Source organism: Macrotis lagotis, chromosome 2 (assembly GCF_037893015.1).
Source record: "Macrotis lagotis isolate mMagLag1 chromosome 2, bilby.v1.9.chrom.fasta, whole genome shotgun sequence".
NCBI lineage: Eukaryota > Metazoa > Chordata > Mammalia > Peramelemorphia > Peramelidae > Macrotis > Macrotis lagotis.
In genome coordinates this window covers 177461091-177533179 of record NC_133659.1, presented here as the reverse complement: position 1 = coordinate 177533179, position 72089 = coordinate 177461091, and the positions used below count along the sequence as shown (strand labels likewise).

General features: G+C 37.5%; 1 protein-coding gene across 2 annotated transcripts; it reads right to left on the bottom strand.

Moving 5' to 3' along the window:
* Positions 1–35199: 35199 nt before the first annotated feature.
* MMD (monocyte to macrophage differentiation associated) lies at positions 35200–63075 on the bottom strand. Of its 2 annotated transcripts, none has more exons than XM_074223676.1 (7): positions 62754–63075; positions 55335–55416; positions 47615–47775; positions 43614–43688; positions 42403–42504; positions 40488–40557; positions 35200–37128 (listed from the first exon to the last, which is right to left on the bottom strand). In XM_074223676.1, exons 1-7 carry the CDS (start codon positions 62777–62779, stop codon positions 36928–36930), a joined length of 717 nt encoding a protein of 238 aa, XP_074079777.1. In that variant the 5' UTR covers positions 62780–63075; the 3' UTR covers positions 35200–36927. The 2 variants fall into 2 exon arrangements, with proteins under 2 accessions (XP_074079777.1, XP_074079775.1); XM_074223674.1 differs by lacking the exon at positions 62754–63075 and adding an exon at positions 61989–62211.
* Positions 63076–72089: the final 9014 nt, after the last annotated feature.

Below are 72089 nucleotides of genomic sequence, written 5' to 3'. Positions count from 1 at the left end.
CAGAGAAATACATTGCTCAAAGTCAAACGTCTAGAAAGTGACTTTAACCCTCATTTCGATGCTTAATCTGAAAATCTGACCTCATAGCAACTTTTCTCATCAACTCCACTGCCCAAATCTTCATTTCTTATCAGTTATTCAGCAATCCTGCCACAACTTGGACTCTATTATCACTTGGCCCTTTACTTTGAAATCTCAAACTTGTTGCTTCCTGCATCTAAGTACAGGCAGCATAATCCTCTTCCTCTGGACCCCCAAACCTCTCTAACATCCAGAATTTTTGTCTTCAACCTTTTCACTTACATCCATATCTTCCAACCTCCAAACCAAGAAAAGTTAGTTACTTAGCATCCTTGTAGGTATAATCAACTCTTTTCTCTCTTTCTTCTCCTAGATCCCTATTGCTGTAGAATTTCTCGAAGTTACGTTTGTTTGCCTCTCTTCAAATGAATGTTTCTTAAAATCAACTGAGCCATTATTACTGTGAAGCAATCTTTTTTACTATCTTGGTCATTCCCTAGAACAATCCTCACCCCCATTCTCCTCAAGCTTCTGTTCCTTCTTCCATCCAAGTTCTTCTTAGAAGAGCTTACTTTATGCTTGATGACCGAGTCTCCTTAACTTTCTTTTCCCATACCTCAACTTACCCTTTGCACTTTTTCAGACTAATAGGTGACTTCTCTTTTCTAAGAGAGGCTTAGGTTCTTCATTACATCCCTTTATGCCCCCTGAACTAGAGTTCCATATCAGCTTTTACTTTTGCCATTCTATGGAAACCTCCCTCTTCAATGTCAACAATGATTTTTTATCCATCAATTTTTTTCTGTCTTCATTCACCTTTTTATCCCTGAAACATTAGACATGATAGATCCAGATTCAAACCTATGCTCAAGTCCTTCCTTGAAATTTCCTCTCTTAGATCTCTTTACCAATCAATTGACATTTAGATGGACAATTAGAAATATGTAATATGCCATACTCTGGATGTGCAAAGACTAAAGAAATTTCCTTCAAGGAACTTAAACTCTATCCGGGGAAATGATATGAAAGTACAATTAGTTCTGCTGTAATGATTGTTTTGAAAACAGAAATCAGTTCCAACACAATATGTTAGGAATAATTTGAACATAATATGAATTTTATATTTACTTATGCTCAGTTTTGTCCCTGAGAAATAGTGTGAGAACTCAGAAAATGATAACACTGTATAATAACTAACAAGCTACAACCCTTCCAATGACCATTTCCATCAGTAAACTTTAGGGTTTTTTTTAAAGTAAAGAATCATATTTATTGTGTATATTTTAGTGCAGTAGGAATATCTATGGTCTGTCCCCTTTCTCCCTATCCCCCTTTCACCATGAAGGAGTTTTGACTCACAAGACTGCCCTCTTGCCTTCAGCAACTCAACTTTGCCAACTCTGGGCAGATTTTTGGGCACTGCCACTATCTATTATAGTATTTGTGCATTTATTTATTTTTTTAGATTTTTTTTGCAAGGCAGCGGGGTTAAGTGGCTTAGCCAAGGCCACACAGCTAGGTAATTATTAAGTGTTTGAGGTCGGATTTGAACTCAGGTACTCCTGACTCCAGGGCTGGTGCTCTATCCACTGCACCAATTCGGCCCTGTGCATTTCTTAATCCTATCCCCTTTCCTACTAATTTTGCCATAAATGAAAGAATCATAGTATCATAGGTCTAGAGTTAAAAGGAATCTGAGAGGTAATCTAATCCAATCACTTCATTTTATGGATGAACTAACTGAGATTTAGGAAATTGTTAAAGTCATCAACTCAGGAGACACAGGAAGAGTAAGGAGAAGAAAGAAGAAATTTGAACCTAGGTACTGGGACTCCAGAACAAGTGCTCTTTCCATTATACCATGCTGCCTCCCTAGAATCTAGGATTTCATTTGTTTTTGGATCTGTTCAACATGAAGTAATTTTAGACTGATAGTTGGTGAATCAAAAAAACTTGACTTTGAACTTTCCATAGACATCTACTAGATGATTCTGGACAAATCATTTAAATTCTTTATGACTTTGTGCCTTCAACTCTAAAATGATGATTATAATACCCTTTACAGGGTTGTTGTGGGGACTGAGATTAATTATGTGATGAGCCTCAAGGCAAAATGGAAATACAATTTATTATGCAGATTACTCCAGTTCTCATCCTCAGTCCCAGCAATCTGATTATCTGGTTTTCTGATTCTGAATCCCTCATTTTTCACTTACACCATACTAATTCTTAGCAGATACTTGGTAAAAATTTAGTGAATGAATGTCTTCCTAATTATCTTTTGTTAAATTTTTTACTGAAACCTTCCATTTTCTATATCACTCTTATTTCCAGATATATCCTTTCCCCTTCTCCTCAGAGTATGATCTTATATAATTAAAATATTTTTAAAAATTTTTATTTTTTATTAAAGATATTATTTGAGTTTTACAATTTCCCCCCAAATCTTACTTCCCTCCCCCACCCCCCCACAGAAAGCAATCTGTCAGTCTTTACTTTGTTTCCATGTCGTACACTGATCCAAATTGAGTGCAATGAGAGAGAAATCATATCCTTAAGGAAGAGACAAGAAGTCTAAGAGGTAAGAAGATCAGACAATAAGATCTCTGTTTTTTTCCCCCTAAATTGAAGGGAATAGTCCTTGAACTTTGTTCAAACTCTACAGCTCTTTATCTGGATAAAGATGGCACTCTCCTTTGAAGACAGCCCAAAATTGTTCCTGATTGTTGCACTGAGCGATTCCTTCAAGGTTGAACATCATCCCCATGTTGTTTTTAGGGTGTACAGTGTTTTTCTGGTTCTGCTCATCTCACTCAGCATCAATTCATGCAAATCCCTCCAGGCTTCCCTGAAATCCCATCCCTCTTGGTTTCTAACAGAACAATAGTGTTCCATGACATACATATACCACAGTTTGCTAAGCCATTCCCCAATTGAAGGACATTTACTTGCTTTCCAATTCTTTGCCACCACAAACAGGGCTGCTATAAATATTTTTGTACAATTGATCCTTTTTCATCATCTCTTCAGGGTATAGGCCCAGTAGTGGTATTTCTGGGTCAAAGGGTATGCTCATTTTTGTTGCCCTTTGGGCATAGTTCCAAATTTCTCTCCAGAAAGGTTGGATGAGTTCACAGCTCCACCAACAGTGTAATAGTGTCCCAGATTTCCCACAACCCTTCCAACAATGATCATTATCCTTTCTGGTCATATTGACCAATCTGAGAGTTGTGATGTGGTACCTCAGAGAAGCTTTAATTTGCATTTCTCTAATAATTAATGATTTAGAGCAGTTTTTCATATGATTATGGATTGCTTTGATCTCCTCATCTGTAAATTGCCTTTGCATATCCTTTGACCATTTGTCAATGGGGAATGGCTTGTTGTATAACTATAAATTTTAAAATTTAAATTAAGAAAAGCAGAAAGAGGGAAAAATACAACAATACACCTACAAAAGCCCAGGAATGCTGAGAAGGCATTCTGAAGAAGGCATAAGGCATATATAAGAAGGCATGCTGAAGAAGGACTTGAGCATAGATTTGAATCTATAGGAATTGTGTAGGGATTTTCTTGACAAAAATACACTTACATTCTTCATCCCTACACAATAAGTATCCCTACGTAACTTCTTTTCCTATCAAGCTCTAATCAAATTGAACTAGTCTCTGCCCCCATAAATGGTCAAATGCTCTCATTTCTCCTCATCTTTGATTATAACATTTCTTCTACCTAGGTTGTTACTGGTGTTCAGTGTCACATCTAACTTCATGATTACATTTAGGGTTTTCTTGGCAAAGATAACTGGAGTGGTTTCTTATTTCCTTCTTTTCCTTCTTCTTTACAGGTGAAGAAATAGAGGCAAACAGGGTTAAGTGATTTGTCCAGAGCCACACAACTAGTAAATGTCTGAAGCTAGATTTGAACTCAGTTCCTCCTGACTCCAGATCCTATACTCTATTCATTGTGCCACCTTAACCTTGAATCTACCTAGATTGTCTTCCCTTATTTATTCATTAAATTCCCACTCAAATGGTATCACTTCAAGCATAGGCTTCTCCATACAGTCTTGGTCTGGTCTATCTGCTTTTCTCATCCTTATTTACTTTATTATCATTTTAATGTCTTTATGTATTCTATCAGGGTCATCACTGTAGAAAGTAACTATAGAAAATCTTGATAGATCTTTTTCACTTTTCATATGTTTGTTGTTCTTTCAATTTCATCCTTAAATATTCTGGAGATTATCTGATTCCATTGGCTCTCACATAAAGCTTTCTATAAATATATTTTTTGCTTCCTACTATCTCCTTTGCAAATCCATCAATGGAGAAATCCATCATGAATATAATTAAGTTATATCCTGTATAGTTCTTATATTTTGCTTTATCTAAACTTATCTTTCCATTAAACTGTAGATAACTTTATATTGAGGATTGTTTTTTCCACTTTTGTATCCTCTATAGCACTTAGTACAATGTTTGAGTGAATGTTTCATTTGTTTTTAAAGAGTTCTAATGATATCATGTAATGGATGATATCTTGACCTCTTCTTGAACTGGATTTAAGTAAGGCAGAATTGCACAAAGTCCAGTGGCAAGACAAAAGTCAAGACCACTGATGATGGCTGGGGGATCCAGTGGATGACCTTGGCATCTTTGCTGTCTGACCAGGCTCTAAGCACGCCACAGCATCTACTTCAGGTGCCTTCATGGCTGTTAGAACAAATTGTTCATATTTGTCCATTCTTCTAGGGGGAAGTTTTCATGTGCTTGGGTTGGACAACCTCCTAACTCACCAACTTTTTAGTTAGTAAGGAAAAAGTTTTGTTAAGGTTAAGTGATTTTCCCAAGGCTTATAAGTATCAGAGTCAAGACTCTGACCCAGGTTTTTTGAGTTCAAGTCCCTTGTTTTTCTCTTCATGCTAATTCTTAGCATGCTCTTAGTAAATATTTAGTGAATGAATAGGTGAATGTTTTCCTAATTACAATGAAAATCTTTGAGGGAAGTAGACCAAAATTTCAATTCTTTAGATTCCTCACATGTATTCAGTGCCATATATTTTGTAAATACTACTTGATTGACTAACTGCTTGCTACAGATAATCCACAGAATGGATAGCTTTATACCTTTCAGTCCAAAGTCACTATCTTCCATGTTGTTCCATGAACAAAACAATTCATCTCACAAATATTTTCCTTGACTGCTTTCACCCCCCACTTGCATTATGATCCTCCTCATCTCTACCTCCTGGTTTTCCTGGCTTCCTTCAAGTTCCATCTAAAATGCAACCTGATACAGGAAACCTGTCCCAATCCCCCTTAATTGTGTTATCCCTGTGTTGATTATTTCTAATTCATCTTGTTTGTTCACACATAGTTGTTTGCATGTTGTCTCTCCCATGAAATAAGAGTTCCTTGTGAGCCAGGACTTTCTTTTACATTTCTTTTTATCCCCAAAGCTTAGTATAGTGCTTCAAATATAGAAGGCATTTAATAAATGTCTATCGATTAGCTGTCATAGTAGACACCTGAAAAGATTCCAGTGATGCATTTATGGGCAGGGCGGAATAAAATTTCAGTTCAGACCCAAGTCAAATTAACCTTTGGAGTCAGTCCCTAGAGGACCTCAATTTCCTTGAGTTCTCTTCTAGTTCTAGATCTTTGAACCTATGATTCATAGAGAGGTTTTAGGTGTCACAGCACAGCTGTCTCAGATGTGGATTCTTCCTAAGACATCCAGAAGGGGTCACTAGGTCACTAAGTTTGAAACTTGCCCAGATGTCTGAAAAATCCTTATTAAGAAAAAAACAAGTGCTAACATATATGTGTATGTGTATACACACATATATATATACATATATGCACACATATATATTTCCCATTTATATATAAAATAATTTTCAACATCTATTTTTTTAAAATTTTCAATTCTAAATTTTCTCCCTCTCTCCCCTCCTCCTTTCTTGAAAAGACAAGCAATTTGATATTTTTTTTTAAAAAAAAAGCATATTCTGGAATTAAATAAAAGGTCTCATAAACTTTTTTTTTAGGTTTTTGCAAGGCAAATGGGGTTAAGTGGCTTGCCCAAGGCCACACAGCTAGGTAATTATTAAGTGTCTGAGACTGGATTTGAACCCAGGTACTCCTGACTCCAAGGCCGGTGCTTTATCCACCATGCCACCTAGCTGCCCCTCTCATAAACTTGTTAATCAATAATCATTTCAATGATTGCTACATTTTAGGCATAATTGTTAGGGATATAAAAACAATAGTGAAATAGTCCTTTCCCTCAAGGAATTTACATTCTGTTGGAGATAGACAAGAGGAGGAGTGTGTGTGTGTGTGTGTGTGTGTGTGTGTGTGTGTGTGTGTGTGTATACATAGAACAAATGTGAAATGAATATATGTTGGCATGGGAGAAAGGAGGACTGTGGGGTTTCAGGAAGGGTTACTGTAAAAGGTGGTATTTGAAATGCATATGGAGAAAGTTAAGGTATTCTCTGAGGCAGAGAAGAGAAGGGATTGCATTCTAGTTTTGGGGGACAACCAGTGAAAAGGCCCAGTGATGGGTGATGGATGATAATATTTATGGAACTGAGAGACTACTTTGACTGGGTCATAGATTGTAGAAAGGAAAATAATTTGTAATGTATAGTGAGGTTTGGGGTGGCATTAAGTTGGGAAGGACTTTAAAAGCCACACAGAGGATTTTATATTTTATCTTAAAGGAAACAGGATTCCAGTAGAGGTTATTGAGAAGCACAGATGCATGGCCAAATCTACACATAAGAAAAATCATTTTGGTTGCTGTGTGGAAGATTGAGAAATTTGAACTAAGACGACCAATTCAGACATTATTGCAATAATTCAGGAGGGAGAGAATGGGGGCTCAAGTAACTGTGTAGAGACAAGGGATCAGTTGTGAGAAATATTGTGGAGGTAGAAAAAAGCTTAGGCATCTGATTGAATAGATGGGGTGAGGGAGAATAAGGAGCAGAGGAAAATGCCTAGGTTACAAAGCTGAAAGATTGGAAGAATGTTACTGTTCTGAGCAGATACAGGGAAGTTGGGTAGGGGGTTGGGTTTAGGGGGAAAGATAATGAGTTCTATTTTGGACATACTAAGTTTGAATTGTCTTCTAGACATCCAGTTTGACAAATCCATTAGGCACTTAGTGATGAGGAACTGGAGCTCAGGGGAAAGACTCTTGGCTATTTATAGTCATATTTTCCAAGGAATAATCATTAGGTATTTCCTTTTATTTTTGTCTCAGAGAAGTCTCCCTCCCATTTTTTAAAATAAAAACTCCCATCCATTATTTTTTTCTGCACATGCATTTATGTCCACATTCTATTTTATAGTTTTGTATTGTTTTGGTATTTCCTCTGTCATAATTATCTTAGGATATAGGTAGGACAGGAATGATCACTCTTTTACAATTTCAGGTTAGAAACCCTTAGGCTAAATGAGCTCTAAGGTCCCTTCTAGCTCTTACTCATTTTCCAGAAGAGAAAAATAAGATCTAGGGAGGAGAAGGTTCTTGTCCAAGTTTCTACATGCAAATTAGGGGTGGATTTGGAACTAGAACTGCTACTCCTTGACCTCTAAACCAGTTCTATATGTTTAGGAAAAAATAAATCAATCATGAGCCTGACACAGATAAACCTGCAGCTTTGTACTCCCTGAGCTGTTAATCTAGTAACTCCCATATGTCCTGAAAATCTTAACAATGAGAAAGGTAAACAAACATGTGTCCCAGGTGAAGATGGGTTATTATTATGCTAATAGGTATTCCATGCATCAAGGAACACAGGGAAATGACCCCAAAGGAGAAAGAGATAGGGTGGGAAGGATTGTGGAATGAGGGAAAGAAGGAAGAAACAGACAAAAAAATGGTCTGGGAATCTTTGAAAGTTGTGAAGGTTGTTCTATTCTAAGGTTGGGAGAGAAATTAATGGGAAAGTATGAACTCGACTGTCCAATTGTTTTATCTTCTGAGTGGATGTTTCCATTACAAATGCCACATAGAAATAAATTCAGAGTTGGCACTAAAGTGCACTGGCCCACTTCAATCCCCTGAGACAGCTGGCAATTAAGCAGAGAGCTTACAACATTTACCCCTTTGGCCAAGACGCCAATATACTCATTCACAAAATTCCCACTATAGATTCCACACAAGAAAATCACAGCTCAAAAGCCAGAAGGGACCCCAGAGACCATTTGGTCCAACCCCTTTACTTTTTTAAGTATTTTATTTTTTTTTACCATTCATTTAAAAAAATGAGTTTCAAATTCTCTTCTCATCCTGATACAAGAAACAATTTTATATAGCTTATACAAGGTGCAATAATACAAAATATATTTCCATATTATACATGTTATAAAAGAAAACAGATAGTTTGCTTTTAGTAAGTATTCAGATTTCATTAGTTCTTTCTCTGAAGGTTTATAGCATTTTTATTATGTATCCTTTGAAATTGTCTTAGATCTTGAGAACAGTTAAATCAATATGTACAGTGTTATCTTGGTTCTGCTCATTTCATTTGCATCAATTTACTTAAATCTTTATGGGTTTTTCTGAAACATCCTCCTTGTCATCTCTTATAGCACAATATTACATTACAATAATGTCATAACTTGTTTAGTCATTCCCTAATTGATGGATAGTCTCTTGATTTTTAATTCTTAACCACTACTAAAAGAGGGGATATAAATATTTTTGTACAAATAAGAACTTTCCCTATATTTTTGATTTCTTTTAAATATAGGCCTGGGTACTGATGAGACTCAAATCTCTCTGCTCTGAGTCTCCTTGTTGAATCTGGAACTTTAATTGTGAAAAACATGTTTACAAGTTCTGCTTTTCCCGAGGAAAATATGTTTTTTTTCAAATACTGCCTGTTGCCCCCTTTGACATCCAAAGTCCAACCTTACCACCACACCTGCTAAGAACATTTTGTTTCCTTCACCTTATATATGGAGCCTGCCCCAACCTCTAGCACTAGTGCCCCTCCCAGCCTAACTTACTGTCCAATAAAGCCTACTTGCGGACTCTTCTGTGCCAAACCTCAACAATATTATTTGGTCAAAGGGAATACACAGTTTTATAGCCTTTTGGGTATAGTTTCAAATCACTCTCCAGAATCCACCCCCCCCCCATTTTGCAGATGAGGGACCTGAGGCAGAGGAAAACTAATCATCATTTCTTTATTTATATTAGAGGCTGGAAGGATTTGAACTCCAGTCCTCTCATTCTAGTGCCTATGTTCTGTTCATTGTTTCGCAATGTCACTGTAATGGGACTTCTACTACTACTACTACTACTACTACTTTTATACTACTTCTGCTATTACTACTACTACTACTACTACTACTACCACTACTACTAGTATCAACCAGTGATTGGAGACATGAGTTGTACAATTATGTTTATTATAGTGAGGGGCATGCTGTACAAAGTATCCTTCTCATTTGTCTTTACAAGAATCATTCTACCCCTTGGCCTGATTGATAGGAAACAGGACTATTGGTGATAGTCTGGCTACTGTGAGTGTCCCTTAACCCTAAATAGGTCTTGATTCCTCCCATATTTGTGAGACACCATGACAAGTTCAACCATAATTTATCTGGTGACAGAATTTGACTACGGAGTACATCTAGTCTGTCACTTGTTGGGTTAATCATCAGTTTGGTCTTTCCTCTCAAACTGTCCATCTTTGAACTGTGAGCTACTCATCAGTATGATACAACTGGCCATAGCTTTCATGTAGGGCAAACTGACTCACTAAAGCTTGATCTCATTGGACACTGCTGGAACCTTGACGTTTTCCAAGACTTGGGCCCCTCTCTCAGGGTGAACTCACTTTAGGGTGAACATGGATCAGTGGGTCCTGAGAATTAGCAGAGTACCATTTGGAAAGGTTGCCCTCAGCCAACTGAAAGGGCCCAGATCCCCAATCTGAAATGAAGATGGCACCTCATGGTGTCCAGAGCAGTAATAAACAGATCCTAGAAAAGTCCACCAGAGCCCTGGGGAGAGTTCTCTTTTCTTTTTAATGAGAATGTCTAGCCTGGAGAAGATTTCAGGAGAATATACTGTAATCAAGTATTTGAAGAGTCATTTCATGAAACATGATTTGGCCTTGCCCTTCCCATTTAGCCCAGGGTTTCAAGAGCAATGGGTAAATGTTGAAGAGGAAGGTATAGATTTCAACTTTTTAAAAATTAGGATTCAAAAATGATGTAAACTCCCCATCACTAAAGGGTATCCAATAGACATTGGATGCCAAGAATGTTGTAGAGAGGATTTTATAATTTAAAATAATAACAATAGCTTGAATTTCTATTGTACATTAAGGTTCACAAAAAGTTTTTAAAAATTTCTCACTTTATCCTCCCCATAACTCTGGGAGGTAGGTGATGTCATTATCACCCCCATTTTGCAGATGAGGAAACTGAGGCATAGAGATATTTTAAGTGACTTGCCCAGAATCACAGAGCATTTGAGGCTAAATTTAAACTTGGGTCTTCCTAACTGAAGGTACAGTGCTCTCTATTCACTGTGTCACCTAACTTCCCATAACTTTATGAGTTATCAACTCCATCAACTCCAAGGTCTCTTTGAAGCCTGTGGTTTTGGGATTCTACACTCATGTATCTGTCTGTGTTGGAGTCTACCTAAAAAATAGGTATTCAGAATAGGTAAATCATCCCTAAACTTTTCCTACTCCATGATAAGAAAAATCAGCAGCCAGACACTGAAAGTTTACTTCAAGAGTCATACAATCTCAGGGATCAGAATAACCTCAGAAGTCATCCAATTCAACTCATTCCTGAATAAGAATTCCATCCTTTCAACAGCCCTCAAAGATGGTCCTCCAATTTTCATTGGGATACCTCTAGTGATAGAAAGGAACTCATCACTTTTCAAAGTAACCATTTCACTTTTAGATAGCTCCAATTGTTAGCAAGTTTGTCTTTAGATTAAGACTTTAAAAGGCACTGAGAAGCTTCCATCAATGGATCCTAGTTATGCTCTCAGGGATAAAAGAAAAAAAAATAATCTAACACCTCTTCCAGGTGCTAAGTCTTCAAATATTTGAAGAAGGGGGTGTGCAGGTAAATGTTTAACAATCAGCTTGGCAGAGAAGGCAATATGGGGAGAGTATTCTTTGAAGTTTAACCAGTGTTATCAGCATTTTATCTATCACTTTTATTTTTAGGTTTTTGCAAGGCAAATGGAGTTAAGTGGCTTGCCCAAGGCCACACAGCTAGGTAATTATTAAGTGTCTGAGACTGGATTTGAACCCAGGTACTCCTGACTCCAAGGCCGGTGCTTTATCTACTATGCCACCTAGCGGCCCCTTATCTATCACTTTCTTAAGAGTTGATAATCAAAAAATAAAACATCAAACCTTTGGGGTTTCTGTGATGTAAAAACTCAAAGTGAAAATTTAACGATTGACCTCTCCCCTCCCTCCTCCCCCAAGGTAACAATCATGTATTTCGCAAGTCTTTTTTTTTTTTGCAAGGCAATGGGGCTAAGTGACTTGCCCCAATTCACATAGCCAAGTAATTATTAAGTGTCTGAGATTGGATTTGAACTCAGGTCCTCCTGAATTAGTCTTCTTTTTTCTAAGGGTAAATCATAGTTGTAGGATCATGATTGGAAGACAGGCATACTTTGAAAATGGTTAGAAAATTGGTAACATGTTGGTCAAAGTGTAGGGGATTGTACAGAAATTTGGACTAGGTCTCTAAAAATCTTTCTGATTTTATATTAAATACAGTTTGTTAAATAAGAGCAAAAATACTCTTCTCTCCCTTCCTCACCAATAACTGGCTGGTCACACAGATATTTATCCCCACCATCTATTGGTCACAAAGATATTTTCTCATCCTCTTTTCCCCATGCTCTGAAGGTCTAGCTCTATGGTCTCTAGTCGGCTTCAAGGGAGACCTAATATTTTAGGAAATAAATTTACTTAAGAGTGCACTGGATTTACACTTAACTGCCATTTAATTGCTGATGTGACTCTTGGCTAGTCACTTAGTTTCTCTAGGCATTCATTTACTCATCTGTAAAATGAGGGCTGTTAAATTCAGTAACAGCTAAAGTTGCTCCAACTTTTCAATAACAAGGCAGTTGTATGTAGAAGGATTCATCTATCTAAAACAAATGACACCAGAGGTTGTGTGTGTGTGTGTGTGTGTGTGTGTGTGTGTGTGTGTGTGTGTATGTATGTTTCTTACTATAATGGGAATTGCATATTCCATGCCAGAGCAATTTAAACTTCTCAATAATAAAAGATATGCAAAAAAAATAACTAGCAGATTCAAGACCATGATTGTTTCTTTGCCCTCCCATAATAATAATGAAACAAAGCTTTGTTTCAGAAGGCACAGCAGCTTCATGCTCTGTGGAAATTTCTGAATGAGGAATTTTAAGGATAGTGAGGATAATACTCTGATTCTTTTTCTTTTTCTTTTCTTTTCTTTCTATTTGTATTTATTTTATTTTTTGTACAAATGATATTTTTAATACATTATTAAAATATTTTTGTTTAAGAGTAAACATAATGCCCCCTCCACCAAAAATATAGACCCTCATGAATAATAAAGTAAAGGAAAGAGGAAAAAATTAAAATTAAATAATAATAATAATAATAATAATCATAGGGGCAGCTAAGTGGCACATTGGACAGAGCACTGGCCCCAGAGCCAGGAGCACCCAGGTCCAAATCCAACCTCAGACACCCAACAATCAGCCAACTGTGTGATCCCAGGCAAGACACCTAACCCCATCTGCCCTGCACCCCCCAAAATAACAATAATACTACTAATAAAAATGTGCTTCAGTCTGTGTTCCAACACCACCAGCTCTGTCGCGGGTGGATCACATTCTTTAGGATAAGTCCATCACAAAAGCTACTTCCATAATTTTCCACTGTTGCCATTGCTGATAGCAACTCCCTCCATTTGTATTTCCCCACTACCATGCACTATATTTTCTGTCTCACTCTGTTTCTCTTCTCAAATGTGCTATAGGGTAGCTGAGTGGCACAGCAGACTATAACCCCTAAGGTCCAGCAACCACCCAGTCCTGTGGTCCCAGACAGGCCATCCAATCCCAGTCCCTTGCACGAAGTAAAAAAAGAAAATGTGTTATACCTGACCACTCTCTCCACACAGTCCACCCTCTCCTCCATCACTCACATCCCCCTCATCCCCCTGTCCCTCTTCTCTCCTTCTTATTCTAGATGTCTATACCTCATTGAGTATATATGCTGTTTCCTCTCCTAGCCACCTCTGATGAGAGCAAAGGTTCCCTCCCTCATTCCCCCTCACCTTTCCCCCCTTCCATATCATTGCAATAATTCATTGTAATAAAAATTTATTATATGAAATATCTTAGCCTATTCCATCTCTTCTTTCTCTTACTCCCATTACATTTCCATTTTAGCCATTGACTCCATTTTTGCAATATATTATATCTTCAAACTCTGCTCTTTCTTGTGCCTCATCCATAAAAGCTCCTTCTACCTGCTCTATTAAATAAGAAGTTTCTTATGAGTATAAGCAGTATCATTTTTTCTATGCTGGAATACATGTAGCTCATCATCATTAAGTCCCTCATATTTTACCCTTCTCCTTTGCTCTCTATGCTTCACCTGAGATCTGTACCTGAAGATCAAACTTTCTGTTCAGCTCCGGCCATTCCAACAGGAACATTTGAAATTCCCCTGGTGAATTGAAAGTCCATCTTTTTCTTTGGAAGAGGATGTTCAGTTTTGCTGGGTAGTTGATTTTTGGTTGCATTCTGAGCTCTTTTGTCTTCCAGAATATTATATTCCAAGCCCTACGAGCCTTTATTGTAGTTGCTGTTAAGTCCTCTGTGAACCTGACTGCAGCTCCATGATATTTGAATTGTATCCTTCTGGATGCTTGTAATATTTTCTCTTTGATTTGGGAATTCTGGAACTTGGCTATAATATTCATGGGGGTTGTTTTTTTTTGGATCTCTTTCCAGGGGAGATCAGTGGATTCTCTCAATTTCTATTTTGCCCTCTGCTTCTAGGATATCTGGGCAATTTTCCTGTAGGAATTCTTTAAAAATGATATCAAGGATCTTTTCCTGATCATGACTTTCAGGTATCCCAATAATTTTAAAATTATCTTTCCTGAATCTGTTTTCCAGATCAGTTGTTTTTTCAATGAGATGTTTCATATTTTCTTCTAATTTTTCATTCTTTTGGTTTTGAAGTATTGTGTCCTGAGTTCTCATAAAATTAGTAGCTTCCTTCAGCTCCATTCTAGATCTGAAGAATTCATTTTCCTCAGAGAGCTTTCTTATCTCTTTTCCCATCTGGCCAGTTCTGCTTTTTAAAGCATTCTTCTCAATAACTTTTTGAACTGTTTTATCCATTTGGCCTAAGCTGGTTTTTAACATGGTATTTTCTTCAGCATTTTTTGGGGTATCCTTGACTAAGCTGCTGACCTCTTTTTCATGTTTTTCCTGCATCTCTCTCATTTCTTTTCCCAATTTTTCTTCTATCTCCCTCACTTGATTTTCAAAATCTTTTTTGAGCTCTGTCATAGCCTGAACCCAATTTCTGTTTTTCTTGGAGTCTTTAGATGCAGGAGCTTGTACTTCCTCATCTTCAGATTGAGTATTTTGAACTTTCTTGGGATCATAGACAAAGTATATCTGAATGGTGGTCCTCTTTTTTCTCTGTTTACTCATTTCCCCAGCATGTGCCTGGTTTTGGGGTGCTTCCTGAGCATTTGAGTATTATTGGGACCCCCCCCCCCATAAGGATCTTAGTGTGTGTGAAGCTCTGTCCTTCTGTCTGTGAATGACCACAAGTGCACCCCTCTGCCTTGGGGCTGAGGTGGGGGGCCTGCTGTTCTATGGGGGTCCTAGACTATGATCAGGATCTGAATGTGTTTAGAGCCCCAGAGTCCTGTTCCAGGTACAGAGGACAGACCTCAGAAGTCTCTCTCTATTTCCTGAACTAGGCTGAATACTCAAGGCTGAGTTGCCTGGGGGCTCTTGCTCACCAACTCCACCTGCTTCTGGTTCCTGGATCTGGGCTGCCAGCCTTGCTGCTGACTGAGTGCCCTGAAGGCTGGGCTTCATGGCTTGGCCTGGCAGAGGACCCCCCCCCCCCCCGCCAATCTTCCAAGTAGTGCTTGGTGTTCCCTGGGGTGTAGGTCAGGAAACTGCTCCTGCTGCCTTCAGCCACAGTTCCCAGCAACCTGGGGCTGCCTCTCGGAGGCTGAAGTTCGTTCCCTCTAGTGGCCACCTCTCCAACCCTGTGGAGTGGAGCTTTTCTGCTATTTTCCAGGTTACCTTGGGCTGGAGAACTGCCTCACTGGATCCCTCTGTGGGTTCTGTCTCTAGAAAATTTAGTTAGATTCCTTATTTTATGGGTTTTGAGAAAGAGTACCTAAGAGAAGCTCTTCTCCTGTTGCTATCTTAGCTCCACCACTCTGATTCTTTTTCTTAAAATATTTTTGATAGGGCCAAGATGGTGGAGAGAAGACAGGCACAGTTCTAAAGTCTCCTCATCTTTTCCCCATCTATCACACGAAAGAAATCTGACCCACAAAACCCAGAAAGAAAAGCCAGGAAAAAGAACATCTACCTCAGGATTTGTCTCCCACAGCAGCTTTGGCCGAATTCGGGTGGGTGAGTGTGGGCTCAGAGGGAGGATCAGCCCAGGATCAGCCAGATTAACAGCTGAATTGGAACCTGGAGTCTGAAGGTCCGAGAGCCGGACCTGCTGGATCAATGGTGGGGCTGGACGAAAGGGGCTTGGGTCCGCAGGGAAGCAGAGGTGCTGGTGTTGGTGCTGACCCCCTGGAGCTTGGGGACCAGGCTGGGGGGCGAGTTCTGGTGCAGGAGAGCTTAGGACACCATCCTTAGGCTCCTCTGGTCTGAGAAACTCTTGAGTCCACACCTGAATTGCACAGAGGCCTCTTCCCAAACAAACAAATACAAACTACTTCTGCCTCAGGCCCAGGTGTGTGAGCAGAAGAACCAGCCCAGCTGAGGAATGACTTCAGGCCAGGGTAAAGCCCACCATTGATTGAAGGCAAAAGAATTCAATAGCTCCAACTCCTCCCTTCAAGCAAAGGGAGAAGGCCTCTCAACCAAGGTCACAGACACTCCAGAGAAAGCAGCCAACACCTCCTACTGGCCAGCCAGAGAACTGCACTCAGTGAGTAAAGCCTTTAGCAATCCCAAGCCCAGGTGAACCAGCCCCACCCAACTCAAGATCTTAGCATAATGAAGAAGGGTCAGTGGATAAGTGGATCCATAGACAAATTCCTATAAGGGAAAGACCCCAACTCAGAGAGACCTGGAACCTCTGAGGAGAATACAATCTGGTCTCCAGCACAGAAAGACTTCCTTGAAGAAATTAGGAAGGAGCTTAAAAATTTGGGAGAGACAATTAATACCTTGCAACAAGAAAACAAAACCTTAGAAAGTACAATTGGACAAACACAAAAGGAGAATAAATCTCTCAGATCATCAATTGGACAATTACAAAATGAGAATAATTCTCTCAGATCCTCAAATGAGCAAATGCAAAAAGAAATTAATTCTCTCAAAACCTCAATTGGTCAAATGGAAAGCTCTTTCAAAAGTAGAATTGAACAATTGGAAAAGGAGTTGCAAAAGGTTAATGAAGAAAACTCCTCCCCCCCCAAAAAAATAATGGAGTCTACAGAAACTAATGACTCCATGAGACAGCAAGAGTCAGTTAAACAAAATCAAAAAATAGAAAAAATAGAAGCAAATGTAAAATACCTCATTAACAAAACCATTGACCTCGAGAATAGCACAGTAAGGATCATGCAGGATCTGGCTGCATCAACATTAAGGGATCGAAGGGCCTGGAACGAGATATTTTGAAGAGAACGGGAGCTTGGAATGCAGCCAAAAATCTACTTTCCTGCACAGCTGAGCCTTCTCTTTTAGGAAAAAAGATGGACATTTAATGAAATGGAAGAATTCCAAAAATTTCTGATGAAAAGACCACAGCTAAACAGAAAATTTGGACATCAAACAGGAGCTTTAAGAGATACATGAAAAGGTAAAAAAAGGGGGGGGGCAGTAAAAGGAAAAAAAATGCAATCCAATAAGTTGAAACTGGCTATATCCCAGCATAGGGGTAAAAAAAAAGATTCTCATAAATCTTGAGAAATGTAACTCTAACAGAGAGAATATACCTAGCCAGAAATGATGGACATTAATGACCTATCCATGAGACTACTATCTAATGGGATGTAACTGGCTTTAACCCGACTTGGGAGAAAGACTCTAATAACTCTCAGGAATTTTGACTCTAATCAATAGAATATACAGAACTAGAAGGGACGGACACTCAGAATTTTCTATGACTTAGATAGAATGATCTAAAAAAACACTACCTCTCTAAAAAGGGGTACAGGAATGAGATGGGGGAGGGAGGGGATTGAATGGGGTAAATCTCATTACACTAAGAGGTACAAAAAACCTATGGTAAGAGAGGGGAAGAAGGGAGCAGAGGAGAAACACCTGAATCTTCTTCTCATCAGACTTGGCTTAAAGTCACCCTACACATACTCAGTTAACTTATAAAACATCTAACCTTTCAAGTATTAAAAGGGGAAAAGGGGAGGGGGGACAGAGAAAGGGAAGGGGAGTAGGGGAAAAAGGGGGAAATGACAAAAGGAAGGGAAGGGAAAAGGGAAAAAGGGAAAGGGGAAAGAAAGGGGAGGGTGTGATATAGGAGGGCAAACACACTGAAGGGGGTGGTATTCAGAAACAAAATACTGGGGAATATGGATAAGGGGGGGAAGGGGAAAAAATACAAACAGAGGGAAGATAGTGCAGAGGGCAATAAAGAATTAGTAATCGTAACATTGAATGTGAATAGGATGAACTCTCCCTTAAAAGGTAAGAAAATAGCAGTGGATTAAAAACCAGAATCCTACAATATGCTGCTTACAAGAGACCCATTTGAAGCAGAGAGATACATATAGAGTAAAGGTAAAAGGTTGGAGCAAAATATATTTTGCTTCAGGTGGAGTAAAAAAAGCAGGGGTAGCAATCCTTATCTCAGACAAAACAGCAGCAAAAATAGATAGCATTAAAAGAGATAAGGAAGGAAACTTTATCCTCCTAAAAGGTACCATAGACAATAAAGTCATTTTAATACTGAATATATATGCACCCAGTGGGACAGCACCCAAATTCTTAGAGGAGAAGCTGAAAGAACTACAGGAAGACATAGACAGCAAAACTCTACTAGTGGGAGACCTCAACCTCCTGCTATCAGATCTAGATAAATCGAATCATAAAACAAAGAAGAAAGAAATTAGGGAGGTAAATAGAGTGTTAGAAACATTAGATATGGTAGACTTATGTAGGAAACTGAATGGGGATAGAAAGAAATATATCTTTTTCTCTGCAGTACATGGAACTTATACAAAAATTGACCATGTACTAGGACATAAAAACCAAAGGATCAACTGCAGAAAGGCAGAAATGGTGAATACATCTTTCTCAGATCACAATGCAATAAAAGTCAAATGCAATACTGGGCCAAGGAGATATAGACCCAGAAAAAACTGGAAACTGAATAACCTCATTTTAAAAAATGAGTGGGCCAAAAAACAAATTATAGAAAGAATACCATTTTATCCTAGATAATGATAATAATGAAACAACATACCAAAACCTATGGGATTCATTCAAAGTGACTCTCAGGGGATATATTATAGCTATAAATGCTTATATGAATAAATTGGAGAAACAGGAAATCAATGAACTAAACATGCAACTAAAAAATTTAGAGAAAGAACAAATCAAAAATCCCCAATTAAATACCAAATTAGAAATGCTAAAAATTAAAGGAGAAATTAATAAAATCGAAAGCAAAAAAAAACTATTGAATTAATAAATAAAACCAAAAGTTGTTATTATGAAAAAACCAATAAAATTGATAAACCTCTGGTCAATTTGATTTAAAAAAATAAAGAAGAAAACCAAATTGCTAGTATCATAAATGAAAAAGGTGAACTCACCACCAATGAGGAGGAAATTAAAGTAATAATTCAAAACTATTTTGCCCAACTCTATGCCAATAAATTTGATAATCTAAGTGAAATGGATGAGTATTTACAAAAATATAAGTTGCCCAGGTTAAATGAAGAAGAGATTAAATACCTAAACAACCCTATCTCAGAAAAAGAAATTCAACAAGCCATCACTGAACTCCCTAAAAAAAAATCTCCAGGGCCTGATGGATTCACAAGTGAATTGTACCAAACATTTAAGGAACAATTGGTTCCAATCCTATATAAAGTCTTTGGAAAAATAGGGAAAGATGGAACTCTGCCTAACTCTTTCTATGAAACCAATATGGTACTGTTACTAAACCAGGAAGAGTTAAAACAGAGACAGAAAATTATAGACCTATTTCCCTGCTAAATATAGATGAAAAATCCTAAATAAAATCTTAGCAAAATGATCACAAGTTGTCACTAGGATAATACATTATGATCAAGTAGGATTTATTCCAGGAATGCAGGGATGGTTCAATATTAGGAAAACTGTTAGTATACTCAATTATATCAACAACAAACCTATCAGAAATCATATGATCATATCAATAGATGCTGAAAAAGGTTTTGACAAAATACAGCATCCATTCTTATTAAAAACACTAGAGAGTGTAGGAATAAATGGACTGTTCCTTAAAATAATTAGCAGCATCTATCTGAAACCATCAACAAGCATTATATTCAATGGGGAGAAACTAGAGGCATTCCCAATAAGATCAGGGGTGAAACAAGGGTGCCCATTATCACCACTACTATTCAATATTGTATTAGAAATGTTAGCATCAGCAATTAGAGAAGAAAAAGAAATTAAAGGAATTAGAATTGGGAAGGAAGATACAAAACTCTCACTCTTTGCAGATTACATGATGGTCTACCTAGAGAATCCCAAGAAATCATCTAAAAAACTACTGGAAACAATTAGCAATTTTAGCAAAGTTGTAGGTTATAAAATAAACCCTCATAAGTCCTCAACTTTTCTATATATGTCTAGCAAGAAACAGCAGGAAGAGCTAGAAAGAGACATCCCATTCAAAGTAACCTCAGCCAATATAAAATATTTGGGAATCTATTTGCCAAGACAGACTCAGAATCTTTTTGAAAACAATTATGAAACACTTCTCACACAAATTAAATTAGATTTAAATAACTGGGCAAATATCAACTGCTCATGGATAGGTAGAGCTAATATAATAAAAATGACAATTCTACCAAAATTAAACTACCTGTTTAGTGCCCTACCAATCAAAATTCCAAAAAATTATTTTAATGAGTTAGAAAAAATTGTAAGTAAATTCATATGGAGAAATAAAAAGTCAAGAATTGCCAGGAACTTAATGAAAAAAGTGCAAAAGAAGGTGGCTTAGCCCTACCTGATCTAAAATTATATTATAAAGCATCAGTCATCAAAACTGTTGGTATTGGCTAAGAAATAGAGTGGTGAACTAGTGGAATAGACTCGGTGTAAAAGCAGGAGATGATTATAGTAATCTGCTGTTTGATAAACCCAAAGAGTCAGGCCATTGGGATAAAAACTGCCTCTTTGATAAAAATTGCTGGGATAATTGGAAGTTAGTATGGAAGAAACTTAGATTAGACCAACACCTCACACCCTTTACCAAGATAAGATCCAAATGGTTACAGGACAGAGACATAAAAAACAATACTATAAGCAAATTAGAAGATCAAGGACTAGTCTACCTGTCAGATCTATGGAAAGGGGAACAGTTTATGACTAAGGAAGAGTTGGAGAACATCACCAAAAACCAATTAGATGATTTTGATTACATTAAATTAAAAAGCTTTTGCACAGATAAAACCAATGTAACCAAGATCAAAAGAAATATAGTAAATTGGGAAACAGTCTTTACAACTAATGATTCTGACAAAGGACTCATTTCTAAAATATACAGAGAACTGAGTCATATTTTTAAAACAAAAAGCCATTCCCCATTTGACAAATGGTCAAAGGATATGCAAAGGCAATTTACAGATGAGGAGATCAAAGTAATCCATAGCCATATGAAAAAATGCTCTAAATCATTAATTATTAGAGAAATGAAAATTAAAGCTTCTCTGAGCTACCACCTCACACCTCTCAGATTGGCCAGTATGACCAGGAAGGATAATGATTATTGTTGGAAGGGATGTTGGAAATCTGGGACACTATTACACTGTTGGTGGAGCTGTGAACTCATCCAACCCTTCTGGAGAGCTATTTGGAACTATGCCCAAAGGGCAACAAAAATTTGCATACCCTTTCACCCAGCAATACCACTACTGGGTCTATACCCTGAAGAGATGAGGAAAAAGTGTAAAAACATTACTTGTACAAAAATATTTATAGCAGCCCTGTTTGTGGTGGCAAAGAATTGGAACTCCAGTAAATGTCCTTCAATTGGGGAATGGCTTAGCAAACTGTGGTATATGTATGTCATGGAACACTATTGTTCTATTAGAAACCAGGAGGGATGGGATTTCAGGGAAACCTGTAGGGATTTGCATGAACTGATGCTGAGTGAGCTGAGCAGAACTAGAAAAACACTGTACACCCTAACAGCAACATAGGAGTGATGTTCAACCTTGAAGGACTTGCTCATTCCATCAGTGCAATAATCAGGATCAATTTTGGGCTGTCTGCAAAGGAGAGTACCATCTGTATCCAGATAAGGAGCTGTGGAGTTTGAACAAAGTGAAAGGACTATTCCCTTTAATTTAGAAAAAAAATAGATAGCTTATTGTCTGATCTTGTTACCTTTTAGACTTCTCTTCTCTTTAAGGATATGATTTCTCTCTCATCACACCCAATTTGGATCAAGGTACAACATGGAAACAAAGTAAAGACTGACAGAGTGCTTTCTGTGAGGGGGAAGGGGGAGGTAAGCAAGATTGGGGGAAAATTGTAAAACAGAAATAATATCTTTAATAAAAATAAATTTAAAAAATATTTTTGATAGCTTTTGTTTTTACATTGCCTCAGTTTCTCCCAGTATCTCTGTCCTTATCCCTTGAAAAGAATATATCTATCTATCATCTATCTGTCTATCTATCTTTCTATCTATCTATGTATATATATATGAAACAAAGGATTCTTTTTTGAAACGGATAAAAAAAGGAAGAAGAGGGAAAATAGCAAAATAGAGCAATGTGTCAAAAATATACAAAAACATATATAATATTCCATATTCACAGGAATCTTGCCACTGCAAAGAGTTAGGGACAGTGAATTTTTTAATCTCTTTGGGGCCTTTTTTGTTCCTTGGATTATGCAGTATTTACTTTGGGTTGATTGCTCATTGTTGCTCTTTCCATTTAGATTACTGTAGTCACTACTATAGTGTAAATTGTTTTCTTGGCTCTGCTTCATTCTTCAAGAAAGTTTTTCCAGGTTCTCTTTATTTATCACATTCCTTGTTTCTTCCAGAATAGTAATATTCCATTATATTCATGAACCCCAATGTGTTTAGTCATTCCTCAATTGATGAGCAACTACTTTGTTTCCAGTGATTTGCTACCTACAAAAAGTGCCATTATAAATAATCTGTTTTATATTTCTTATTAAAGGTCTTCTTTTTAGCCTAGTAGTAAACTATCTGGATCAAAGGGTACAGACATTTTAGTCACTTTATTTGTAAAATTCCAAATTGATTCTGAGCCCCACCAACAGCGGCTTATTTGTCTGTAACCCCTCCAGCTTGAAAATTCCCATTTTCTGTCTTTTTGCCACTTTGCTGAATATGAGCTGAAACCTCAGTTATTTTGGTTTCCACTTTCTCTTACTAGTGATTTGGTTCATTCTGGTTATTAAAGTATGAAATTTTTTGAGATTTTTGACCCCTTATTTATTTACCATTTATTTAACAGTTTTTATTCATATATGCATTTATGACAAATATAAGTGTTTCGTTATATATTCCTTATAGAGTAGTTGCCTATTATCTACATATTGGACAAGAGAGCAGCTAGTTGGTGCAGTGGATAGAGCGCTGGCCTTGGAATCAGGAGGACCAGAGTTCAAATCCATCTTCAGACTCTTGACTTCCACTAGCTGTGTGACTCTGGGCAAGTAACTTAACTCTGCCTGGCATCCAGTGTCATCTCTAATCATCCTGATTCATATCTGGTCACTGAACCTAGATGACTCTGAAAGAGAAAGTGAGGCTAGTGATTTAGCACAGCACTCCCTCATTCAACTCCGATCACGTGCTTGTCATGGCATCACCTCCCTGGTGTCGTGTTCTTTGAGAACAAAAGACAAATATTATATAATGGACATCAAATCATTAACTTATAAATTAGATATATTTTCTATTTGATTATTCCCTTCTTTTCTAAAGTACATTAAGTTTTGCTGGGTCAGAAGCTTTTCTATTTCATATTATCTCTCTTATTGCTTTTAATTGCATCTATCTCTTGATTGATGCAGTAGAGAAGCATGGTGGGCTTAGAATCAAGAAAACCTGAATTCAAATGTCACCTTACTAACTATGTGACATTGGGCAAATCATTTAACCTCTGTTTGCTTTAGTTTTTTACTTAATTGGGAGAATAAAACATTTGCTTCCCAGGATAAAGTAAGATATTTACAAAAAAAAACACTTTACAAATGCTAGTTATTATTATTATTATTACTATTATTATTGACATAGCTGTAAAAGATATGATTTATCTCTAAATTTTTGATGGTATGGGCTTTAATAATAAGATCATATATGTATTTTGAATTTATTGTGAAATATGCCATGAGATATTTTTGCTGTAGTTGTTCAGTCATTTCGATCAAACTTGACTCTCCATGACCTCCTTTGTGGTTTTTCTTAGCAGAAATACTGGAGTGATTTGCCATTTCTTTCTTCAGCTTATCTTACAGATGAGGAAACTGAGGTAAACGGGGTTAAGTGACTTGCCCAAGGTCACACAGTTGATAAGTATCAGAAGGCAGATTTGAACTTAGGGCTTCCTGACTCCAGGTCCAGTGTTCTATCTTCTGGGCCACCTAGTGGCCTCACTGTGAGATACTGGTTTAAACCTAATTTATGCCAGATTGCTTTCCTGTTTCTCAATCAGTCTTGATCAAATAAATTTTATCTTAAGTTATTTATGTTTTCTGGATTATCAAACACTGAGTCATTGAGTTTGATTGTTTCTAATTCTCCTTTATCTTATTCTCCTTTGAACTTTCTACATTGATCTATTCCTCTTTTTTTTTAACCAGTACAAAATTTTATTGTTGAAAATAGTTTGATGCCTAGTTTTGCCATTCCCCACTTCATTTTTACTTTTTTACATTAGGTCCCTTTATACTCTATATGTTTTGTTCCTCCAAAGGAACATTATTATTATCTTATCCAATCTGTAAAGCAATAGCATCAAACTAAAATAGAAACTAGGGTCCACAGAATCATATATAAAAGAACCCTTTGGACCACATATTGTCTTAATTTTAAAGATGTAATATTATCTATGTTTTATTGTGTTTTTATTTAATTTGTTAAATATTTCTGAATTAGAGCCTAATGTTTCAGTCTGTACTGGAGTATTTTGAGTTGCATGTGACTACAGGTTGTGTGTTTGACACCTCACTATATAGAATACCTTTGATAATTTGACACAGCATTTAAGATGTAAATTAGCTATGTAGTACTCAGGTTTTTTTAATAGTGAAATGGGCCAGCTATTAGCAGTAAACATTCCTTCAGCTATTTAAATTGTTCTTTAAAGAATGCTTGGAATCAAATTTATTTAAGTATTTAGTATACTTGGGTGGATTAAACCCCAAATATTTCATGGACTTGTAGTTACTTTGAATGGGGTCTCACTTTAAATCATTGTCTCTTAAATTTTGTTATTGTCTAGGAATATGTTACATATTACATATTATATAGGAATGCTATTGACATTTCCATATTTATTTGGTAGCCTACTGAATTGCCAGAGTCATAATCTCAACATATTTGCTGATTGCCTAGGATGGAAAAATAACAATTACAATAATAATAGCAACCAACATTTATATAGTCTTTATATGAGTCAGACATTGTGGTAAGAGCTTTATAATCATTTCATCTGATTCTCACAACCTTGGGAGATAGGGGCTATTATTATCCCCATTCTACAGATGAGGAAATGAGACCAAGAGGTTAAATGATTTGCTTAGGTCACAGAGTTTATGGCTGAGGCTGCATTTTAATTCATATTTTCCTTAACTCTTGTTCCAGCATCCTACTCACTCTGCTATCTAGTGGTCATTAGGTATAACATTATCTCTTTTTATGCCTATGTTTAACTATAATTTCTTTTTTATGATTTTATTGCTATCATTTTTAGAACTTTACTAAATAACAGAAGGAAGAGTAGGCATCCTTGGTTTACTCTGAATTTATTTATTTTTAAAAATTTTATTGAGGGACTTCTGGCCAAGATGGTGGAGAGAAGACAGGCACAGTTCTAAAGTCTCCTGATCTCTTCCCCATGTATCACATGAAACAAACTTCTTAAAAGAAATGTGACTCACCAAACCCAGAAAGAAAAGCCAGGAGAAAGAACATCTACCTCAGGATTTCTCTCCTGCAGCAGCTTTGGTCGAATTCAGGTGGGTAAGTCTGGGCTCAGAGAAGGATCAGCCCCGAAACAATGGGATTAACAACTGAATTGGAGCTGGGAGTCTGAGGGCCCAAGAGTCAGACCTGCTGGATCAATGGTGGGGCTGGACGCTGGGGCTTGAGTCTGCTGGGGAGCATAGGCGCTGGTGTTGGTTTCAGACAGAGCTGGGTGGGGGTGGGGTGGGGGGTGGGGTGACGTTCTGGAGCAGGAAGGCTTTGTACAACATCCCTGGGCTCCTCTGGTCTGAGTCCCATTACAACTCTGACTTCTTCCCTAACAAATGCAAACTACTTCTGCCTCAGGCCCAGGTGTGTGAGCAGAAGAACCAGCCCAGCTGACAAATGACCTCAGGCCAGGGTAAAGCCCACCACTGATGGAAGGCAAAAGAATTCAATAGCTCCAACTCCTCCCTTCAAGCAAAGGGAGAAGGCCTCAGTCAAGGTCACAGACACTCCAGAGAAAGCAGCCAACACCTCCTACTGGCCAGCCAGAGAACTGCACTCAGTGAGTAAAGCCTTTAGCAATCCCAAGCCCCAGTGAACCAGCCCCGCCCTCCAACTCAAGGTCTTAGCAAAATGAAGAAGGGTCAGTGGAACAGAGGATCCACAGAAAAATTCTTGGAAGGGAAAGACCCTAACTCAGAGAGACCTGGAACCTCTGAGGAGAATACAACCCGGTCTCCAGCACAGAAAGACTTCCTTGAAGAAATAAGGAAGGAGCTTAAAAATTTGGGAGAGACAATTAATACCTTGAAATATGAAAAGAAAACCTTAAAAAGTACAATTGGACAAATACAAAAGGAGAATAAATCTCCCAAATCATCAATTGGACCAATACAAAATGAGAATAATTCTCTCAGATCCTCAAATGAGCAAATGCAAAAAGAAATTAATTCTCTCGAAACCTCAATTGGTCAAATGGAAAGCTCTTTCAAAAGCAGAATTGACCAATTGGAAAAGGAGTTCCAAAAGGTTAAAGAAGAAAACTCTTCCCCCAAAACAAGGATGGAGTCTACAGAAACTAATGACTCCATGAGACATAAAGAGTCAGTTAAACAAAATCAAAAAATAGAAAAAATAGAAGAAAATGTAAAATACCTCATCAACAAAAGCACTGACGTCGAGAATAGATTGAGGAGGGGCAACCTGAAAATTATAGGACTTCCTGAAAACATTGAAGAGAAAAAAAGCCTGGGCTTAATATTACAGGATCTAGTGATGTAAACTGCCCTAATATCATGGAATTAGAGGGCAAAGTAGTTAATGAAAGAGTACATCAATCCCCACCAGAAAAAGATCCTAAAATGAAAACACCAAGGAATGTTGTGGCCAAACTACAAAACTATCAGATAAAAGAGAAAATCCTGCAAGCAGCCAGAAAGAAACAATTTAAATATCAAGGAGCCACAGTAAGGATCATGCAGGATTTGGCTGCATCAACATTAAGGGATCAAGATATTTTGAAGAGCAAGGGAGCTTGGAATGCAGCTAAGAATCTACTTTCCCACAAAGCTGAGCCTTCTCTTCCAGGGAAAAAGATGGACATTTAACAAAATGGAAGAATTCCAAAACTGTCTGATGAAAAGACCACAGCTAAACAGAAAATTGGGACAACAAACAGGAGGTTCAAGAGACACATGAAAAAGTAAAAAAAGGGGGGGGGGAGGTAAAAGAAAAAAATGCAATCCAGTAAGTTGAAACTGGCTATATCCCAGCATGGGGGAAAAAAAGATTCTCATAAATCTTGAGAATTGTAACTCTAACACAGAAAATACACCTAGCCAGAAATGATGGACATTCATGACCTATCCATGAGACTGCTATCTAATGGGATGCAACTGGCTTTAACCCCACTTGGGAGAAAGACTCTAATAACTAACTCTCAGGAATTTTAGCTCTATTCAATAGAATATACTGAACTAGAAGGGACAGACACTCAGAATTTTCTATGACTTAGATAGAATGATCTAAAAAACACTACCTCCTTAAAAAGGGGGACAGGAAAGAGACTAGAGGAGGGAGGGGATTCAATGAGGTAAATCTCATTACACTAAAAGGTACAAAAAAACCTATGGTAAGAGAGGGGAAGAAGGGAGCAGAGGAGAAACACCTGAATCTTCTTCTCATCAGACTTGGCTTAAAGTCACCCTACACATACTCAGTTAACTTATAAAACATCTAACCTTTCAAGTATTAAAAGGGGAAAAGGGGAGGGGGGACAGAGAAAGGGAAGGGGAGTGGGGGAAAAAGGGGGAAATGACAAAAGAAGGGAAGGGAAAAGGGAAAAAGGGAAAGGGGAAAGAAAGGGGAGGGTGTGATATAGGAGGGCAAACACACTGAAGGGGGTGGTATTCAGAAACAAAATACTGGGGAAAATGGATAAAGGGGGGAAGGGGAAAAATACAAACAGAGGGAAGATAGCGCAGAGGGCAGTAAAGAATTAGTAATCATAACCTTGAATGTGAATGGGATGAACTCTCCCTTAAAATGTAAGCAAATAACAGAGTGCATTAAAAACCAGAATCCTATAATATGCTGCTTACAAGAAACTCATTTGGAGCAGAGAGATACATATAGAGTAAAGGTAAAAGGTTGGAGCAAAATATATTTTGCTTCAGCTGAAGTAAAAAAAGCCGGGGTAGCAGTCCTTATCTCAGACAAAGCAGTAGCAAAAATAGATAGCATTAAAAGAGATAAGGAAGGAAACTTTATCCTCCTAAAAGGTACCATAGACAATAAAGTCATTTCAATATTGAATATATATGCACCCAGTGGGACAGCACCCAAATTCTTAGAGGAAAAGCTGAAAGAACTACAGGAAGACATAGACAGCAAAACTCTACTAGTGGGAGACCTCAACCTCCTACTATCAGATCTAAATAAACTGAATCATAAAGTAAACAAGAAAGAAATTAGGGAGGTAAATAGATTGTTAGAAAAATTAGATATGGTAGACTTATGGAGGAAACTGAATGGGGATAGAAAGGAATATGCCTTTTTCTCTGCAGTACATGGAACTTATTCAAAAATTGACCATGTACTAGGACATAAAAACCTAATGATCAACTGCAGAAAGGCAGAAATAGTGAATACATCTTTTTCAGATCACAATGCAATAAAAGTCATATGCAATACTGGGCCAAGGAGATAGACACAGGACAAATTGGAAACTGAATAACCTTATTTTAAAAAATGAGTGGACCAAAAAGCAAATTATAGAAAGAATTAACCATTTTATCCTAGATAATGATAATGATGAAACAACATACCAAAACCTATGGGATTCATTCAAAGCAACTCTCAGGAGATATATTATAGCTTTAAATGCTTACATGAAGAAATTGGAGAAAGAGGAAATCAATGAACTAAACATGCAAATAAAAAAGTTAGAGAAAGAACAAATCAAAAATCCCCAATTAAATACCAAATTAGAAATTCTAAAAATTAAAGGAGAAATTAATAAAATCGAAAGCAAAAAAACTATTGAATTAATAAATAAAACCAAAAGTTGGTATTATGAAAAAACCAATAAAATTGATTAAACCTCTTGTCAATTTGATTAAAAAAAGAAAGAAGAAAACCAAATTGTTAGTATCATAAATGAAAAAGGTGAACTCACCACCAAGAGGAGGAAATTAAAGTAATAATTCAAAATTATTTTGCCCAACTCTATGCCAATAAATTTGATAATCTAAGTGAAATGGATAAATATTTAAAAAAATATAAGTTGCCCAGGTTAAATGAAGAAGAGATTAAATATCTAAACAACCCTATCTCAGAAAAAGAAATTCAACAAGCCATCACTGAACTCCCTAAAAAAAAAATCTCCAGGGCCTGATGGATTCACAAGTGAATTGTACCAAACATTTAAGGAACAATTGGTTCCAATCCTATATAAAGTCTTTGGAAAAATAGGGAAAGATGGAACTCTGCCTAACTGTTTCTATGAAACCAATATGGTGCTGTTACCTAAACCAGGAAGAGTTAAAGCAGAGAAAGAAAATTATAGACCTATTTCCCTGATGAATATAGATGCAAAAATCTTAAATAAAATCTTAGCAAAATGATTACAACAAGTTATCACCAGGATAATACATTATGATCAAGTAGGATTTATTCCAGGAATTCAGGGTTGGTTCAATATTAGGAAAACTGTTAGTATACTCAATTATATCAACAATAAACCTATCAGAAGTCATATGATCATATCAATAGGTTCTGAAAAAGCTTTTGACAAAATACAGCATCCATTCCTATTAAACACACTAGAGAGTGTAGGAATAAATGGACTGTTCCTTAAAATAATTAGCAGTATCTATCTGAAACCATCAACAAGCATTATATTCAATGGGGAGAGGCTAGAGGCATTCCCAATAAGATCAGGGGTGAAACAAGGGTGCCCATTATCACCACTACTATTCAATATTGTATTAGATATGTTAGAGTCAGCAATTAGAGAAGAAAAAGAAATTGAAGGAATCCGAATTGGGAAGGAAGAGACAAAACTCTCACTGTTTGCAAAAAAATTTATTCATTTAAGGAAATGAGGTAAGTGACTTGCCCAAGGTCACACAACTAGGCATTTATTAAGTGTCTGAGGTAGAATTTGAACTCAGGTCCTCCTGAGTCCAGGGCTGGCACTCTATACACTGATCCACCTAGCTGCCCCTTAGTCTGAATTTATTGTGAACGTTTGGAAAAAACCCATTACATATGAGGTTTTTGGTTTTAGATACTTTTTTATGATATTAAAAAAAGTTCCTTTATGCCACAGTTTATAGGGTTTTTTCCTGTATAAATGAGTATTGTACTTTGTCAAAGATTTTTTCCTGCATCTATTGAGATAATCATGTGATTCAGGATATATACATATATATATATATATATATATATATATATATATATATATATATATATACACACACACACACACACACATGTATATTATTTAGTTGTTTCAGTCATGCCTGACTGTGACCCTATATTGGGGGGTTTCTTGACAAAGATACAAGAGTGGGTTGCTATTTCTTTCTCCAGTTCATTTTACATATAAGGAAATTGAGGCAAAATTTGATAAGTGACTTACCCAGGGTCACATAGCTAGTAAATTTCTGAGACTAGATTTCAATTCAGGTCTTCTTGATTGCTGCTAAATCAATATAAATAATTTCTTGTGTTGATCTCCCCCCCCATGTCAAAACATTCTTACCTCTGTGGTGTAACTCTAACTTGATCATAACGAATAATTTCTTGGACTACTGTACTCAGGATTTTATTTAAATTTTTTGAATTAATATTTATTAATGGGATTGGTCTATAGTTTGTTTGATCCTCCTTAGATCTGTAACTATTGATACTAGGTAGGCTGAAGTCAGAGAATCACTAAAGTTTTAGTTTTGAGCTGCAGCGGACTGGGCTAAAGCCAAAGTAGGGGGGTAGGTTAAGGTCAAGTGGGGATAATTATAACTCCTCCCTCTTAAGGTTGCTGTCTGTTCAGCATCCATTTGGTGAGTCAAGGGATTAGGGGTGGAGTGGGTGAGGGTTGGTAAGGCCCATGAGTGACCACTGCACTTTCAGCCTAAGCAAGTTTCAAAAAAGGAGCTAATCTCACTCTTCATTTTCCTTCAGTTGTACTTGGTTTCAGCTATATAAATATCATATCTCCAAGACCAGGTTCTTTCTTGTTCCTGTGTATTATTTTCCTCCATCAGATTGTAAGCTCCTTGAAGGCAGGGGCTGTTTTTTCTTCTTTGTATTTCCAGTATTTTGCACAGTGGCTGACACACAGGTGCTTAATAAATGTTTATTGATAATTGATATCAGAAACAACAAATTTTTTTTAATGTTAGAATTCCATGAATCTATCAGGAACAATTTTTTTTTCTCCCTTTGGCTCTTTACAGCTACTTTTATTTCCTTTTCTAAGATTAGATTATTTAAGTTCTCTTATTTGGTTATCTGTGAATTTATTATATTTTTGTGAGCATTCCTTCATGTCTTAGAGGTTCTCAGTTTTGCTAACAATTTTTTTCTTTTTATTTCACCTTGTTTATTTACTATTTTGTTGATTTAATTTTCCTCTTCTTAAACAATATGGAGAAAGATTAATCAATATTATCTTCTTTCAAAAGAACCAGCTTTTAGTTTTATCCTTTCTATATTATATTATATATCCTTTCTATATCTATATTCTATATTATTTCTCCTCTAATTTCCAATGTTTCATCTTTTGTGTTTCTCAAGGTTCATTTATTGGTCAACTTTTTTAAAAAGTGCAAGTTAATTCTTTGCTTTTTATGCTATTTATATATGTGGGGCTATAATTTCCTCCCTAAGGATTGTTTTTGCTGTATCCTCAAAATTTTGGAATTTTATTTCATCATTCTCATTTCATGGAATTATTATTTCTGTGATTTGTTCATTTGACCTTTTTATATTATTTCATTGTTAAATCTATACTTTTTCTTTTGCTTATGCTCCCTGAAGTGATTCCTATTTTTATTGTGATCTTATCATAGTTTGTTTATTACTTCTCATTTTACACTCATTTGCAATTGAGTCTCAATATATAGTTAATTTCTGTAAAAGTCATGAGGTATTGATAAATATATATGTCTACATATATGTATATATATATATATTTTAACAGATCTATTTAGAAAATATCTTATCTTTTAACTCTAATTTCCCTAAGTTTGTCAATTTTGTTTTTTGTTTCAGATATCTTTGTTAGATTTTCCAAACAAGAGTATTAATGTCTCCTAATAATATTGTTACTATGTCTTTTTGTAATTCAGTTAATTTTTTCTTTATGATTTTAGATGCTAAGACATTTAAATCATATGAGTTCAATATTGATAATAGTTTATTGTCTAGGCTTCCTTTTCAGCATAATTTAATTCCCTTATTTAATACTTTATATTGTAAATTTTTGCTTTTACTTTGTCTGATAACATGCATTGCAGCTCCAGAGTTTTTGGAATTATCCATTTTTATTCAATGCATGTCTTTACTTTTTAGAGGTGTTTCTTATAAGCAACATATTGTGGGGCTTTGTTTTTTTATCCAGTCTTTAATAAATTCACTTTAATCTAACTCTATTCCTATCTAATCTAACTCTGTTACTTCCCTTTCTCAAGCATTCCTTTCTCCCTTGCCTATATAGAGCAACTCTTTCTCTAGTTTTGGGAGTTGTCTTTAATAATTCTGTCTTTTTTTTTTTAACTTTTACCTATTTATTTAGTTCTTCTCTTTATCCTTCAGTTAAGTCATTAACATTCTCTTTCCACCCCACCCCCCACATTTTCTTGTGCCCTTTTTTGGTTTTCTGGTTGTCTCAGAAGCTGATTTCTGTAAACACAATGCTCTCTGAGGTAATGATATTTCAGAGTAGATCCCTGCAGACTATGACCATGTTAAGGTTCATATCTACTTTTAAAGACTAAATCTCTCCTGCTATGGGAGTGTTCTTAGTAGAACTTTCTTCCCACCTCTGAATTAAGATTTCTCCCTCTTTTCTCTCAATTTTGTTTCTTTCCTTTGTCATCTCATCCACTGTCCCCATTTCCCTTCTGTGTGAAAGACTGTCAAGTTGTTTTTTCCATTCATTGATTACCATTGACTTGATTAGAATACATTCCCCTCTATCTTTTCCCTCTCTAATCTTTTATGCACCCTTCCATATTTCAATTTAGTTCCTCTCTCCAACCTCCACTCCTCATAGCCCCCCAAGAACATTGATTCATTTGTAGGTCAGGCAGGTATTGTGAGGCTTAGTCAATAGTGTTTCAGGATTTCTATTTAACTTTCACTTTCATCTTTGTTCATGTACTTTTAGAAAGAAATGTCTTAATGGTTCCTTTATTTTGTTATGGCTATTGCTCCCCCCCCAATAGCTTTCTCTTTCTGATCTTCTCCCCCCTCTGTTAGTGGGGGTAATTTTGTTTCTTGTGCAGAATTAACCTAGGTTTTTGTAACCTGGGTGTTTGCAAAGGGAATAATTTCTAATGCCTGGTAGAGTATGAATTTTTTTAATGCTTTTCTAGAACAGCCATCTTTTAAAAAACTGATGCTTATTCTTAGATTTACAGAATACGTTACCCTGGGTTTTCTCTCTGGAACAGATTATTCCATTCCTTTCTGTGGTTTCTGGTGAATGCTGAATAGTCTTTCATGTTTATAGATCTTTCCCCAGTTGAATGAAGAGTTTGCCAATTGTATTATTTAACCACTGTGTCACAGAATTGCAGCATAGGGTTTCTCCCTCTCTACCCTCCCCCATATAGATGATCTATATATTCTTGGTGCATCTTCTTAGTTTTCGGCATTCAGAAGGTCTGGATAATTTTCTTCTATTATTTCTAATATCATAATTCTTTAACCAATATGTCACATAACCTAAAATAACACCAATATCACAAAGTAATTCCATTTATGCTGATATGTCAATTTTACTAAATTACACAAATTCTTAGCAAGCTTTCTGGAAATATTCTTTGTTTCATGAGAAGGTAGACAAGAACATCATTTAGATGGCAAATGAATACCTGGCAAAGTAATATAACAAAGATTATTAGACCCAAAGAAGCTCTTCAGATAACAGGACATGAAAAATTTCAATATTTTATAATGAATCAGCAGCTTTGCTCTATGATTTAGATTCTAAGACCAAAGTAGATGAAAAGCGAATGTTCCACTTCATTCTGAAACCTAAGTGCCAATGTGGCAGATAGGCAGGAAGGATTTAGGAAGTTAAGGAGACCAGGCTAGTTCTAATGAATTGTGATCATTCTTTTTATGGTTAATTTATGGAACAATTTATATTGCAGAATCAGGTCAAGTAAATCTCTCAATTCCTTGATGTTACTATGAAATTCTCAGGTGATCTGGACCCAGAAGAGCATCAATCTCATGTAAGCTGGAAAGAGGCAATAATCCTGGAAGATAGCAGGATCTTCCCACTTAGACACTGGTGTCAGTGCTGTGTTCTTATGGTCCAAAATATTTTTAAAAATGCTTCTCAGGAAAATTTAGTGCTTAGAATAAAAGACTGTCAATTAGCCTTAGTTACAGGACTGTTGCTGAGCATGTACACATTTGCTAGCACGTCAGTTAAAATTTCTTTTTCTGTTTAGAAAGCCTATTATAACATGGATCTTCTGGTATATCAAATATCCTACATGAAAAGCTTCCTTTGACTAAGGGGAGCCAATCATAATCTTTAATTTCCCTTAAGTAACTGCAGGATGAAAATGCCTGTTGTTGAGTATGCATTAGAGATGTCATTTCAATTATTCAAAAGGATACTGGAAAAATCCAAACTATAGAGTGTTTATTTTTCCTCCCATATGGATTATTGAGAGAGAACAGACTAGAATGTGAATTATAAATTCTGGATGAGCTTAAACTGAATAAAAGGCAAAGTCTTCATTTTGGAAGTGACCTAATTTAGAGACAATGGAACAAGTTCAAATTACAATTTTATTCAAGACTACAGCAGAATTTTACATAAATTTTAGTGGTTTTGACAGTGCTACTTTTGAACAGAGTAAAGGAACTCACAAAAAATAGTAATATGTTAAAACAAATGTACACAGGAAGATATCAGGCATCCAGATATGTAAGAATCATGCATACAAAAAAGTGGTCTGTGGTCTGTAACTGGGGCCTGCTCTAGAACATGTATTTACTACTTAATACTGTAGAGGTCTTTTGCTCATTCATTCTCACATAATTTACACAAATATGCAGAGTTCTTAATATATTAAAAACAACAACAAAATTTATCCCCTTTGAAGCCCATATCAAGAAAAAAATGAAAATTGACCATATTAGTGAGTCTAAAGTACGTTAATCAACATTAGACAATTCTCACTGATCAGGCCCATTAGTGGAAAACAGGCAATACCTAGAATCAAAATTGAAGGCAAGAGGTTGTTTCATTATTACAAATATTAACATGAAAGACAAAAGTGAATGAAGTGAAAGTGTCAATCTTAATATAAGACATTTATAGGTTAAGACAAGATACGATAACATGCTAATCACACTACCATCATGATGAGACTGAACCATGACTTAAGACTTTCAGTCCCATAATGTTCAAAAGTTTTTAGAAGAAAAAAAGGGAAAAGCTTGTTGAAAGATAGTATAAATGAATTGATGCATCTAACCACATAATTTAAAGCAAATTTCATATGTGAAGATAGTCAATACTGAAGCTAAACTACATCAGCTTAACCAATGGGCACCAAACAGGTAATGAGCATTCAAATGAATTCATCATAATCTTCAAGGATTTTCAACTGGTTAACCCAACCCCATGAAAACTAACTTGAAACAGAAGCATCCCCTTATTCATCATCATCCAAAGGATCCTTGAAGTAACAGTGTCAAAGGGAGAGGGAGAGTCAGGTCTTCATAAAAGCTAATGAGGTCAAAAGAATTTTTCCATTACTAGTAGACTACATTAATGATGAAGCAGAATTGAATTTATAGATACAGGTTGGCAGGCAAGTTTTGAATCTGTAGTTTTAAAAAATTGGCAATTATTCGACATAATAAAACCACTGAAAGAGGTATGTTCATCAGTATGTGGAATGTTGACTGCAGGTTGCAGTGATTTGCAACCCAAATGAATGAATAACTGCATAGATGTCTTCTCAATGAAATTCTTTAAAAAATTTACAAAAACCTAAAGTTTCCATTTAAAAATAAGCATATTATGCCACAATGAAACATGGCAAAGAAAGTTGTCTGAATTCTGTCCATGATTCTTCACAAAGCTAATGAATAGAGTGATAGAAATTATTTTTAAAAAGAAAAAAATTTGTTATTGCACTTAAACACTGACTTCTTACATTTTGAATTACTAATTTAGAAAATCCATGCAGTAAAATTGGTAAGATTAAAATATAAAATTCTCATATGTGTAAATATCCATTGGCCATTCTATACAGAGTATTTCATGAAGGTGGAATGGAATAGATAAGTTAATACAGTATCTTCTTTGCTGAGAGGAGGGACCACTCAACACAGATCATAATCTTAGTTCACAGTAATTGTATTTTTTAAAAAAAAATCTAGCAAAGTCAGTGCACTTTTTTTCCCCCTGTGCAATTGTCTACTCTTGCCCAGCCCCAATTCCATAACAGAAGTAAAACTGGTTTGGAGACTTAGCACAGGTTAGTTCATAAATGTCGGATAAAGTCTGTAGGACTTCTATAAAGGTATTTCCAAATGGCATAGTAATGTACTGCTGCTGCTGTGGCCACAAAAAGGTGCCAGATGGCATGGGCGAATGGAATGATACCATCACTTTTGAAGAACACGACTCCCAAGCAATAAATTAAGCCTCCACAGGCCAGTTCTTGCAGCCCATCAGTATTATTCTGTCAGAAGAAGAAGAAAGTTCTGATATTAATTACTGTAACAGTAGGAACTACCAGGAAGGATTTAAAGTTATTGAATTTCTCTGTATTCAAAAACTGTGAATTAAGAAGTCTGCTTTCATTAGCCCCTCCCCTCATCTACTTGGATTTCATTTTGTGGGCCTGGCTCCAGTCTGAAGTTCCCAGCTCTGCTTTCACACACGCTCTCCCATCCACTCTAGTAGCCCCATGCTCCGGCAGCACCAAACCCACTGACATCGCTGTCACTGACACGTCATAGGCCTTTCTGTAGTCTCAACCAGGGATGCTTCCCCACCCCCACCTACTGATTTCCTGCCAAGGCTTTGAAATCTGGCTCTTTCCTGGACACCTTCCCACTTTCACCCGCTAGTGATGATCATTGCCTTGTTGTACGTCTCAACCATCCCAAACCTTCCAAAAACATACAAAAAGAAGTATGCGGCTGATACAAACACATATGCACAAAAAAATATTGATAGCAGCTCTTTTAGAGGTCCCAAAGAGCTGCATGTTGAGAATGCCTGTGACTGGTGAACGACTGAACAAGCAATGGTATATGATAGTGGTGGGGACTGCCATGCTGTGGGGCAAAAAGAGAGCCCTGGAGGGGCCTATCTGGAGGAAGGCAGGGTGTGGAGGGCGGAGCCAGGAGAAGGGAATGTGTGTGTGGGGGGAGGGGAAAGAGATCATTGAGATGATCAGTGGGAATGGCTGAGCTGTTCCCAGGGGTGCAGGGTTCCAGGATTGCTCTGAGGCACTTGTGATGGGGTATGCCATCCCTCTGGATGGTATCCTGACTGGTGGAGTCAAAGGATGGATCAAGGTGAGATTTTTTTTTTCCCTTTATCTTTCTTTTATTTTGAGTATGGGGGGGTCTGTTTGCTATCACAGCATGGCTTTGCATAACTGCACATGGTGATAAAGAAAATTTGACATTCAAACATATGATTCAAGAAAAGTATAAAAAGTCATTATAACAGACTATATGGGAAGATGATACATGTAACTCCTAAGAACTTTATCATCATTAGAGCACTTCAAAGGAGTTTACATAGACAGAAGGCATGGGAGTGAGTAGATTACCCCCAAACTCATCTCCAAAAAACATGAAGGGGTGAAAAGGAAGGATGCACTGGGGGGAAGGGAAAATTTTATCCCATTAAAGATGAGTGCAAAGAGTTTTTGCAAGGAGGGGAAAATGGGAGGGGAGGTGGTGGGCAATGCTTGAACTTACCAGAATTTGTTTAAAGAGGGAATATATATATTCATAGATACATATTTAGATATCTATATATCTATCTACACACACACACACACACACACACACACACACACACACACACACACAGAGTTAGGTATGAGATTGTAACTTCCCAATGGGAAGTTAAAAGAAAAGAAGATGGGGAGAGACATGAGGATAGAGAAGAAAATGAGATGGAGAAAAATAATTCTCATACCTGATTGTGATTGGTATGAGCTCTATTGTAAAATGGGAGCAGATAACAGAATGAATTATAAACTAGACTCTATATTGTTTGTAAGAGACAGGACTTGAAATGGAAAGATACACACACAGTTAAAGGGCTACAGCAGAATCGAATATATATCAGCTGAAGTAAAAAAGGGCAGGGGTAGCAATCATGATCTCAGGCAAAGCAAAACCCCACCTAATTAAAAGAAATAATCAAGGAAACTACATTATGCTAAAAGGTAACAAAGACAATGATGTAATATCAAAATATTTACATCAAGTTTCCTCTGATAAAAGACTCATTTCTCAAATATAAACAGTATAGAACTGAGTAAAATTTATAAAAAGAGCCATTTCCCAACTGAGAAATAAATGGTCAAAGGATATAAATAGGCAATTTTAGAAGAAAAAAAATCAAAGCTATTATTGTGGTTTTAGTTCAGTTGTTTCAGTCATGTCCAACTTTTCATGATCCCATTTGGGGTTTTCTTGGCAAAGTTACTGAGGTAGTTTCCTATTTTCTTCTGAAGCTCAATTTATAGATGATAAAAATAAGACAAATAGAGTTAAGTGACTAGCCCAGGGTCACACAGAAAGCAAGTGTTTCAGGTCATGGTTGAATTCAGAAAGATGGAACTTTCTGACTCTAGGTATGGCTCTCTATCCTCTGATCCACTTAGCTACCTTAAAGTTATCTAAAGTCATATCTAAAAAATGCTCTAATACACTATTAGAGAAATGAAAATTAAAGCAAGTCTGAGGTCATAAACCCACACCTATCAGAAATGCCAATTGCTGGAGGCTATAAGGGAAAAACAGGTTCACCAATAAACTGTGGTGGCATAGTTCAACCATTCTGGAGAGCAATTTGGAACAATGCCCAAATGGATATAAAATTGACCTAGCAATACCATTATTTAGGGTCTGTATTTCAAAGAGAACAAAGAAAAGGTAAAAGGGTCTAAATGTACAAAAATATTTGTAGCAGTTCTTTTTGTGGTGGCAAAATCCAAGCAATGCTCATCAATTGGAAAATGGCTGAAGTGGTATATGATTATGATAGTATACTAATATGCTATAAGAAAAAAACATATCAAGAACTGTATCAATTGATGCAAAGTTTTTTTTCCCTTCTAACCAGGAAACCATTGTGCACAATAAAAGCAATGTTGTAATAATGATCAATTGTGAAAGACTTGGCTACTTTGATCAATACAATAGACCAAGATAATTCCAAAGGACCCATGATAAAAAAAATTTTATCTGCCTCTGGAGAAAGAATTTATGAACTGAATTCACACTGAAGTAACATTTTCTTACTTTATTTTGTTCACTTTTTTTTGGGAATGTGGCTAATATTGAAATGTTTTGCATGATTTCACATGTATAATTAATATCATTACTTGCCTTCTCAGTGGATGAAGGAGGACTGGGAAGGAGGAATTCAAAAGGTACAAAGAATGTTAAAAAATAATAAATTGAATATTTAAAAAAAATTTAAGTACACATGCTCACACATTCTCATTCCCTTTGAGGATCCAGAAAAATCTTCAAAAGAAGGTAAATGGAGAACATCACCACCACCAAGAAACTGTTTTCTATGAGCTAATTTATATCACTAATTTGGAAAGTTGTTATAACAACTTGACACCTGATTGAGAGAGACAGTGCTTCCTCTATGCTTTTGGGCAGCACTTGGGTATAGTACAGCCATGTCATGGTATCTTTTTTCCCCTTTAAAGTGTTTTGACTAAGTGAAAATGCTATGCTATATATATATATCAGAATTAGGATCTCAGAGGGATCCTCTAATAATTTTTTTTTGAAAGCTAAAATCATGAGGTTACTAAAAGATTAAATTTCTTACCATTGATGTTACTACCAAGGCAGGAGAAAATCCCATTGTTAGGTAGAAAAAGAGTTCGACCACTTTGTACCTAGAGGAATAAAATGGAGTTATACTAATATGTGTATTTCCATCATACCAAACAAGATACTTACATGCTTTTTCCTATTTCCTTTGAAAAGTAATGTAAATTTGTAGCCAATCAAATGAAATACATTATCTTGGAAAGAGTCCATGAGATTCCAAACTAAAACAATTTCAGCTGAGTAACAATGGCAAAGAATTTGAAAAGGTGTCACCCTCAAATCTTTACTTGGCAATTTTCTTTCAGCAAATGTCAATTAGTGTTAATAGAAATTCTACTTCCATTCCCTGACCCTATGTTTCATGTTTATTTTTCTGTTCCAACATGAAGCCTTTTGTTAAAGGAGAAAGGATGTATTCTTGGAAGGGCTGAGGAAAGGAATTCTAGCTTTAGGCTACAAGAGGCTTAAGAACATCTCTATGGAAGTGAGAAGCAAAGAACAGGAGGAGCTTTTTGGTCTGCAAATAACAGCAACAGAACAGAGGCTACAGAAGTCTAATGTCTAAGAAAAACTATTCATGTTTCTGTAGTGCCTTATAGTTTACTAGATTTACTTTTACTTTTTCATCTAAGTAAGGCAAGTCTTTCTATGCCCATTTTACAACTAGGGAAACTTATAAGTTAAGTGACTTGCCCAGAATCACAAGATAGTAATTGATGGAGCTAGGACTCAAAACTTAGGCCTGTTGCACAAATCCAATGCTAAGAATAGCCACTCACAGAATTCTTGCTATTCTAAAATGTTACCTCTTTTCTGTAGTAATCAGATTATACCAGGGCCTATTAATATTATCCTAGGTTCTCCGATCTTGGTTGAAATGACAATTTTAATTTCAACTTTTGAAAAGGGAAGCACACAATGATAAATGTGAATTATATTTGGTTCTGACTCTGGTGTTTTAATAGGTTTTAACTAATGAGGAAGATCCTAAGTAAGACAAATAATATTTCAAATTAATAACACTTCAAAAATGGAGGAAACATGGTTTAACAGAAAAGGAAAGAGAGTAAAAGACCAGAGTCTCAGGCCACACATGCTCAATGACCTTAGGTTAAGTCTTTGAAACTTTGGGAGGCTGTTTGTCAGTATCTATAAAATGATCAAGTTGGACTAGATAGACTGTAAAGGTTTGGTTTTTTTTGGGGGGGGCATTGTTTTTTGCTTGTGGAGTAATTTAATTCATTAGGAGATGAATACTCCCATGATCATTATCATGTCTTGTAGATTCATGTATCACAGTCAAGTCCTTTCTCATAAATCAATCTTTATCTCTCCCTTGCCTGTCCCCTATTACCATGTTCATACTTGGCTATGCTGCTTTCCCATCTGAAATGTTCTTCCCTTTTTATGCCATCCATCAAACTCCCATTCATTCTTTGTTTAATGATTAATCCTGTTTTTAAAAAATAGTTTTTATTGTTGCCTTTTGGTTTAATAGTAGTCCTTTCTTGATATTCTCTACTTCTTCCACTAAATCCTCCCTCTTTAAACAAAGAAAAATTATTATAACTGATATATAACATGTCTAAAGTCCTTTTGAGCTACAAGCATCTAACTTTTAATTATATTTACTATCATTTCTTCATAAATTCACTACATTGATATATCCTATTCTGCATACAAATAAATATTTCCATCCCAGGGCATCATGTATCTTAATCTATTTGTGTATCATGCTCAGCACAATAACTTTTGTAACTTTTATACCAAACTGATCTAAACATTTGTTGAAAAAAGTTTATATCCTATTTATGTATTTCTACTATTTTGAAATTGTAAAATAGTAATAACAAAGTTGTGTACTTAAGGAAGGTCATCTTAAAATTAAATGCAAATGATCAATTTCTTACTTTTCATGGTAGAGAAATACATAAATGGTTCCTCCAGCTGCCATGAGCCAGATAAACCAACGCATATGAGATGCCAGGGGTCCAAGTTCACGAAGATTTAACCTAAAAATGTAGAAATGACAACAAGAGCAAATGTGATCAATGAATGGAATTAGTATTTTTTTCCTCCCCCTAACCATGAGAGCAGAAAATTCGCTATAGGAGATGCAATTGAAGAGGAAAAAGAGCTAAATGAAAAAAAATGCATTCAACATGAAAGGTGGTTTAGGGTTTCTCAAAATATGGATTGGGCTACATGGAAGATAACTGTGGGTATTATCTGTCTAATTCTATATAAGTGGGATGCTACTATGACTTCTTTGTTTCTTGGCACTTGTGAATAGATGAACACATTATATTTGAAACTCAGCCTTTGACAAAAGTTTGTATGTAGATCATAAAGATACAGTTGCTTTTCATTCAGTACAAGTATCAATTGCTTCATAGGCTAGAATGAAAGGGACTGCTTCAACAAGGCATTCAAGAGAGACTTCATTAGAAGAGAGTTTGAACTCAGGCTGATTCTCTATGCCTCTGGTTTTTGTTTCCCAATGTGAACTGGGCCCACACAATTTTGGATCATGTTATGAAACCAGCAGGGTTTGTTTTTATGGCACCATGTAAGTAGGCCTCTAAGAACCAAGTATGTTGCTATAGTCAGACCCAGAGGCCAACTACCTCTACTGCAGTTGCTGGCATAGTGAGATTTTTTGAAAGAGATTAAAAACTTCCTTTGAGGGAAGAACTTTTTTTTTTAATCTTAAAAGGCTTTTTTCAAAGGAACAAAGACATTATTAGATCTGTATAAAAAAAGAATATAAGGATCAAATAAGTAGAACACAATTTTTAAAGATATTTAATATAGAAAAAATGTATTTGAAATATTATAGTTATACAGGATTCATTTCGCAAATGAGGAAAATGGAAGTAAGAACCAAAAGAAAGTCCTCTGTTCTTATTAGAGAACAGCAAATTACTCATTTGAGTCGATTTAAATGTGTACTCTAAGTGGCAAAGGTACATATAAGAACCATTTTTTAAAAATAAAAAGCATTTACTAAAGTTATGATAAACATCCTGGAAAGAACAAACACAACAAAACTCAACCAAAAAATAGATACAAAAAAGAAAGCAGAAAGTATTATTTTAAAAACAGAAAGTTAGTTTCTTACCATGGTGCATAGGAGGCTGCAATGAAGAAATAGATCACCATTCTATCACACATATGAAAACAATGCTCCATTGTCCTAACAGATAAGAGAAAAGTATTGAAGTAAATCCTTCCTCTAGAAATGATGCAGAGTAAAAATTCTACTCCTATCATGTTGCAATTTTTGTTCTATTTTCTTATGGTACTTGAAAGTCTTTAAAAACAAAATATTAGACTATACAAATGAAACTTCTCAGGAATATTTTATTCTTTGTTTTGTTTTGTTATTTTACTTTTGCAAGGCAATGAGGTTAAGTGACTTGCCTAAGGTCAGACTGCTAGGTAATTATTAAGTATCTGAGGCCACATTTGAACTCAGGTACTCCTGACTCCAGGGCCAGTACTCTATCCACTTCGCCACCTAGCTGCCCCAGGAATATTTTGTTCTTAAAAACAGAGAAGGCATTTAGAGAGACTCTCAAGGAGAGGAACAAATGAAAAAATATCCATTCTCTCATTCAATGGTCCAGCAAACTGAGCTGTCTCTTCTGAAGGATTATTTTTCAAGACTCATTTTATTTCCTCTAATTAAAAACAGCTTACTTTGGAGGCAGAGATTTCACTCTCTGTGTCTAACCTATAATATGTTCACTAGATTCTTGCTTAATTTCTAGAACTCATTTTATTCAGGATCTCTTTGGAGTATAAATTTCTTTGTATATTCTACCAAAAGTGTTTGAAGCCTAGAATTCTTTCTTTAGTTGAGTTTGCTCATTAGACATGCCAGATATCACTACCCTTTCCAGAGTGAAGTACCTGGGCTCTTTAAGATTTTTTCAGTACTTTAAAAGGCAATACTGATGGAGCACTGGCATTTGATCTTGTCCTTCTGCTGTACTATATTCTATTCATCAAAATACTCAAGGGTAGATGGGTAGTCACAGATTTAGAGCTAAATGGAATCATTAAGAATAATGAATCTTCATCTCATAACCTTGGAGCTCACTGAAGGAATTTAAGGATTCAAGGAAAAGATTTTAAATGTTAAAGGATCTCTTTACTATGTCCATACCCCAGTATAAAGAAGCAAACTTTTTTTTTTTTTTTGCAAGGCAATGGGGTTAAGTGGTTTGCCCAAGACCACACAGCTAAGTAATTATTAAGTGTCTGAGGCCGGATTTGAACTCAGGTCCTCCTTACTCCAAGGCCAGTGTTCTATCCATTGTGCCACCTAGCTGCCCGTGAAGCAAACTTTTATAATCATCATTAGATGATCCTTTCCCAACCTGTGCCCCCTCCCCTCTATACTCTTCCTTGCTGAGATATACCACACAGTAGCTATACTGTACAGGTTACTTTACAGTCAAGATTTTCTATTAAAAAACAGGCTGTAGGGGTGGCTAGGAGGCACAGTGGATAGAGTACTGGGGAGTCAGGAGGACCTGAGTTCAAATCCGGCCTCAGACACTTAATAATTACCTGGCTGTGTGGCCTTGGGCAAACCACTTAACCCCACTGCCTTGCAAAAATCTAAAAACAAAAACAGGCTGTATTTTGGCATTTGAACAAACTTTTAGGAAATGGCAAAATTCAGGAATTTTATTATATGCTCATGATCCCTTTTACTTTGCATTCTGTCCATTTTTGTAGTCATGGCAAAGTGACTCTGAATGTTGTAAAACAAGCATCTATAAATTTTTATTGATTCAGAAATCAGAATGTCAAAGTAAGCCTACTGAAGAAACCACAAGCATTTGCTTGTGCCAGTTAATAAATTATTATGCTCATTTACCAGCCTCTAGGGCTTTAGAGCAGAATGACCCCAAAAAACAAGGGAGTGTTTTTTCTTTATATCCTTTTTTGTTTTTCTACCATAGTTATTTTAGAATCTCCCTAATTCTAACAACCTCTTTTCTTGCCCCCCCCAACTATTAAGCAAAGGCATCTAATACAGTTACTGTATTGTATATAATATTCTATCTCACGGGTGTTCTGTCTCTCTGCTGGAAGGAGGTATATCACATATCAGTCTTTACTCTCTGTGGCTTCCATTATATTTTAAGGTCTTTTTCTTTATTTATATTATAATCCCTTGTTCCCCCGGATTTCTATTTATTTTGTTCTACATCAGTTTGTACAAATCTTCCCATGTTTCTCTGAATCCTCACACTTGTTATTTCTTCCTGTACAATATTATTTAATTATATTAATAGATTGTCACTTTTTCTAGATATTTTTCCTAGTTTTTTATTTCCAGAAAAATTACTCTAAATATATATATATAACACTGTTCTCTTTGTCTGACTTTTGGGGATACCTGCTTAGTAGTAGAAATGCTATGCCAAAGGGCATGGACAGTTTAGTAACTTTTCTTACATAATTCCAAATTGATAGTTGGATGATTTCACAGTTCCACTAATAATGTATTAGTGTGCCTGTCCAATTGTCCTTCCAGGTTTAGCTCTTTTAGGCTAAGAGGTCATTTAATAATTATTTTCTTGTCACAAAATGGCACAAATTGATAATATTTTTGTCAGTAGATTTAGGGACATAATAATACTGTATAGATGTAACCTTGCATAACTATAATTACACTCAAGTTAAGATTCATGAAATTCAAATAATCTTTACTCCTGATGGCTATTTTCTAAGACCACATTTGTCAAATTATATTCTTTGTTTTGTTGTTAATGATTCTGTGAGAATTATTAAGTGACCAAATATGTAGAACTTCAAGCAAAGGGCTATTTGAGATCTGGGAAGAAAATGGTTTTTAACTACAAAACACTAAGGAAAGAAGACTTCATGGTGAAGATGGCTTTGGAGCTAGGTTTTAGGAGTCTACAAGTGTGTTGGTTCTTGATTATAGGGACCAACAGAGTTTGGCTGTTGCCTAGAATATGGTAAGGGGAGTGATATAAATCTGAAGAGGAATAATGACAATAGAACAAGCAAAATAATCTGAATATGTCAACAGGCTTTGAGCAGAGGAAGTTATGAGATCAGAACCACCAAGAAGGAAGTCAAGATAATTGTGTAGATCAAAAATATTGGATATAAAATCTGAATAAGGACTGATCCTATGATTACATTCAACTCCTGGTGAGAAAACTCCCTCTATCAATGCTAATAGTGCCTTCTCTGCAATTTTTTTGATATCAGAAAATTGCCTAGAGGAAGTGTCAGACTTGAGGGTGAAGTGCAAAAGTGTAGCCTGAACAACATTACAATGTAATTGGGAAATATTTAATAAAAAGAAAAATTCAATATAGCATAGATAATGTTGATTTGTGATTTCCTGGATCAATATATTGCTGGCAGGGATCTGTGTCTATTTGAGTTTAGCACCACTGGCCCTGTGTACCGAGAGTTCAAATGACTTGCTGAGCATCTCTCAGCCAGTACTGATCAGGGTGGGACTTAAATTCACGTCTTCCTGGCTTTCTTCTTTATCACACTGTTTCTCAAACATATGAGAAACAAAATTATGTGTCAAAAATATTCATGCTAATTTTTTTATTTGACAGTATCTAAAATTTGACCTTTTTCTCCTTTTCCCTTAGCATATCCTCTAGCCTGCAGAACTAATTTTTTGTTGTTGTTTGTTGTTTGTTTTTTAGGTTTTTTGCAAGGCAAATGGGGTTAAGTGGCTTGCCCAAGGCTGCACAGCTAGGTAATTATTAAGTGTCTGAGGCCAGATTTGAACTAAGGTACTCCTGACTCCAGGGCTGGTTCTCTATCCACTGTGCCACCTAGTCGCCCCCCTAGATAACTAATGTTTAAGATATTTCAAGCCCAGGAATTGTAAACTGTGGTCAGAGTGTGTGAAAAACTCTAGTCTTAACCAAAGAAAATCAGTCAGGAAATGAAGAATGGAATGGTTTAAGAATCTGAAAAGCAGGAATATATTTCATTTTCACCTAAATTACAATCTGCCTTGTCCTCCCTTCCTCCACCCCTGCCACACATGTTTTCAGTTCAAATGGGTTTATCTACTAAAAGAATAGGCTGTTTGTCATATACCTTAAGTGACTCTTTTTCCATGAAACAATGTGAAATACTGTGGAAACGATGAAGAGGGCACATAGGCCCATTCCATAAATCCATGCTGTGATCTTTTCCCAACAGTCATCTGATAGTCGATGGAGGAGGGCACTGCCCACAATAGCAGGAACAATGAGGAGCTATGAAAACAGCACAGATAAATACTTAGGTTTTACTGAATTTGGAACTTGGTCCCTCTATATCACCTCTGTGTTCATATCCATCTCAGAAAAACAAAATTTCAAAATGAAACACTTTTTGCTTTTGGATAATCATAATAAAGACTGTAGAGAGTTGAAGATTCTTAAACTGGCAATCCCATAACCTATCCTAATTTAAGAAATCAAATGCTGTGACCAGACTCAATTTAAAATTATTGCTTAAAATATTCTAAATGGGATTTTTGTACTACATTAGTCTTTTTTTGTCAAGCTTTGGACATCTGTAGATTGTAAGACTTTTTACAAGGCTTTCTCTTAACATGAAAAAGTTCTCCCCTCAAACTTATTTACACAATGTAAGACAGACCAGAATCTTAGAAGCAGAAGGAATTTTCTTCTGGTTTATTTTCTACACTCTCTGCCTGACCTGATTTTAAAAAATATCTATAACATAAGGGTCTTTTATTTCCTAATCCCCAAGGGAAATAAACAACCTTATATCTAAACAAGAAAAATTGGAAAGATTTCCACTGCTTCTTTAGCACAACTCTCCTTCCTACAACATCTAAACTTGATGTACTTCACAGAACATGAGGTCATACCCTTCCTACGTGTTCTAGAGAATTTCCCGTTTAATTAAACAATTTCCCCTTCAACTCTTCAGTGTGGGGGGAATTTTCTATTTATATAGCAGTCTGTTGTTTCCTTTTTGAAACTCACAGAAATGACAAGAAGCAATGAAGAGCTGAAAAACAAACTTTTAATAATTGTTTCAGCCTCATCTTAAACACAGCCTGTACAATATTCATATTATCTAACTGTCTACATATACAAACTGCCTTTTTGTACAAGACTAAAGTATAGGCAAGTCTACTGGTACCATTTCAAAAACTCTGTATTGTGATTATTTAAATACACAAATGTATCTGAGGGTCATTTTCACTGGGTGACACTATATAAATAAGCTAAATAAGTTTGTGTGTGTGTTTTCACGAGTATGTTCCATCTGGAAAGGTTACTGTATATCTATGAATTCTGAAAACAGAAACACTCTATCCAAACAAAGTTATAAAGTTAAGTTTTCATTTTTATTCTCAGTACCTCAATTATACCTCAGAATCAATTTTCTCAGTGGTTTATCAGCAAACAACTGTCCTCAGAATCAAATATATTTTCAGAATGATTAGATTCATTGTACCTTTGTGGAGAAGGGGAGGGAGGCACAGTGGCTAAAGGACTGCTTAGAAGTCCCTGTTGGCTTTTTTTTCTTTTAAGATTTTTTGCAAGGCAGTGGGGTTAAGTGGCTTACCCAAGGCCACACAGCTAGGTCATTATTAAGTGTCTGAGGCCGGATTTGAACTCAGGTACTCCTGAGTCCAGGGCTGGTGCTCTATCCACTGTGCCACCTAGCCACCCCCCCCCATTGGCTTTTGACTCATACTTACTATGTTTCCCTGGGCAAGTCTTTCACTGCCTCAGGCAATTTTCCAAAACTAGAAACTACAGATCAGTTGCTAGATCCACAAGAAGAAGTTTCCTCACCTGGGGTTCCTGACCCAATAGACCTAGGCCCAGATACTTCCTTTACACTTTCAACAAAAAAAGCAATTTGTACCTCTATAAAACAAAAGGGTTGGACTAAGTGATCTCTCAAGACTCCTTTGACTCTAAATTGTACAATCATTAGTGCAATAGGGATCAAGTTAAGCCATATGGCATTTGAAAGAAAGTTTGAAACCATAGGCAGGGCAGTATCTTTCCAATGAAGATTTACCACTATCTTAAAACTGGGACTCAGTCCAAAACCAAAGTATATTGGAATGTTAGGATCCATGGCATTCATACTATGGGATCAATCTTAAGGAGAAATCTTCTTGTAAAGGCTTCTTTTGGAATTTCAGCATTTTATCTCTTTGGTAGAAGAAAATATCGATCTACCTGGAGCTATGTTATCTATTATATGTGGTATTAAAGTCTGGTTTCTAAGAGAAAATACATTTAACAGATATTTTATATCCTACTCTAAAGGACAGCCAAGTATACCTCCATTTATATCTTAATCTTAACACAAGTAGAAAAGCTTTATGAATTTTGGTTTATCCTAAGCAATGAACAAGTGATGTGAAAAAACACTGAACAGATCCAACCTTTCTAGAGAGCAATTTGGAATTGCACCCAAAGGGCAATAAAACTGTGCATACCCTTTGATCCAGCAATACCACTACTAGGTCTGTATCCTGAAGAGATCATGAAAAAAGGGTAAAAAAACCCCCCCACATGTACAAAAATATAACAGCTCTTTTCATTCTGTCAAAGAATTGGGAATTGAGGCGATACCTATCAATTGGGAAATGGCTGAACAAATTGTAGTATGTGAATGTGATGGAATACTATTGTTCTCTAAGAAATTATGAGGGATGGGACTTCAGAAAAGCCTGGAAAGACTTGCATGAACTGATGCTGAGTGAAGTGAGTTGAACCAGAAGAACATTATACACACTAACAACAACATTGGGTGATGATCAACTATGATAGGTTTGTTCATTTCAGCAGCACAATAGTCAAAGACAATTCTAAAAGACTTATGATGGAAAATACCATTCATATCTAGAAAAGGAACTGTGGAGGTTAAATGCAGACAAAAGTTTACTTTCTTCAGTTTCTAAAAGTTGTCTTAGGTATTATGTATATTTTCCTTTCTAATTTTTTTCCCATTTTGATTTGATTATTTGTTCACAATATGATTAGTATGGGTTAAAAGGTCATACATATATAGTCTGTATTAGATTATCTTCTGTAAAGGGGAGGGGGAGGAAAAAGGAAGGAGAGAGAAAAATGTAAAACTCAAAACCTAACTAAAAATGATTGCTGAAAACTGCTGTTGCATATAGTTGCAAAAATAAATAAATAAAATAGTATTTCCTGCATAAACAACTAAACCATTACTGAATAAGAATACTTGATTTTTTTAAGTAATCCAATAATAAAAGTTGGTTTGCACAGGGATTATTCAACTTCACAGTGTAGGAATGAGAATAATATAATATTCAAGTGCATTTATAGAATTTAAAGACTTTGTTGTTGGAAAGGTGTTCAGTAGCCCATCCAGCTCAACCTATTTCCCAAATACACAACAGATCAGAAAAGAAGGCATTCAGCCTATGCTCAAAAACCTTCAATGAGAAGGAACCTATTATTATCTAAGGTAGCCTATTCCACTTTTGGACAATTCTGATTTTGGAGGAGGTTTTCTGAATATTAAACTTGAAATATCTCTTTGGAAGTTCAGTCTATGGATAAACCATAGATAAACCCTTTTCTGGCCAAAGAGAACAAGTCTAATGCCCCTTCACTTGACAACCCCTCCCTACCCCCATTCCATCTTCTCTTCCCCAGGTCAAACATTCCCTAATTCTTTCAATCGTTCTGTATATAATGTAGAAACCATTCTATATAAAAATCCTAATGCTTTGGCATCCATTTAACTCAATGATATGGCAGTATAATAACTGCAATTTTTCTACATTGGCTAAAATGATTTAATACCCTTTTCTATCTTCTAAGAGGGTATATATTATTGCTTTTAACTTCTACTTTTTTATTTTTTTCTTTTAAATTTATTTTTTATTCTCATTTTGTACAAATGTTTTTTTACATTAATAAAATATTCTTGTTTACAAGTAAACAAAATACCCCTCCTCCCCCATGAATATAGATAGACTTGCTTGGGCGAAAAAAGTAAAGGGGAGAGAAAAAATTTAAAAAAAATAATAATAGTAATAATTGTAGGTATGGCCAGGTGGCGCAATGGATGAAGCAGCAGCCCTGGAGCCACAAGCACCCGAGTCCATATCCAGCCTCGTAAACCCAACAATCACCCAGCCATGTGACATGCAAGCCACCCGATCCCCACTGCCCTGCAAAAACCAAAAAAAAAAAAAAAAAAAGAAAGAAAAAAAAAGACCCAAAATAAAATAAAATAGTACTACTATTATTAGTAGGGGTGGCTGGGTGGCAGACAAGAGCATTGGCCCTTGAGCCAGGAGCACCTGGGTCCAAATCTGGCCCCAGACACTCAAAGATCACCCCACTATGTGGCCCCAGGCAGGCCATCCAGCCCTACTTGCCCTGCACCTTCCCCCAAATAATCATAACAAAAAATGTGCTTGAGTCTTTGTTCCAACACCAACAACTCTGTCATGGGTAGATCTCATTCTTGATAAGTCCATCACAAAAGTTATTTCCATATTTTTCTACCGTTGCCATTGCTGATCGCAACTCCCTCCTTTCTTATTTCTCCACTACCATGTACTCTATTTTCTCTCTCCTTTCACTATGACTCTGCTGTAGGGTTGCTGAGTGGCACAGCAGACAGATCCCTGGTCCTGGGGCCAAGAAGCCCTGAGCCCCCATACCACCCCTTAGGCCCAGAATCCACCTGGCCCTGTGGTCCTGGGCAGGCCTTCCATTCCCAGCCCCTTGCAAGAAGTAAGAAAGAAAATGTGTTATATCTGGCCACTCTCCCCCCATGGTCCATCCTCTCCTCCTTTATTCACATCCCCACCCCTTCCCCCTGCTCCCCCCTCCTTCTTACTCCAGATGTCTATACCCCATTGAGTATATTTACTGTTTCCTCTCCTAGCCATCTCTGATGAGAGCAAAGTTTCCCTCATTCCCCCTTGCCTCCCCCCTTCCATATCATTGCATTGTAATAAAAAAAAATCTTATGTGAAATATCTTGGACTATTCCCTCTCCTTTTTCTTTCTCCCATTCCATTTCCCTTTTTTTTCTATTGACTCCATTTTTTACACCATATTTTATCTTCAAATTCAGCTTTCTCCTGTGCTTCAACTATAAAAGCTCTCTCTACCTGCTCTATTAACTGAGAAGGTTCATATGAGTATTATCAGTGTCATTTTTCTATGCAGGAATACATGCAGTTCATCCTCATTAAGTCGTCCCTCATATTTCCTCCCTCTCCTCCAAACTCCATGCTTCACCTGAGTCCTGTATCTGAAGATCAAACCTTCTGTTCAGCTCTGGCCATTCCAAAAGGAACATTTGAAATTCCCCTAGTTCATTGAAAGTCCATCTTTTTCCCTGGAAGAGGACATTCAGCCTTGCTGGGTAGTTCATTCTTGGCTGCATTCTAAGCTCTCTTGCCTTCCGGTATATTGTATTCCAAGCCCTATGAGCTTCCAATGTAGCTGCTGCTAAGTCCTGTGTGATCCTGACTGCAGCTCCACGATATTTGAACTGTGTCCTTCTGGCTGCTTGTAATATTTTCTCTTTGACTTGGGAGTTCTGGAACTTGGCTATAATATTCCTAAGGGTTGGTTTTTTTGGGATCTCTTTCTTGGGGGGATCGGTGGATTCTCTCCATTTCTATTTTGCCCTCTGCTTCTAGAATATCAGGGCAATTTTCCTGTAGTAATTCTTTGAAAATGATGTCAAGGCTCTTTTCCTGGTCATGACTTTCAGGTATTCCAATAATTTTTAAATTATCTTTCCTAAGTCTGTTTTCCGTATCAGTTGTTTTTTCAATGAGTTATTTCACATTTTCTTCTAATTTTTCATTTTTTTTGGTTTTGAAGTATTGATTCCTGATTTCTGTTATATTCATCAATCTCCTTGAATTCTATTCTGTCTGAAGGATTTGCTCTCCTCAGAGTTTTCTTATCTCTTTTTCCATCTGGCCAATTTTTGCTTTTTAAAGCATTCTTCTCCTCAATAACTTTTTGAACTGTTTTATCCATTTGACCTAAGCTGGTTTTTAGCATGCTATTTTCTTCAGCATTTTTTTGGATTTCCTTGACTAAACTGCTGACTTCATTTTCATGTTTTTCCTGCATCTCTCTCCTTTCTTTTCCCAGTTTTTCTTCCAACTCCCTCATTTGATTTTCAAAGTCTTTTTTGAGCTCTATCATAGCCTGAGCCCAATTTCTGTTTTTCTTGGAGTCTTTAGATGCAGGAGCTTGTGCTTCCTCATCTTCAGACTGAGTATTTTGGTCCTTCTTGGGCTCATTTGCAAAATATTTCTCAATAGTCTTCTTTTTGTTTCTCTGCTTGCTCATTTTCCCAGCCTGGGCCTGGTTTGGGGTGTTTCTTGAGCTTTTGGGACACTCCCACAAGAGTCTCAGTGTGTGTGGCTCTGTCCTCCCTCCTGGTCTGTGAATGACCATAAGCGCCCCGCTCTGCCAAGGGGCTGAGGTGGGGGGGGGCCCTGCTGTTCTATGGGGGGGCCTAGACTGAGATCAGGATCTGAATGTGGTCAGAGCCCCAGAGTCCTGTTTCAGGGGCAGAGGACAGAGCTAGGCAGTCTCTCTTCACTCCCCTCCCTCAGCTCAATGGGCTCATGCCCTGGGGGCTCCTGCTTACTGGCTCCACCTGATTCTGTTTCCTGGATCAGGGCTGGGGAAAGAAGATGCAGCTTGCTGTGTGCCCTGAGGGCTGGGCTCCACGTGCTAGCTCTGGCAGAGGTCACCCGCTGTTCCCCCACTTTGTGCCCAGTTCTCCTCAGGGTGCAGCTCAGGAGACTCCCCCGCTGCTGTGAGCTGAGACTCCCAGCACCCTGGGGCTGCCTCCGGGAGGCTGAGGTTCTTTGGCTCTGGTGGGCCACCCCTCTGGTGGGTGGCCTCTCCAATCCAGAGAAGCAGAGCCTTTCTGCTCTTTTCCCGGTTAGCTTGAGTAGGAGAACTGCCTCACTGGGTCCCTTTGTGGGTTCTGTCTCTCGAAAGTTTAGTTAGAGTCCTTAGCTGATGAATTTTATCAGAGAGCTCCTAAGACTGGATCCCTTCTTGTCACCATCTTGGCTCCGCCCTCTTAACTTCTACTTTTTTAAACTAGCCCCTATGCCTCCCCTCAGGAGCCTACTATTTGCTTATGGTGTTTCACTTAAACTGTTTTTACCCAAAAACATTTTTTAAAACTCCATGACAACTGAGCAGAGTAAATAAATGATTTACTAAATTATCTTGGACATAAAAGATTTTGATTTGTCTGTAGTCTGAAGGTAGGCACTAAATCTTAAAGGGATTCCTAGGGAAAAGATAGCCTATCTTAGGTTAGTATTCTTGGTTTTTTTTTTTGTTTTTTTTTTTTAGGATTTTGCAAGGCAAATAGGGTTAAGTGGCTTGCCCAAGGCCACACAGGTAATTATTATTAAGAGTCTGAGATCGGATTTGAACCCAGGTACTCCTGACTCCAAGGCTGGTGCTCTATCCACTGTGCCACCTAGCTGCCCCCTAGAGTTAGTATTCTTATTAAAATAATTCTTTATTTATCACCAGGAAACAATATTATTCATTTTACAAAGACCTCATCGGTGAGTGCATACTGTCCATTTAATTGAAAGAGGACTGCAGTTTCCGAGGTGACTCAACCCAGACACCCTGGTTGGGTAAGTAAACATCATTTTTCCAGTGCCTTCTTTGACTTAAAGATTGTAAGTACATCTGATTATATATGTCAGATAATTCTAAAAGTCCCATTTTGGTCATTGGGAAGAATGGAGGGACTGACTGCCCAGTATACTCACAGCATGTGTGTAACAGTTAGCAGCATGTTCATAGCAAGTAGGTTTATAGCGGCTGTTGGCAGGGGCCCGATGGTTCATGAACCTGGTCAAAATAAACAGACATCATGTTAGGAAAGCAATAGTGAAGAGTGTCTAGGTGCCTTATATGGGAGAGTAAAGGAGATGGTGAAAAGAAGAGCCTATTTACAGAACTAAAATATGGGAAGTTATTCAAATCCTGCCTCAAATGCTTACTGAGTAAGTAAGTACTGAGTAAGGTAAGTAACCTTAACCTCCCTCAGTCTCAGTTTCCTCACCTGTAAAAGGGGCTTAAAGACTATAACTTAAACCTCTCACAGGTTTGTTGTCTCTATCAAATTGAGATGCTGTGAAAAGTACTTTGCAAACCTTAGCTAAATAAATGCTACTTATTTTATTTAATAAATACAGGAGAAAAAAGTTACAGCAAAGATATAAACTAATCTGACAGCAAAAGATCTGTAACAAATTGTGTTTAGTTAATTGTTTCTTTGCTTCATTTAAAAGAAAAAAACAAGAACTCCCCAACCAATACATAAAGTGTTTTTCTATATTTATACAAATGCAAACATAGGGCACTCTTCTGGTCATTAAAGCCCAAAGGAAAATAATGCATTGAAATGGTTTCTATCATATCACTCAGAATATTCAGGTTAGATACCTTTCAGTTATTTTCTGCACACTAAGTGTTTATGTCCCAGAGCCCTGAAGTCACATAATTATCAGGAGTTTCCAACTTGTTCTTCCATATCGTGTTATAAAGAATATGTTATATTCCCACACTGGGCAGCATAAATAAATGATACTTGGCTAGCTCAAGCCTAACACAGGAAGGTATATTGTTCCCTGCTGTCTGCATGAATAAGTGAAGTAGGTTCCAAACCTCACCAGGAGCACTCTAATTACTGTTTTTTTTAATTCATCATGAGAAAATTGAATTTTCTTTTGCACAAGATTGATAATTTGAGAAGCTGATCTAGGACGATCAGCATAGAATCTGAAATATTTAGGCTGCCCTAAACTAGATTGAACATTTGGGTCTCAAGCTATTAATACAAAACAAAACAAAAAACAAACCTATTTTTATGCACAGATGGAACCAAATACACTCTTTGGAATCAAGTAGGAAATGTGGTTTTGAGAATGATGCATGAAAGTAAGTCCTCCAGTTGTAAATTTCTACACAGATTACTTACCTCTACAATCAATCATAGTTTGATTATAACCTAGACTGACTGAGGTGCTAGTCATTTGGCGGGAGGTCAACTGATATTTATTGAACTACATTTACTACTGTTTCGACACTAATTGTTAGAGAATGAACTACATAGTGAAATGCTGCAAAATTCTTTTAAATTGTTTACTCATGAACTTGAGAAGACTTCAAGCACATTTTTTGGTCTCCTGATAATCCCTCAAATCACTTTGCTAATTTCCTTCAGGACTAGTTGTTGCCATATAGGTCTTATTAGGAGAAAGGAAAATAATTACACTCTAGGGAAAAGTGCTTTAAAAGCGTCCAAAGAGCAAACACATCATTAAGTTCAGACATAACAACATATCTGTAAGTAGCACACCCTATAAGGAACAATTTTATAGGGTAAATGGCAATGCCTCAGGACGGTTGAGGTTAAATCAAATTGGCAGCTCTCAACTAAGGGTGGAGTAAGCAGGGTTCAAACCACCCACCATCAAGACTGATGCTAAAATAGCAGTTTATATTATTGTTGGCCCACAATTAGTAATAGAGAAATCTTCACATAGAAAATTGTCCTAAAATTCTTCTAAACACAATGAGACATTGTGGATTTACATAGAAAGATTTATTTTCTCCCCTCCTTGAACAACTTTTGTTAAAATAACACTATGTTTAAGGAAAAAAATACTACATCCCTTATTTCTTCCCACCTCTCCTCTCTACCAATGCTTTAACTTTATCTAATGAATTGCAAAGATGTGAAATAAGAACAGGGGTTCTTATCTTGGGGTCCTTGAACTTTTTAAAAAGGGAGTTGCCAAATGAATTTCAATATAATTGCTTTCATTTATAATCCTAAATATTTTATCTTAAGCATTTAAACATATTATTCAGAGAAGGGATCCATCTCCATCAGTCTCACCAGAATGCCAATGGAGTCCACAATATAAGAAAAGCAAAGAATCCCTAGACTAGAGTATTCCTTTTTCTTTCTTTCAAAAAGTACTTTCTGGAGTTCAACTGAACTTTCAGATCACTACTCTGGAGGAAAGGGTTTGAAAACAATTGTGTTGTAATTTCTCAACTTCCTGCCAGAAGCAAAGCCTTTATATACTCCATTCTGAGGCAAAAAAAAAAATGCACTTAAGACCTAATTAGAAAATGAAATTGAATTTGAATAAAGAAAAAAAACTAGTTCTCACACAAAAATAAAGATGTAAAAGATCTTAAGTGTTATGATTAAAAAATATACTCCACTTCTAACATGGATATCAATATATTCTAAAGATTACCTAATATTTGAGCATCAGCAGGGAAAAGTATCACCTTCCTGAAGAAGAAATTAAAAACAAAACCTGGGCAAATGATGGACATTTACAAAGTTTACCTAAGGCAAAAATGATCACATTGGTAAAATATTAATCCCTCACTTGACTCCTCGCAAACTTACAAAACTTCTCCCTCATATTTGGTGCCATTTTCTTTTTTTTTGTCCCATTTTAAACCAAAGCTCTCCTGCTACTTCCCCAAAACCTTTTGCTGTATCTAGGCTGCTCCATCTTCATTCCTCTTCTCTATTAAAAATGTACCTGCTCCAGAATTCATTTTTTTGATTATGCATATCTGTTACGTGGGCTTTGGCTTTGTTTTTCTTTTTAAATAGGAATGTGAGGGGCAGCTAGGTGGCACAGTAGATAGAGCACTGGCCCTGGAGTCAGGATTACCTGAGTTCAAATATGACCTCAGACATTTAATAATTACCTAGCTGTGTGAACTTGGGCAAGTCATTTAACTCCATTGCCTTGCAAAACCAAACAAATATATATATGTGTGTGTGTGTGTGTGTGTGTGTGTGTGTGTATGAATGTGAGAAAATAGATTTTAAACAATGAAAAAATTAAAATTAAAAAAATAACCACTCTGGGTTCTTCTTCTTACTTTGATCTCACCTCACTTTGAAAAGCAGCTATAAAAACTGATTCACAGTGAAATGTGATAAACTGATATACTATCTATTATCCCTCCCAGGACCAACAACTAAAATTTAATCAAGCTATCCCAGAAGAATATAGTGCCTGAATCCAAAGAACATCTCCAATAATGGAAAAGAAGCACTATGGTGGATTGAGGGAAAGGAGCTGAAAAGGGGAAGGGAGACTGACCTAGTGCTCTTTAAATTATATCACATAGGCAGCTGCCTAGATAGATGTAATATCATCCCTTCCTCACAGTTAGGCATCTGATACACCATGTTTTGAAATAAATACAAAATTAGAGAGGAATCCTATTCATATTCAGTACAGTTTTCCTCACTGTGGCTAAAAAAAAATGGGTGGGGATGGGGGGAAAAGAAAATGATCAAGATTCAAGACCAGCATATTAGTTCTGATTCTTGTGTTTTTTTCTTCCCAAAGTAGGGTATTTTCTGAAAGCAGCTTTGAAAATCACAAAGGATCTCAGAGGATTAGTAGGAAGAATGCTCTAACTTTTCTAACACTAATTCCAACCCGATCTTAACAGGAAAGTGACATTCCATAACAGTTTTATTTAAGTTCAGCAAACTGTACATCTGTTTAACAAAAGGAAGCATACTAACTCATTGAGAATGAAAATATTTTGATACACACATATAACACACACACATTTTCCTTTAACAGGGACTAAGGCCCTGAGTGCAATAAATTAACTTCACACAATCATCTGTTATGAACAGCATCAATCAATTACAAATACTTCCATACTTCTTTATATTATAGGACAGACATCTCCTGATGAACAACTTCCATCATCATCTGGAATTCAGACTATAAATTGTTCATTAGGATGATGAGCTCCCTCAAAGGGTTCCAGCAAGTGCTACAACATGAAAAAAAAATGGAGATAATGGGAAAGGTGAAATGCTCCAAAAAGCATTCTTTGTTTAGAATGGTCCATGTATCTTTTGGGTAAATGTAGCAGGGTACAAATCAATCTCAAAATCTCAAGAGAGATGGGGCGGGGTGGGGGGAGAATCCAGGGAAACGGGAGAAAATGAAAAATTTAGGGGATTAGGGCTATATGATCCAGGAAAGAATGCTGCAGATAGAAGTAAGAGAAATTTGGAAGAGGAGTGGCTGGCAATTGTCTCTGTGTGTGTTTGTGTGTGTGTGTGTGTGTGTAGAAGGGTAAGCAAATAGAAATGTTGTTGTTCTGGGTTCAAATAGAATGTTTATAACTTTTGTGATTTTAGCACATTAAGTATAATGCCTCCTGCAAATTCTGCAGGACAATGAATTTTCCTCACAGCCTCATTCTGTGGAAGCTCAACAATTCTGGAAGCTGATCCAAAGTCACAATTACAACAAAATTTCCATTGTGGTCAATCTGGTAGAATGTTTAGACTTTTCTTATTGAGTACATAGCTAGAAACTATGATTTAATGCAATGTTTACTAAACTAATTTGGCCATGGAATGCTTTGGACTTGAGATATATTGAAAGAACTCATAAATGTTGATTTAGAAAGTCTAGAATAAAGAAATTTTAGAGTAAAAGAAAAAATTAAGTCTATCCATTTTTTATACTCCTCCCAAATTTCCAGATATGTGATACATAATCTTATTTTATAAGGAAAATCTCAGACATTTGGTCAGCAACATTTTTTTAAAACATTGTTAGCTTCTGAAAGGAGTGTGGTAGGGACACATTTTGAAGAAATCCCAGGCAAAGGAAATGTTTTCACCGAAAATGCCCCCCATTCACTACAAGCAGCTCTATATTTGACTGGTACTTACATGTAAATATCCTGAGGACTACTACTTTTAAAGCTATGAGAAATGCCTTCCTTGTCCTCTCCCCTCCCCTCCCCTAATAAACCCTTTTAAAAGTATGCAGCATAGACGCCTGGTATGTTAATATGTGAACTGGGGAGACAGGTTGAGGATCTCTTTTGTTAAATAATACTTTCCAGTTGCATTATATTATCACAAAAACAGCCAAAGAGAAATGAAAACACTTTTTCTATGGAATAACATCGTGGGTGTGAATAAAGCTAGAGTACTACTTAAGATTGACTGAAAAGACCACTCTGGGAGTAAATGGAAGACCACTGACAAACCTGGAGACAGTGATTTCAATAAAATTGCAGCTCCTTCCTCAAACAGGAAAATCAAAGGAGGTATATACACAGACAAAAGCAAAACTAAATTGAATAAACCACAGGGGCAGCAGAGCAGGCCCAATCATGCACTTCATTTTCTTCCTTTATTGTCTCCACGCAGGTTTGTTTTTTGAAGTCTTCAGCTCTAATATAGCGTTTTGACTAGAACAGGGCAGAAAACTTGGTTTTAATTTAAGGGCACTGACAGAAAGCTCCCAAGAGAACCAAAATTCTGAGGCATAATTAGTTGACTGAATACTCCTTATCACTAAGAAATTCATAAGCTGTCATTCTGGCAAATGTGACCAACCCCATTCCCCTATTCTTGTGTCTGTGTGTGAGAGACAGACAGACAGACAGACAGACACACACACACACACACACACACACACACACACACAAACGGGCGGGGGGGGGGGGGGGGTGAATCAGGAAGGAAGCTAGAAATCCAGAATGGGTAAGGAGTATGTGGGGGAACTAGAACAGAAAATATCAAAGAGAATCTTTTCTTCGGAGATAAATTAAGATTTCCCCCTTTCCTCTGCCACAAACAAAGCCCAGTGATCTATAAACTCGAGACATCAACCAAAACTGGTCCTCCCTCTAGTGAAATCCTTAAAAGGGCTTGAAATAGCAACTCTCAAAATTCCATTTCTCCATTCTTCAACGACAAAGCTTTTTGCTGCTCACTCCTCCTAAGTGCATAGAAAGGGGAAGTCTGTGTGACACAGTCAAAAGGCACATGGATGAAGCGTGGCCACCGGATAGGTGACCCTTCACCCACATAAACTAAAAATGAAAATCTTACCCTAGCACCCCCCCCCCCCCCCCCCCCCCGCTTCCTTTCGGAAACTATGCGCAAATCCCCCATCTCGTTCCAGCGCACAGAAGAAAAGAAGCCTGGAGGCAAAGACCAGCTCAGTCAGCCTCGGTGGGATCCTAACCAGCTCTTCCAAGAAGGGCCAGACGGGGCTTTCCCGGGAAGGGCTGGGCTCATCCGTCCCGTTTTCTAACCCGAGAGGACCCGAGCGCAGGCTCCTCACGCCGAAATTAACGCTAGGCTTCTCGGAGCCTAAGAATAGCCCAGCCGGAGGATGCTGAGCCAAGGCATGCAGTGGCAGCTGGGGCCAGGAGGAGCAGATGCTGCAGCAGCAGCCTGCCTCAGTTTACCGCCCCTCCCCCACTTGCACCCCCGTCCCTCACCTCCCCCCCCTCCCCACCACGAAGCAGCTGGGAATGCTACAGAGCTTGGGAATCGCGGAAGGCTGAGCAGCCCCGGCTTTGCCATTCTAAAGCTTTACCTCGACTCCATTAGCTGCAGCCACAGGGGAAACGACCGCCTGGGCCCTGGACCCCCAGCGAGTCCGGTGTTCATGGATCCGGGGGGGGGGGCAGCCTGGGACTGGGGGCTAGGGTAACAGTTCTGGGAGAGAGGCTTCTCAGACCCTGCCCCTGCAGCCTGGGCTTCCCAGGCCATATAGGGCGATGGAACGGGCTCTGAAGCGCGACTGCACCGGGAACAGGCGGGACTGGAGGTGGGGGGGGGGGGATCCTGGGAGATCCAGGGAGAGAGGAAGAGAAGCCCCGGCGAGCAGCTCCGGGGGGGGGGGGGGGGTGAGGAGAGGGAGCTGAAGGAGGAGGAGGGGGACGAGGAAGAGGAAGAATTCCCTTCTGCGAAGAGGGTTCCACTGGGCACATTCTCCCCGGAGCTAGGGAGAATCCCCCTCTCTGAAGGAGGGGTCAGGGTGCGCGCAAGGAGGGGGGAGAGAGCGGACAGAGCGATCCACTTCAAGGGATGGAAGGAGGGGGGATCGCCCCGGGGGAGAGACCCTGGAGCCCCAGCTGAAATCCACTCCTGGAGATCCACCCTCGGGATGGAGTGGAGCCGCCCCCCGGGGGAGAGAGCCTGGAGCCGTGGCGGAGATCCGCTCCGGGGGATCCAGCCGCCTCGATGGAGTGGGTTCTCCCCGGGGGAGGGAGCACGAGGGGGGCTTGGGAAGCCCCCCAGGCCGGATGCAGGAGGAGGCGCAGGGGCGGGCTAAGGCCTCGAGGGAGCCGGTGCTCACCGCTGGAATCGGCTCTTGACCCGCATGGATGCTCCCGCCGCCTCGGGGGCTCCCCGCCTCGGTCCTCAGCGTGGCTGGCCCCGCCGGCTCGGGGCCCTCATCTCTCGGGCTCGGGCTCAGGCTGCTCCCGGCGCGGCCCGCTCGGCCGCCCGCCCGCCCCCCGTCCCTGCTGGATCGGGCTCTGCCGGGCTGGGGCTCGACAGACAGGGCCGGAGGGAGGGCGACGGGGGGGGGGCCCGGGCCGGGCTGGCCGGGCGGCGGCTGGGGGAGGCCGCTTAAAACGGCCCGAAGCCTCCCGCCTCCCGGGCTCCCCCGCCCCCGGAGCCCCCGGCCCCGCCCCGGAGCCCGGCCCCCACAGGGCCCCCGGCCCGGCCCAGCGTGCGTGCCGGCCGCGTCACCGCCCCCTCTGGCCAATTAGAGCTCCGAGCGGCGGCGGCGGCAAGCCTGTCATTCATTGCGGGCAGGCCGGGGAGGGAGGCGGGGGCGCTGCCGGCGAGAAGGGAGGGAGGCGGGGGGAGGGGCGGGGCCGAGAGGAAGGGGCGGGGCGAGGAGCCAGGAGGAGGAGGAGGAGGAGGGGCCGTGGAAGAGGGGCCCCGGAGGAGGGGCCCCGGAGGAGGGGCCCCGGAGGGCGCGCTGGATGGAAATAGGGCAGAGCGAAGAACAAGGATAGAGGAGGGGCTGGGGAAGCTGGGCGGGGCTAAGGTAGAGGCGTGCCCAAGTTGGGAGAAGGCTTAGTAGGAAGAAAAGGGGAGAGAAGGGGGGTCCCCGTGCGAGGGGAGGAGAGAGGTGAAGAGAGGAGAGTACAGGGCTAAAATGGATGGAGGGAACGTTAAAGCCATAAGAGAAGCAAAAGATGGGAGACTGGCAGAGTTCCGTCATAACACATGTGAAAGGAGCAGAGCCAGAACTCTGGAGTTCAAATGTATGGACAAATTATTCCATAGGTCAGACAGCCTCCAGTACCCTTGCGGCCAGCTTTAAATCTCTGATCCCGTGCTTTTACTGGAAAGAACACAGAATGTGGATCCTCAGGCTTGAGGTGAAGATCTCATTTTTTCTGCTTATTAGTGTCCGACCTTAAGCACTCGACTGACTGGGGCTGTTTCTTCATCTATAAATTTAGGAGACTGGACTAGATCAGGAGCTCTTAACCTGCAGTTGTCAACTTTTAAAAATATATTTTGATACCTATTTCAATATATTTGTTTTCCTTTGTCAGCTTTATATTTATTTTATCCAAACTGTCACAGGGGTCCATGACACGAATGGGTTAAGAGTCCCCTAGAGGAGAGAGGGCAGTGGACAGAACAGGCCCTAGAGTCAGGAGGACCTGGGTTCAAATCCGATCTCAGACACTTAATAATTACCTAGTTGTGTGGCCTTGGGAAAGCCACTTAACCCCATTTGCCTTGCAAAAACCTAAAAAAAATAGGATCATGTACTCACACTAAATGGGTGCAGGATTTAGACAAAAAAGGGTGATACCATGGACCAATTAAGAGAACAAGAATTGCTCTATCTGTTGGAGAGGGGGGAATTTTATCACCAAATAAGAAAGAGAACATTATAAATTGCAAAATGAATGATTTTAACTACATTAAATAAAAAAATTTTATCCAGATAAAACCAATGCCTCCAGGATTAGAAAGTAGAAAGCAGAAAGCTATCACAACTAGTGTTTCTGATAAAGGACTCATTTCTAAAATATTTAGAGAACTAAATCAAATTTATAAAATTACAAGTTATTCTCCAATTGATTAATGGTCAATGGATATGACCGGCAGTTTTCAGATGGAGGAATTAATGCTATTTATAGTCATACAAAAAAGTATTCCAAATCCTTATTGATTAGAGAAATGCAGATTAAAACAATTCTGAGGTACTATATCACACCTATTAGACAGACTAAGATGACAAAAAAGGAAAATGATCAATGTTGGAAGGGATGTGGAAAAATGTGACACTCAAGCACTAATGGTGGAGTTGTGAACTGATCCAACCATTCTGGATAGCATTTTGGAATTGTGCCCAAAGGGCAATAAAACTGTGTATACCCTTTGATTCAGCAATACCACTACTGGGTCTATATTCCAAAGAGATCATAAAAAAATGAGAAAAGTCCCATATGTACAAAAATATGTATAGCAGTTCTTTTTGTAGGGGCCAAGACTTGGAAATTGAAAGGATCCCATCAATTGAGGAATGACTGAACAAGTTATTGTATATGAATTTTATGTAGTATAATTGTTATTCAAGAAATCATGAGTGACCAGACTTTAGTGAATCATTGAAAGTCTTGGAAAAACTGATACTGAATGAATTGAGCAGAACGAAGCAAACATTGTTCACATTAACAATAAATAATATTGTGAGAAGATGAACTATGATGGATGAAGCTTCTCATAGCAGTTTAGTGATTAAGGGCAATCCTGAGACACCTATTATGGAAAATGCCATCCATATCCAGAGAAAAAAATTATGTGTCCGAGAGCAAAACAAAGCAGATTATGTTCACTTTTTAAAACATCTTTTATGTTTTTTCTTTCTTACCCATCTCTCCCAAGTCTAATTCTTCATTCACAATACGACTATTATGGAAATATATTTAATACAAGCATACATCTATAACTCTTACCCAGATTATTTGCTGCCATGGGGAGGGGGCAGAAAAGGGAGAATGAAAGAAAAATGTGAAACTCATAACTTGCAAATGGATGAATGTTGAAAATTACCTTTGCATGTAATTGGAAAAATAAAATCATTTTGCTAATAATTTCCACTGAATTTTAAATTAGACACTGAAAGCCCTATGAGCCCAACAAAATATACTTAATTCAGGATCCTGTCTCCATATTTCTGAGCATGATAAGCAAGCTGGGGGGAAAAAAACCCCCATTAATTTGTTACATCTGTCCAATCTGTTCTACCTTGCCTGCCTTCATTTTTCCCCTATCCACATCCTAAGAAATCTTCTAGAACCATTAATGTTTAATCACCCTGCTTTCTGTCGAGCAAAAAAGGAGGCTCAGGATAAATCCTTTCATTTAGTTTTTAATGATTTCTTTCCACCCAGGTGTGCTGGTAGATGATAAACAACTCCACTTCTGTCCAAATCTTCTATCCCCAGCATCTGACATATATTTAATAAATGTCTATTCAATAAATCAATAAATGAATTGCTACCACTAAAAGAGCATATCTCTCACTAAAGAGCAAAACTTAGGGTCTTCCACTTCATCAGTTGTCAATAACTCCTGTTTTTCATCCTGTCTCTTCCCTCCTACCCCATTATAGCATGAACAAGTTTCATGGTAAAAATTACATACAAGAAACAGTATGGTACAGTAGAAAGTGCCCTAGATTTGATTTGAGAAGATCTGGGTTGAAATACCACTCCGGGGCAGCTAGGTGGTGCAGTGGATAGAGCACTGGCCCTGGATTCAGGAGTACCTAAGTTCAAATCCAACCTCAGACACTTTATAATTACCTAGTTGTGTGGCCTTGAGCAAGCCACTTAACCTCATTGCCTTGCAAAAAGAACTAAAAAAGAAAAAAGAAAAGAAATAGCACTCTGGCACTTAACTGTAACCTATGTGAAGCTGTTCAGATTTCTTCTCTTTGGGTCTTAATTCCACATCTATAAAAGACTAGACTTTTAAGGCCCTGTTCAGCTAAAAAATATCTATGATTCTAGGGGGTACCATGGATAAAGTACTGGACCTGGATTCAGGAATCAGAATTCAAAACTGACCTCTGTTAACTGATTGTTCAATCCTAGGTGTCTGCCTCAATTACCTCATCTGTAAAGTGAGAACAATAAAAGGATCTACCTCTAAGAATTGTTATGAGTATCAAATAAGATATCTGTAAAGTGATTTGCATATCTTAAAACACTATTTAAATGGTAGCAATTTTAAAGTGCTTTGTGAATTGTAAAATGTTGCATACATGTTTATCATTCTCTAGTTGAAGTGTCTCTTCACTAAGCTTGGGTCTAAGCAATGAACAAACTTTCCCAGAGGCTCGCTGTTGTAATATGTGTTTTTGGGACCTTGGTGTCAACAGTACATCTGATTAGTTCAAACAACATACCCTAAATTAATGTTCTATGTTTCTCTCCTATTGGTCTTTGAAGGGGTGAGATCTTCTCCTTATTAACTTCATGGCAACTTTCTACCATCACAGCTTGAGTCTAAGCAACTGCTCTTAGGAAATACTATTTTCTTTTTATATTGACTGTCTGACATAGTCTTTCTGGAAATCTGTAACTCTAGTTCCTTTTCGCTTAACAGACATTCTACGTTTTGCTGACTATCTCCTCCTTCCCCGACTCCCCTTCTCTAAATAAGAACATTTCCATGTGGTCTAATCAACAATCCTCTTCTTTCCTTCCTCTCCCAGTTGTGCTGATCAGTCATATTCCCCTTTCCAAAATTACCTCTGAGATAGTCTCAATATATGTCCACTTATTAAGGTTAACTTCCTGTCTTGCTCAAGAAAGTTCCAGGAATTTTGATTTGATTTAAAGCCTGAAGGAACCTCAGAAATCTTCTATTGCTAACAAATAAGGAAACTGACACCCAAGGTGGTTTAAGTGGCTTGACCAAGGTCCCACAGTTCATATTGGGCTCTGGTCCTGATTCTGTCACTTAGCAACAACAAGCATTCCTGAACCTGTTTTCTTGTCTATAATATGGCAGACTAGACTATACCTGGAATGTGTTCCCTTCTCACTTACACTCCTTACCACTTGGTACTATCCCAAGCCACTCTAAGTTTAGTTTAAGAACATCTTCCTACAAGAGATCCTTATTAACACTCTCAATCCTTCTTGCACACATACTTCCCTCCCACCCCTCCACATTATTATCATTGCTTCCTTTCCTATATCTAAATTATTTTGTTTTCCTTTCCTATATTCATACACATATTTATGTACATGTGTATTCATTAATCTATGTACATGTTGTTTCTTCCTTGAGGTCAGGGACTATTTTCCTTCTTGTTTTTTTTTTTTAATCCCAAATGCATCTAGCTCAGAAGGCAGTTGTATACTTTATAAATTGATATGCACTATATAAATAGGAACTACTTTTATTATAGCAATTCTAAAGACTAAACGTTTAATGCTATGAAAGGTACATTTATAGCTTCATTCCCTTTTAGAGACGACCCCATAATTTTTAATCACAGGGAAATGGGAAAATTCAGTCACCAGTAACAGTATTAGTTTGGATTGGTATTGGGAGGATATTCCTTCTTTATCAGTTGCCACTACTTTTGAAGGATATTCCAAGAAATACATTCAGGTTCATAGATTTAGAACTGGAAGAGATGACAGACAACAACTAATCCAACCACTTATTTTACAGATAAGGAAACTGAGGGTCAGGGTGGTTAAGTGGCTTGCCCAAATCATATGAATACTAAGTGTCCAAGCCAAGATTGATACCCAAATTATTTGACTCTTTTCCTTCCACCATGTTGCTTCTTAATCCATCCATCCTTTCTTCCTTCTTTCTTCCTTCCCTCCTTCCATTCTTCTTTCCTTCTCTCCCCCTCCTTCCTTCCTTCCTTCCTTCCTTCCTTCCTTCCTTCCTTCCTTCCTTCCTTCCTTCCTTCCTTCCTCCCTCCATCCTCCCTCTCTCCTCCTTTCTTCTTCCTTCCTTCCCTCACTTCTCTTTCTTTTTTTGAGGGGGATGGAAGAATGGGAATGGAAAGAATGGAACTGGTAATGTTCTTAATAGTAATTCAAGTGAACAAACCTGTAGACTAAAGGTAACTGACAGCAGGGTGGCTCTGGAAGACAATGCAATAAGCCCAAGAGATTCATGATAAATGAAAGAAATCTTACTTGTAAAACATCTCATCTGTAACAAGTTACTGTATTCTGCTATTTCTACCTCCCAAGTGTTTCTTGCATCAGTGCCCTCTTTTCTATTTGCACACCTGCCTCCCATTCAAACTTTATTATTATCCCTTTGATCTACTGAAATAATCTAAATGGTCTTCCCACCTCAGGTCTCTCCCTACTCCACTTTACCAGACACAGGTTCTCATTTTCTGTAAAGCTCAGCTCTATGTCATTTCTAGGCTCAAAACATTTCAATTGCTTTCCATGATTTATAACATGAAGTTTGGTATTCAAAACCCTCCACAATAGCAATCCAACCTCAATGTGTTTCCACATTTCAATAAGACTAAACAATTGGTTTATGTTGCCTAAAAACTTGTGTTTATCCATCTTCCCTCATACTGGACTTAAGTTCCTTGAGTGAAGCTACCATTCCTTTATGATCTTTTTATACATTTATTTTCTATCATTGTATACTTTTCTGTTTCTCTGGTTTTGGTCAAGGTGTAATGTGGTAGAAAGAGTGACAGATTTATAATTAGATGACTCAGTCTGATAATGGCTTGACTACTTCATCATTTCATGATGTTGGACATCAGTTTCCTCTATAAAACAAGAGTAAAAGTCTAAGATTTCACTTCATGTTCAATAAATTGGCAAAAGTGTCAAAATAAGTGAATAAGCAATATTGGAGGGGTGAAAGGAAGACAAGCACACAAATGCATTGCTGTTTTACACTGTATTTGTATATTTTGTATTTGCATATTTTCTACCACTGTATTTGTATATTTTGTATATTATTATCATTATTGAAATGATTAGAATAACTGGCATTTACATAAAGCTTTAAGTTTTATACAGTACTTTATAATATATATATATATATATTATATATATTATATATTTTGTAAAGTGCTTTAGATCCTCATAACAACCCTGGGAGGTAGATGCTATTATTCTTCTTCAATGATGAAACTGAGACTAATGGAGGCTAAGTGGCTTGCCCAGGGACACAAAGCCCATAACGTCTGGGACAGGATTTGAACTTGTCTTCCTGACTTCATGTTCAGTTCTCTATTCTCTGTGCCATCTAGCTAAATTGGATCAACCATTCTGAAAGGCATTTTTATAATATGATAAAACCCTTTGAATCACAATGATTCCAAAAGGAGGTCAAAGAATAAAAAGAAAGGCTCTATATACACCAACATATTCACAGCAACACTTTTTGTAGAAACAAAGAACTAGAAACAGAACAGGTACCTTTTAATTCGGGGATGGTCAAAGAAACTCATAATGTAATGGAATAGTACAATAAACTAAGAAATGAAAAATATTGTATATACTGTCAAACATAGTTGATGGGGTAACCAGTTTTGGTTGACTACTTGTTTTTCTCTTTACTTTATTCATTACTATAAGAGTCAATCTGCTAGGTGGTGGATGAGGAGGAAAGAGATATATTCAGAAATGGAAATGATACAAAAACAGAAGACACATAAAATAAATGAAAACATTTTTAAAGGGGGTAGGAGTATGGGGAGTAGCTTGGACTCAATGATCTCTTAGAGTTTCTTCTAGCTCTACATCTACAAAACTGACTTTCCACTGGTAAAGCCCTCTCTCCACATCCCTATTAACAGTATCCACTGATCACAACCCAGTTCAAATGCCACCTCTTCTCTGAAATTTTTCCACAACTGAATATGATCTTCTTTTCCCCATAACCTTACTGTTGTCTATCTTCCCTTGTACTACAGTTATTTGTATATCGATCTTTTCGTGCTTATGGGACTTTAAGTTCCTTGAGTGAAGGCATTGTACCTTTTTGATCTTTTTGTCCACTCTATGATCTAGAAAGAGGTCTTGTATGTAGGTGGACAACCAACAGTCCTTTGTCAAATTGAACTTGATAAATTTTGACTATGAGAAGAATCTTACACTTAGTGTTGTGGGAGGTCATAGAAGAAAAAAGATGATTCCTTCTTTCAGGAACCTTATAACATAACTATGGGGGGACAACATGTCCAAATTCAGTACGCTCTCTTCTGTATATTTTTGTGACATTAGTCTAGTACCTTCCTCACAAAAATAAAATCACCTTATATCTATTTTGCATCTATTTTTGTGTATATATATAATGTATGTATGTATATTATATGCCTATCTGTATTTGTTGTTTACATTTTTGTCTTTATATCTTTATATATTATAGTTTTATATATTTTATCTTTACATCCCCTGGAGTGGAAATATAGTAGGCCCTTAGTAAATGCTTATTTGCTTGATTCTTGTCCTACCTGCCTGCTCACTCCTTTATCTTTTTTTACTGGGTCATTATCTATATTATTCTTCCTAACTGTGGGTGTTCCCCAAGGCTGAAGCCCAGGCCCTTTACCCTTCTCCCTCTATACTCACTTGGTGATCTCATAATTTCTCATGGGCTCAATCATGTCTCTGCAGATAACTTCCAATCTTATTCTTTCCTACATCAATATGCACTTAATGAATATTTCAAACTGGGCACTTCAAACTCAGCATGCCCAAAATAGGACTCAGGATCTTTTCCTCCAAATCAACCATCCTTATTAATATCTCTATGTCTGTTGAGGGCACCACCAAACTCCCTGGCTCCTAAATGTTTAATCTTACTACTCTCAGTCCACATGTCTCATTTAATTGAAAAAAAAAATCTTTTTTGTTTCCTCCAAATTATCTGCAAATCTGTTCAACTAATTTGGATAAATCTCTGTTAGGAGAAGAATCCTATGCTAAGTGATATGGCAAGTCATAGAAGAAAAAGAAGATGAATCCTTGTTTCAGGAACCTTATCATGTAATGGAGGAAGACAATATGTTCAAATGCATTACTCTCTTCTGTGTATTTTTGTGATGTTTCTCTTACTCAGTTGCTAGTCACAGGCATCAACTTAGTTGGGGTTCTTATCACCTCTCATCTGAAATATTGCATACCTGCCTCCCATTCAAACTTTATTATTATCCCTTTGATCTACTGAAATAATCTAAATGGTCTTCCCACCTCAGTCTCCACTCTCAAGTCTCTTCCTTTTCCAGTCTATCCTCCATATAACTTTGTCATTTTCTACAAGTTCCAGTCTGATCAATAAACTCTAGTGATTCTCTAATGCCTCTAGGTCAAATATAAACTGCTTTATTTGTCATTTAAAGCCCTTCCCAATTTGACCCAAACATATCTTTCCATCATTATTATCCATTTCTCATCTCCCAGAGCTCATGGTCAAGGCTATCTGACCTAGTTGTTATGTCTCACTGCCCCCTCCTGTCTTCTATGTGTTCAGGCTTAGAATGAACTTTTGTATCATCTCTTCCTCTAAGAATCTTTGATCACCTTCAAGACTTGGCCCAAGCACCTTTCTATACTAACTTTTTGCAGATCCCACAAGCTTTTTAGTTCTCTTCCTCTCAAAATTATCTTCTATGTTTTCTTCATATATTTCTTTA

Excerpts from the sequence above, each read along its gene's own strand:
- MMD (XM_074223674.1), bottom strand. The coding sequence starts at position 62,164 with ATGGCCTGGGAAGCCCAGGCTGCAGGGGCAGGGTCTGAGAAGCCTCTC. Across the intron at positions 55,417-61,988 it reads CTGCAGCTAATGGAGTCGAG|GTTCATGAACCATCGGGCCC; the intron begins GTAAAGCTTTAG and ends TATTTTGACCAG. Across the intron at positions 40,558-42,402 it reads GTATTTCTCTACCATGAAAA|GTACAAAGTGGTCGAACTCT; the intron begins GTAAGAAATTGA and ends TTATTCCTCTAG.